We start from the raw sequence: 72,089 nt of genomic DNA, 5'->3' as shown, positions 1-72,089 counted from the left end.
TTGCCTCCCATCATTTCCATTAGCCAAGTCCCTTACCTTCCCTCATAGACCTCAGCTTCATCATTTGTAAATAAGAGTTCATCAGATGAAATGATTTACATAAGATTGTTTTGTGAAATTGCCTTTTTTCCTACCATAACATATGGCATTCCTTATGCCAAAACTTCCAAAAGAGAGGAAGTAATCATTATCCAAGTTGCTTCTGCATTAGGACGAGGACACTGACTCGGGAGAGATGCACGAACTTCACACGTGTATCTGGTCAACTCCTTTTTCAGCTCTCTTCATCTCCTGTGTGTGTGCTCAGTTGTGTCCAACTCTTTGCAACCCCATGTAGCCCACAAGGCTTCTCTGCCTGTGAGATTTTCCAGACAAGACTACTGGAGTGGGTTGCCATTTCGTACTCCAGGGCATCGTCCCGATCTAGAGATTGAACCCACATCTCTTGTGTCTCCTGCACTGGCAGGTGGATTCCTTAACACTGTGCCACCTGGGATCTAGTCAACTCCCTTTTCAGCTCCTTTCAGCTCTTAAAGTGGTGATTTTTAAAACTTTCTCTTTTCCATCACCTCTCCTGTTGTTCTCAGAGAAAATATTGGCTGATGAATGAAGAGTTCAATCTCCTATAACTACAGCGGACAAATATCTGTATAAATTTTCATCTTTACCTTCTCCTATTACTGAACTGGCATTATCACACCCTTTCTTCCCATGGTTAACTCCAATCTCCATGTAGATTTCATAACACAACTCAGAAGTCATGGCAGCTATCCTTATCCACCTTCCCTTGACTGATTGGCACCCATTCTGTTTTCCCAGAGCACCCTGTGTCTCCTCTACAGGCATGAATCCCATTGTCTCATGGAAACTTTGCTCACTAGAACACAGGGATTCTATTTACTTCTATATCTCCATGGTGTCTGGTACATATATGTCCTCACTGAATGAATGTATGTGTGATGCTTACTTAGGTCACTGATAAAGATGACTTTATCAGTTTCTGTTTTTTCATTCCTTGTGGGTTTGAATATCTTGGTGAGAGAAACGTCTCCCAGTTGCCTGGGCCCTCTGTACCTTCCAGCCTCATGTGGAAATGAATGGAAACAGAGGTGCTCTCCTTGACTCTGCCTCACCGTGCACCTGTGCCTTGCGTCTGAAATCTTCTTATGGATGGTGGAGGTGAGGATGTTGAGAATGGCTTCTGGAGGAGGCAGGCCTGCCCTGGCCAAGTGTTAGAAACTCTGGTTCTCTCAGCTGTGAGCCTACTCTTCTTTCTCCTGCTTAGAACCTTCCCTGAGGTGCTACAGCAGCCTTTGCACTCAAAAAAATCTCTCCCCAGGGCCAGTGAGTCAGGCTCATGGGCCTCTGAGTAGGTGGTGGTAATTGGTATTGGTGATTGGTATCAGAGCAACCAGAGACCCAGGCAGGGGGACGGAGGAGAGACAGATGAGAAGGGGATAGGGCTGGCTTCTTGCCTCCTCCCACCCTATCAATCAAGCGTGATCCCAACCCCTGTGACTCTGTGCACCCATTTCCGTCTGTCCTCCAGATGGCCATCTGGGGTACCATAAGAGCTTAGAGGTTTTGGATGGGGAAGGCTGAGTGTTATAAGAGCCTGACCTCAGTAGAGGTGAGACTGCAGTGGCTATGTGAGACGTTTAATGTTCTTTCACTGCCCTGACAGCACCTCTTTGCCCCAGCACTGTTCTCTGGCTGCCCCAGGGAAAAGCACTTAGAATATACTAGGTTTTCAATAATGGGGCAAAAGGACCATCAAACTAATCAGAGCAAGAAAAATAGAGGATCGTTTTGCAGCTAGGGACTGTGTTTGAGGAGCAAGCAGAGGCAAGATACAGGGCACAGGCATGGACTTAATTTCGTGGGGGTTGGTCTGCCTATGAAGAGAGATGATCCTCAGAGTCTATCCAAAAGAAAAATCTACTGGGGCCAGCGAGGCCCTGCTGAGCCATCTGCTCCTGCCCCTCTCCAGCAGGACCTGAGGTCATCTGAGGACCACTCTCTGCACCATCATCAAAAGCTGAAATTGTGTGGCCAAGTGAGTATAGCATTGCTAACAAGTCACTTAAGTCTTCTGATTTTATTTTTTCTCTTTTTGGTAGTGAAGATGATAATAAAATCTGTCTCCTGAGTTTGTTGGGAGACAGTGAAACATTTTCCTTGTGAAGAGTGGTAAAAATACCTTGTATCTGCAGAATGTTTTGATAATAATAAAAATCATAGCAATAATAACATCTAACCTGTACACAGCACTTGCTATATGCCAGGAATTCTTCCAAGCGCTTTTCATATATGAATCTTCACAACAGTCTTTATGAGATATTCATTTTACAGAAGAAAAGCTAAGGCACAGAGAAGTTAAATCAATTATCCAAAGTCAAACAGTTGATAAGTAGCATGGCCAGCATTCAAAAACAGGCAGTCTGGGTCCGAGTCTATGCTCTTAATTACCATGTGGTGAAGATGAATGAAAGCATTTATAACGTATGCCTGCATCCATCATCTCAGGTAATCCTCTTTGCTCCCTGCACAGCACAACTCCTTGGAAACTCATTTCCCTGGGGGAATGGACAATTCTTTACACCTAACTGAATCTGCCTGTTGCAGAAATATCCTGAGTCTGCTACAGGTCCCAGAGCCTGGGAAAGCTTGCTTGATGCTTGCAGAAAAATATCGAGGGTCATCTTTGTTGTTACATGTAGAACAGATAATCTCCAAACTCTCTGGGTTCCCATGGCTCTGACATTTCAGTGCTGGCTCTGGCTGAGTGGAGGTTCCTCAATAAATCAGAACCCAGGGATTCATTTAGACCTATGTCATGCCCAGCATAGGGGCATGGGGGCATACTATATAAAGAAGCAGGGTATGATCTCCATTTGCAAAGCATTAGCAGCCTAATAGGGAGGATCAAACAGATGAAACAATAGATCAATTAATAAACACGATAATACCATTAAGTAATAATGTGATAATATAAAATCATTTTTATTGACAATGAGACCACAGGAGATGAACAGAACATGTCACTAACTGTGTCTCATTCATCTCCTTGTCTTTCTCTCAAAGCTATGAGTTTTTGTAGAGACATGTATGCAACCTGAATGACCTGTCCCCCTTTTCCAGGGAAGAAAAGAAAATTCTATGTAGAAGAACATTCTTCTCCCCGCCACTCATGCCATGTTCACCAAAATGTACCTTTGTCTTTTCCTATTTTTTTTTTTTTAGCATAGATGGTAGAGAAGCCAATATGAGGAGTCTGTTATGCCTGTAATAACTGTCATAGTGACATTAGAAGAGGGGTTCGGAAGTCGAGGGTTTGAGTCAGAAGGTGCTCTTCCTTCTCCTCCTTTTGTGATGTGTGCTTACTTCTCCAGGAAACTTGAATCTCCTTCCTAATCCTGGAAAAGTAGGGTGCTTCAGCCAGGGCACCATCTGAAATCTTTGGGGAGCTTCAGCCCTTTATCTCCTAGCTGGGTGACTATAGGCAAGTTGCCTAATCTCTTTCAGCCTCATTTTTTTCTCTTCTGTGCAACAGATACATAAAAATGAATGTGAAGATGGGAACTTCCCTGGTGATCCAGTGGCCGAGATTCCAAACTCTCAGTGGGGCCAGAGTTTGATCCCTGGTCAGGGAACTAGGTCCCACATGGTACAGTTAAAGCTCCTGCAGGCCACAAGGAAGATCCCGAGTGCCGCAATTAAGGCCTGGTGCAGCTGAATAAGTACATATTTTAAAAAAGTGAACATGAGGACGAAGTGAAATAATTAACAGAGTGCTTATTATAGTGAATGGTACATACATTTTTCAAAAATGATATTTTTTTGTTAACAGCTCTACTACCAATACCCTCAACCATCATCACCCCCATCACTGTCCCCACCATCATTAGCCGTATCATTGCTATCATCTACGTCATCATCAGAGAAGGCAACGGCACCTCACTCCAGTACTCTTGCTTGGAAAATCCTATGGATGGAGGAGCCTGGTAGGCTGCAGTCCATGGTGTCGCGAAGTCGGACACGACTGAGCGACTTCACTTTCACTTTTCACTTTCATGCATTGGAGAAGGAAATGGCACCCCACTCCAGTGTTCTTGCCTGGAGGATCCCAGGGACGGGGGAGCCTGGTGGGCTGCCGTCTCTGGGGTCGCACAGAGTCGGACACGACTGGAGTGACTTAGCAGCAGCACGTCACCCTCCTCCTCTTCCTCATCCTTGCCATCATCACTATCATCACCAGTAGCAGCATTGCCATCATCTAACCAGTTCACTCCCGTGTCCCTTCTCTTTGTCGTTGTTTAGTCTCTCAGTCACATCCGACTCTGAGACTCCACGGACTGCAGCACGCCAGGCCTTCCTGTCCTTCACCATCTGCCGGAACTTGCTCAAACTCATGTCCATTGAGTTGGTGATGCCATCCAACCATCTCATCCTGTCGTCCCCTTCTCCTCCTGCCTTCAATCGTTCCCAGCATCAGGGTCTTTTCTAATGAGTTGCTCTTTGCATCAGGTGGCCAAGTATTGGAGCTTCAGCTTCAACATCAGTCCTTCCAATGAATATTCAGGGTTGATTTCCTTTAGGAAAAGGAAATCTCTTAAGACCTTTTAAAATGACTTGGCTAATATGATCAATATCAACTTCTCCTCGCATGACAATGGCCTAATTTGTCACCCCCCTCATATAATATCTTTCTTCAACTTTTCAGTGATGAGGGATTGACTTACTGAAAACGGATGTACCTTTGGATACTCCTCAAATCGCCTCCTCTGCAGCTGTTAAATCCGTTCCCAAGATAAATTCTTTCACAGTTCTCTGTTTTCCCATGAGTAACAATGGAGACAATGCAGGTAAAGGAGACCTTAGCCCACTAAAATTATTCCCTTCTTCTCTGCTAACTACAGGGTCCTGGTGAAGAGAGGACACTTCTTTTCAATTTTAGTCCCTAATAGTGGGAGTGCCTGGAGGAGAACAACAGAAACATTTGAGGTTGTGATTCTGAAGCAAAAAAAGCAGAATTAATTTCCTTTGGCTTCTCAAGCAGATTTCTATGTACACAGTTGTGTTGCATTTTTGGAACCTGTGGCTGTCCTTTGAGGGTTCCTGAAGTAGACAATTACCTGTGCTGTATCCAGAGTCAAGAGTTCACATGAGTATGGATATAAACACCATTTGAAGACTCCACAAGAGGAGCCCTGCCCTGGAAAGATGTTTATTTGGTAATTGAGAAGGGAAGGGGGACTCATTCTGCAATTTTTGCTCGGGGGCTCTCCTGTAAAGTTCCACTCTGCAAAGAGCTGTTCAGTTCCGTTGAATTTCTTCGCCAAGTCAACACGAATGGGCAGTGTGGTAATGAGTGCAGAGACATTTCCGATGTGGCATTTCTTTTCTTGCCTTTGAATAAAAACACAGTCAGACCTTTGTGTACAATACGGATTCTGAAAGGCCATGGAAGGCAGAGTGGGAGGACCTCTAAGGCATCCCAGGGGAACACTGAGCACAAACACAGCACAGGCCAACTTGCCTCAAGGCTGGGAGACCAAGGGCTTCTCTGCAGCAACCCTGCTCTTCCTACACACTCAACTGAAAGAAACTGGAAAGCAGCCCCTTGGCATGTACATGAGGTTTGATCCATTCATCCATTGAACAAATATTTATTGAGTGTCAGCTAATGCCAAAGCTATTCTAAGTACTGAGGACTCAACAGTGAGCAAAATAAGGCAAAAATCCCACCTGACATAAATTCGCTTCTCAGATTGGCTTAATATTGTTGCTGTGTTCTCTCTGATTATATATGTAACATATTACATGTACGTATATTCATATATATAACATATATATGTATATTCTTAGATTTTGTATGTAAATCTTAGATTTCTTGGGTTCATATACAAATAACACATAATAAAATATAAATAAAATATTTTAAAATATATTTTCTTAGATTGCATATTCCAAGAACTTAGAGGTTGAATTTATTTATAGTTGTCTGCATATGAAGCCTGGAATCACATCATTCATTCACCCAACACATTCTTTCTGAATGTCTGCTCTGAGGTAGATGATGGGGATACAGTGATGAGTAAGACAGAACATCTCTTATACAAATTATAGGGTAATTTAGTGAATATGGAGACAAAGATAGTGATGCTATGGCTTTGGGCATTTCATTCAGGTTTAATGATGTACAGATTTAAAGTCTTCTGTTTAAAAAGGTATGCCTTACATACAAAGAGTAATGCCATATTCATTGCTAGTTGACACATTTTCAGCTTTGACAGCTTTCTCCACTTATATGATCTATTGTTTTAGCTTTTTATTTCGAGGTAATTTTAGTTCTATAGAAGAGTTGCAAAAATTAAGTACAGAGAATTCTCTCAATATTCTTCACCCAGCTTCCCCTAGTGTTAAGATCCTATATAACCATGGCATATTTATCAAAACTGAGAAATGAACATTGGTATAATTATAATGCTATTAATTACATTATAGACTTTATTTGCATTTCACCACTTTTTCAATTAAAAAAAATTTTTTTTTTCTGTACCAGGATCTAATCCAGGATACCTTGTGGCATTTAATTATCATGTATCTTTAATCTCTTCTGGTCTGTGACAATTTCTCAGTCTTTCCTTGTTTTTACGACTTGGACAGTTTTGAAAAGCACCATTCAGGCATTTTGCAGAAGGTCTCTGAATTTGGGTTTCCTAATGTTTCCTCATAATTAGACCAAAGTTATGGATTTGGAGGAAGAATGTCAGAGGTGAAGTGACTTTCTCATCTCATCAAGGGTGCACAACATCCTCTTGACTTCTCACTGGTTGTATTGACCCTGGTCACTTGGTGAAGGTGGGGTCTGCCAGTTTTCTTCACCATAGTTATTCCCCACTTTATATCCTCTGCATGCTAGAAGTTAATCACAGGCTGTACTCACAAGGGACAGGGGATCAATCTACCTCCTGAAAGAAGGTTTCCTTTCGTCTTCAGTTTTCCTCATGTGTCCTGTCTTTTGAATTAAGGGTTTTAGGGACCATGGTTTTATTTCCTCTTTAAGTGACACCAAAGTTTATAAGTTGAATCTCTTTGCACAGGACTTTGTTTAGAAAATCCTTCTTCAGGTTACACAAATTTTTATCAGGGAGAGAGAGAATGTTTTCACTGAAGGGTTCTGAAGTTCTTGTTACTTATAAACGAACTCTAGTACTACAGATGAAACACTTTTTCTTCAGTTTAATGCAGTTTTACCAGAAGCTTATTGTATTTTAGGGTAAGTGGCTCAGTAATAGGTCAATAGTGGAATCATAGAACTCTGGACCTGTGTGATAAAAGAATCATTTCACTGAACCTCCTTAATTTACAGATGAGGAAATTGAGACCCTGCAAGGAGGCATGGCTTTTCTTTTTCTTTTTTTTAATTGAAATATAGTTGATTTATACTATTAGATTAATTTAGGTGTACAATATAGTAATTCAATATTTTTTTATAGATTGTTCTCCATTTAAAATTATTAGAAAATAATGGCTCTATTTCCCTGTGCTGTCCAATGTATTTTTGTTGCTTATTTACATATAACCTGTGGCTTCCCTGGTGGTTCGGATAGTAAAGAATCTGCCTGCAATGTGGGAGACTGAGGTTTGATCCTGGAGAAGGGAATGGCAACCCATTTCTGTATTCTTGCCTGGAGAATTCCCTAGACGAGAAGTCTGGTGGGCTACACAGTCCATGGGGACACAAAGAGTCTGACATGACTGAGCAACTAACACTTTCAGTCTCACGCTTGTCTCTTAATTCCATCTGTCTATCTCACCCTTCCCTCTTCCCTTTCCTCACTGATAACCACTAGTTTGTTCTCTGTACCTTTGTTTGTTTCCGTTTTGCTCTATATATGTTCATTTATTTTTCCTAGATTTCACATATAAGTGATTATATGGAGTATTTGTTTTTCTCTGTTGATTGATTTCACTAAACATAATTCTCTTTAAGGTCATCCATTTTGAGCAAATGGAAGAATTTCATTCTTTTTTAATGGCTGAGTAATAAAAACCGACTGAGATATCACCTCACACCTATCAGAATGGCTGTCATAAAAAATGACAAACCCTGGGAGATGGTGCAAGACAGGGAAGCCTGGCATGCTACAGCCCATGGGGTCACAAAGAGTTGGACACAACTTAGCAACTCGACAACATGTCATCAAAAATAATACAAATAGAGAATGTTGGCAAAGATGTGTAGAAAATGGAACCATAAATACACTGTTGGTGAAAACATAAAGTGATGCAGTCACTAGGGAAAGTAGAATGGAGTTTCCTCTCAAAACTAGAAATGGAGCTACCACATGACCCAGTAATTCCACTGCTGGGTATATATCTGAAGAAAAGAAGACACTAATTTGAAAAGATATGCACACCCCAATGTCCACAGCAGCATTATTAGCTAAGATATGAACTGGAGGGCTTCCCTGGTAGCTCAGCCAGTAAAGGATCTGCCTGCAATGCAGAAGACCTGGGTTCAATCCCTGGGCTGAGAAGATTGCCTGGAGAAGGGCATGGTAACCCACTCCAGTATTCTTGCCTAGAGAATCCCCATGGACAGAGGAGGCTACAGTCTGGCTACAGTCCATGGGGTCGCAAAGAGTCAGACACACAAAGAGCGACTAAACACAGCACATATGAAATGAAGTGCATCCTAAGTGCCCATCAACAGATGAGTGGATAAAGATGTGTTATGTCCATACAGAGGCATGGCTTTTCTGAGGCTGTTCAGCTGGTCAGAGGGGTTCTCAAGGATCTTTTCCCCTGGATGTTCTACACCCATACGTTCCCCCCTGGTCTAGAGTCTTCAGGACTCAATCCCTGCCCTTTGTTAAAATCTCTCAGGAAATCATAGGAACTCCTTCACACTAGCCTGTAAATCACTGATTCCACTTCTGCTTCAGCCCTTTAGAGAGATGATTGCCTCTAAACAGGGATAAATGTTTACTTGTGGTTCTCAGCCTTGGCTGTGCGTTAGCATCCCTGGTGGTTCATTGAGAAATGAGGAAGCCCAGGCCCCGCTGGAACCCTAAAACATTAAAGGTCATCACAGGTGATCCTCATGCACCCCCAGGCCTGGAAACTAGCTCTGGTTGAGTGAGAGGTTGTGTGTGTGGTCCCTGGACCAGCATCATCAGCTCTGCCTGGAACTTAGGAATGCAGAGCTGGGGGCCTGAGCCAGGCTCCCTGAACTGGAAACTCTGGCAGTGGGGCCCAGCCAACTGTCTTTTGTTAAATCTTCCAGGTGATCTCAACGTGCATTAAAGTTCCACTGCTTTCAAGCAAAAGGACTATGGTCTAACTGGTACATTTGATCAGGAGTTGGGGAAACGTGGAGGGAGGCCAGGGGTGCCCTCTGAAACCACACTGCATAAATGCGGGGGCTAGTCTGTGGACTGGAGAAGGCAATGGCAGCCCACTCCAGTACTCTTGCCTGGAAAATCCCATGGACGGTGGAGCCTGGTAGGCTGCAGTCCATGGGGTCGCTGAGAGTTGGACGTGACTGAGCAACTTCACTTTGCCTTTTCACTTTCATGCATTGGAGAAGGAAATGGCAACCCACTCCAGTGTTCTTGCCTGGAGAATCCCAGGGACGGGGGAGCCTGGTGGGCTGCCGTCTATGGGGTCGCACAGAGTCGGACACGACTGAAGCGACTTAGCAGCAGCAGCAGCAGCAGCAGCAGCAGTCTGTGGACACATAAAGACACCTCTGTTTACCTTTTCATCAATTGGCTGATGCGGTCTGAGATTCATAGACCATTAGCCACGTTAGAGCCTTTTCTTCCAGTAGAAGGGCAGTTTTACTTAAAGTGATGGCAACACACTGGGCAGCAGTATTGATTGGTGGCTGTCATGTTGGTGGTCATGACTGGCCCCCTTCCTCCCTCTTATGCCCCGCAAGCCACAGACCACAAGTGAGGCCGGTGGACAGGGCAGAGGCAGAGAATAAGGTAGTGGTAGGGGAAGTAAGTGATTTGATTTGTGAAGCCAAATTGGACTGAATTAGAGGCCATGGAACTCTTCTGCACAGTATTTCTTTAATCATAAACTTTATCTCAAAACCAGTGATCCTAAAGTGCTCATGTGAAGGGTAATGTCTTCATAGCCTGAAGTTTGCACATCCTGAGCACTGGCTGAAATGTGAGGGTGTTGGGTATATATTGATGAACAAAAGGGACATGTTCCATAGCCTCAGGGAGTAGGATGAAAAATAAGTGCAAAGACTGTTAATGAAGAGGAGACATAGGAAAGACACTGTGTGAGCAACTGGCAGTTTCTCTGACCTAGGTCTGGGGCACAGGTAAGTCCTCTCTGGATGAGTGATGTTTAATCTGAAAACTGAAGGTTTAAGAGTAATTGACCAGGTGAAGGCATGCAGAGGAGGGAAGGAAAGAGTGAGAAGAACATGAAAGAGCAGAAGAGCTCATGTGAAAGCCTGAAGTCGAGAGGGGGCATGGTATGGAAGTTTTAAAAACTGCAAGCCAATTATGCCAATTCTAGAACGTACAGGACACCTGATAGAAGGTGAGGTGAGAAAGACAACAAGTCCGGATCCCTGAGGGCCTAGGAAGTTAGATGAATGATTTGCACTAGGGCCTAGGGGTGATTGGAAGCCTATGAGAGGTTTAAAGAGGACAGTGGAAGAAAATGACAGATTTGCATGAAAAATAAATCTCTTGGCTGCATTTTAGAAAGTGGATGGGAGGGGAGAAGAGGGGGTGTTGGGAGCTGGGAGGTGTGTGTTACACAGGCCAAACTTATGAATGTTTGCTTAGGAAAAATCAGAAAGGAACTAGGAAATTATGAGATTAAAGTTGGGTTTGTGCTTATACGCTTTTTTCAGTTTTGCTTTTCGGATGGAGCAGGTTTATGGCAGCTATCTTCACAAAGTGCGTAAGTATCTAACATGTGATGGACCTAGACAGTGCAGGGGTGACATAACCGATGCTGGTTAAATGCTAGCTGCTTGCAAAGCACAATAGAAAACTTGCTGCTAGGCATTATGGGGGATTCCAGGAAGACTTGGCCTTTGCCTGCAAGAAACCAACAATTGAATCATGGAAATAAACAGGAACACTTCAGTGTCCATGGAAAACTTGAGCAGTAAGGGGTGATCACAACTGAGAAAGGAGTCATGCACTCTAAAAGGAGTGTTTGAAGTAGTTTTCACAGAACACGTAGGTCCCAGGCAAGGCTTTGAAGATCCTGGGAAGTGAGCAAGCTGACAAGAATGGGGAGGACATTCCAGGTCGGGGAGTAAGAGGAGCAATGTGTGCAGTGATTGGATCCACATTTGTGGTTTCAGCTTGTCTTGGTTTTTAGGGAAAGTCGACCCAACCTCAGACGTAACAGCAAAGCACACTAGCTTTTGGCAAAGAAGAAGGGAGTGGTGAATGTTGCCATCTTAATTACTGGTCAGTTTTCTGCTAAACCTGCTGGAAAGGCAGCAGAGCGGGGCCTGTGGGTACTTGCTGAAAAGGCATTTGGGGTTGACTTGAGGCTTGGGAAGGGTGGGTGGGCAGCTTAGGCTTTGCCACAGAAGAGCACGGTGGGCCTTCCCTAATTGACCAGTCAGCCCAGAAACCAGCGTGCTCTGGTTTTTAGAACATTACCTGATACCAAGGCAGTTTAGAAGTTACATCTAACAGAAGGGGCCCTTTCTGAAGCCCACCCCTCACTCTCCCAGGAGCCCAAGTGCGCTGACCTTTCGCACTGACAGAGTCTGCTCTTGAGTGGGAAGTTCAGCTGCTCTGAGGGGTAGATTCAGCTCTGAGTTGCCCTCACATTTCAGGGACAAGTTGCTACTTCATGGCCACCTGCCGCCGTCCTAGGCTGGGAGTGAGGTGGTTGAAGAGCAGAGGGCCAAAAATGGAACCCTGTAACAGAAGAGTCAGGTCTGGGCCAGGCTGAAAGAAGACAGGCATATCTCTGAGGGGGCTCCTGGAAGACGTCTGTTGCCGCCAGTGGGCCAGGGTGAGAGACTGCCAGGTGATTGGTAATACAGGGGGTGTCTCAAGGTCCACAAGGTGAGCTCAAAGAAGATGTCAAGGGGCTAGCCTTTCCAAATGTGTGCTTTCTGTGCAGATGCCCTGGGGCTGCCTGGACTGAGGGATGGGGAAGCTAAAAAACGGGGAGACCCAGAGACAGCCTATGGACCCCACCCCATCTTCCCTGGAGCTGGTCCTCTTCTGTTTGTTTTATGGGGATCTGCTTAACAATTCACTTGGGGATTAAAAAAGGACTCTGATGATAGAAATCAGTTCGTGAAGTGAGAGTCACTCAGTCGTGTCTGATTCTTTGCAACCCCATGGACTATATAGTCCATGGAATTCTCTAGGCCAGAATACTGGAGCGGGTAGCCTATCCCTTCTCCACCGGATCTTCCTGACCCAGGCCCAGGAATTGAACCAAAGTCTCCTGCATTGCAGGTGGATTCTTTACCAACTGAGCTATCAGGGAAGTCCAGAAATCAGTTAAACTTTTATCAGTTAAATGACTTTCCACAATATGCTGTTTTGGTTCCTGATTGAAAGAATGTCCCCTAAAGAGGAGGGTGCATTTTGAGCACCCTGAATCTGCGATGCCCACTGGGGTGGCAGTGATGAGCCTCAGGACCTGCTCAGGGGTCGCGGGGGCCAGCAAGCGGGAGGGAGAGGCAGAGAACTGCTGGCAGGAGGAGGAACAATGGGCCAGTGTGAGTGTGCCCGAGGGCCCACGGAGGTGACGGTCCACCAGGGCTGTGGAGGCGTGTTTGTCCAGGCAGGAAGCCACAGGGGATCCCGAGCCAGCCTGCCTTGGCACGTCTCCTGACCACACCTGAGGCAGAGCCCTGGGTACCTTGAGGATGGCAGGAGCTGAGCTGGGAAGCCCGCCCCAGTCCACCTGGCAGGGCCAATTCATCTTTGGTTTCCTGGTTGCACTTGATGACCCGCCTCCCACCCCTGGTCTGCACCCCCACCTGCCCCCTGCACTGTGCTCTGGTTGTCCAACCTTCTCTTTTTGTCGCCTCAGAGTCTCACTGTCTGGGAGACACAGCTTGAGCAGGGGTGGAAGTGGGGCATTAAAATCTAATGACAACTATCCAGGGCAAAGGGTCCCGCAGCAAAGGGGGAGCCTCCTAGGTTCTCGTTGACCCAAGTGGAATAGATGGTTTTAGGAGCTCTTCACAGCTCTCCAATTGTGTGAAGACCCTTGGGCCAACACAGGTATAACCATATCTTGGTGGTAATAGTAACTGTATGACAAGACGGTACCGTTTCTGGTGTCAATGACCTGGGGAGGAGGCCTCTCAGAACAGGTGGTGGGTTGGGCACAATTATCTGTGAAAGAGTCGGGGTGAGCCCACGTGGAGACAAATAGTGGAAATGAGTGGGCAGTAGAGGTAGAACTTGGCGTTCATTTGAACATTGTGTATGGAAAAGGCAGAGCCTGTGAGCCAAGGGAAAGAGCTGATCATAGTGAGTTCTGAAAGCCAGAGTTTGACTTGACTTCACCATAGCTGGTGTTGTACATGTATGTTTAACATATAACTAATCTAACCGTCACAGAAATGTTATCATCTTGTACTCAGAGATGATAAGTAAACCTGCTTAAAGTTGGTGGAGGCAGGATCCAACCTAGGCATTTGGCTTCTCAGTCTGGACTCTCCATCACAATTTATAGATATACCATTGCCCAGGTTTGATGCTTGCTTTCCCCAAAGTTCACAGCCAAGCCATGAGGGATGCAAGAGTCAGGCCAGGTCCCCCTTTTTTAGAAAAGACAGCTAGGTATTGTTGTCAGGAAGATCCCCTGGAGAAGAGCTCGGCAACCTACTCCAGTATTCTTGCCTGGAGAAACCCATGGACAGAGGAGCCTCATGGGCTACAGTTCATAGGGTTGCAAAGAACTGGACATAACTGAAGTATTTAGCATGCACACATTGTAGAGGGCAACTGGGTAAGGCAGAGGTTCTCAAATGTAATCCCAGGACCAGCAGCTGCAGCATCACCCTTTGGAGCTTGGAAGAAATGCAAATTCTCTGGTCCCACCTCAGATCTACCACATTGCAAACTCTGAGAGTCATGATTTTGACATGTGAGAACGTGAAAATCGCTAACTCATCTCTGCCTTTGCCTATCTAAATAACTGTGGGAAGGTAATTTCGTCTCTGATTCTGGTTTCCTCATTTTTTAAAATGAAAGGCTCATTCCAGATTCATTTACTTTTTATTAATCCAACAGGTAATCCAACAGGTAATCCACTCCAGTACTCTTGCCTGGAAAATCCCATGGACAGAGGAGCCTGGTAGGCTGCAGTCTATGGGGTCGCTAAGAGTCGGACACGACTGAGCGACTTCACTTTCACTTTTTACTTTCATGCATTGGAGAAGGAAATGGCAACCCACTCCAAGGTTCTTGCCTGGAGAATCCCAGGGACGGGGGAGCCTGGTGGGCTGCCGACTATGGGGTCGCACAGAGTCGGACACGACTGAAGTGACTTAGCAGCAGGTACCTACCATGTGACAGATTCTGAGACTACAAAGACACATGGTCTCTAGAATGGAATAAAATGACAACGAGGTGGCTTGGGATCCTCAATGGTCACCATTGTAGATTCAACCCGAGCTAAAACTCTTGCTGGAATAGTTGTCAGAAAGACTTTCTCTCTACACCTCCCCTTTCTCCTAACTCAAATACATCTCCCCACTGTTGCCAAAACCACATTTAAAGGGAGTATAACTCTGACCCTATTGCTTCTCAGTCAAAAAATCTCCAGTGGCTTCCTGTTTGTTGTCTATGCTTTCCAGGAGGATTGCAGTGTAGGACCAGACTGCTTGTGATCCTTAGAAATGTCAGAGGCCTCGACACAACTCTGCTCAGCACACAGAAGCCTGTGTGATGGTTAGGAGGAAGGATTCCTAGCCAGTGGAGGTCCTAGGTTCTACAGCACACAAGTTCATGGCTGAAAGAAGGAAACGATAAGATTCTTATGCAACATTTGGCAAAACTCTGCTCTTTCTTAGGGCTCATGTGACATTTCCCTGGACAAACCTGGTTAAGTTTCCTGCCTGCATTTCAAAACCTACAAAACATTCAGAGCAGAAGAAAATGGATGCGATGGCTCAAGACTCGTCATGGTGTGTTCCGTCTGTTGGCAACTAGAGACGTTGCGCTCACCGATCAGCAGCTTGAATCAGGCCTCTGGGACTTGGGGACGGCACTTAACCTCGATGGGCTGGGAATCTGTTCAGGTGCAGCCTCTACTGTCTACATGGTTGTCTCACCCTCTGAAGAAGAACGGGAGACTGGTGTCGATGAATCTGTGAGAGTTTAGCGACCACACCCTCTACAACTGGCATTGTGCCAATTTTTCTGGATACAAAAGAAACCTGAGATGCTTCCCCAAGGAATTCAACATTTCTTCCTCCAGAGGAGGTAGTCTTCCAAGATTTCTGCAGCCCACAAGCTTGTTGTCATCTACACACTGGGCAAGCCACACTCAAGGTGAGGTGGGTCTGGGACTGCTTAGCATCTGTCTGGAATTTGCTCTGAGTCTGAGCATCTTCCCATGAAGGCCACCTCACTGGTACAAAATAGTCCCATTGTTTCAGAAAGGTAAGTGTTCAGAGTTGCATCCTTGGCTCTGCATGTAGGACTGGAAGCCTTTGGAGAAAGAAGGCAGGCAAGGATGTCTGGGTCATATTAGGTTCTAGGCTTTTGGGCTCAGCATCTCCTGGGAAAATCTTTTTTGGCATCCATGGCAGAGTGGGAAGCTCACCAGAGCCTTGACCCTACTTCCTGCTTATCTGACTGAGCATGGGCCTCCCTGAGTTCAGTTTCTACTTTTCCACTGTGAAGGCAATGGCTGGTGCTTAGTTGGTATTCACTGAATGTATAATATCTGGGTTTAATGTCATTGATGATTTTATCTGTATCCCTTAGCTGAACTTTTCTGTTTTTCTAAACGTGACCTGTGTAAATACCAGGCTGGAGGCCTCAAGATGTTTATTTGAAGAGATTCTTTTTGATCCACTGCTTTTGCTGTTTTGATGAAAAGAAATTTGTGCTGACTATCTCTCCTCCACCTCCGCCCCCTCCCCAACTCCCACTAGAATGGAAGCTCTTTGAAGTCAGGAACTTTACTTTCTTGTTCACTGCTATATCCTCAGTGCCAAATACATACTGGATGACAACAGAGGGACAGTCAACAGATATTTGCTGAATGAATAGATAGCTGAGTGGATGGTGGGTGAATGGACTGAGGGATGGGAAATGAATCACTGATTTCCTGAGACCTAACTCTCTTGGGAGGTAGTGTCACTGGTTGATTAAGAGGTGTGGAATCACACTGCCCAGGTTGGAACTCTGGCTCTTTTGATGAGCTATATGTTTTATTCAAGTTTCTTAACCTCATTCTGTCTACTTCTTCATCTGTAAAATGAGGCTAATATTTCAAAGCATTGCTAGGAGGATTAGATGAAATAATACGTGCAAGTATTTAGAACAGTTCCTGGCATATAGTGAGTGTCCAAAATCTTGGCCATCATTGGCTTTGTGAACAGGAAAGTACATGTGGGGCTCTTGGAGTTGTTTGACCTTTGTCTTCTGCCCGCCCCCACTCCAATACTTATTTTGTGTGTGGTGTGACTGTATCTATTTGCGGAATACAGTAACTAACCAACAGTTATTTATTTATCTTTTTAAGTTCTCATGCCAATCAGTTTATAGTTATTGGCTGTTACACTTCTTGCCCTGCTTTTGTTTTGTATTTGCTTCCATACATAGAGGTAGAAATGCTGAGCTCAAGTCAAAAGCTCCCATATTCATTGTTAATAAAAGTAATACTAACAACAATAAAAACTACCCTTTGTAGAGTCTATGTGCTGGGCGCTGCATACTTTGTTGGCTAAGTAATTGCCTGGATCAGAGGCCATGGATATCCAAGAATTGACTGACTGTCGTATCTGACTTTGTCTCTGGGTTTGCAGAGTCCAGGCTGAGCTTCGTTCACTAGTTTCTCTCTTGTGTTACTTTGAGCACACATGCCTCGCTTAGAGTTACTGTTTGAATTAACTGCTCTGTCTCTGGAGGCAGATCTCTTTCTCTTTGGATCTTTGAGATGTCTAAAATTCTGAGTGGTCTTTCTCCCTTTCTTACCCTTTTCCCTCTTCATTTACACTTCTATTCCCCTCTTCTTTTCATCTGCTCCATGTCTTCATTCATTCATTCAAGTTGCTCTCCTTCCAAATTAGAGAAGTGGTAGTTCAAAAAAAGCAGCACAGCTGCTCACCCTGCAGCTCCACCTGTGACCGAAAGTTGCCCAGGAGCATGGCACGCATGCAAATAGACTTGTCTTGACATGCTGGAGCCTTTTCCTTTTTGTAGTAAACTAAACCTTTGATTCACAAGGAAATGGACTTTGGCTTTATTGTAATTCCTATTTTGATAGTGTGTGAGCACAAGTCATGAACTACACTTAGTGAAAATCCTGAGTCACTGGAGGGCTTGATGTTTCAGAAACAGGAAGAGGAGGAGGTGCTTTGTTGCATTTTCAGAAGGAAGGGTGAATGACAAGCATCACCTCAATCACTGGGCAAACTCCCTTCACTTGACTCCTCTGAGCCTTTAACTCAAGGGAAACGGGGTTTGACAGCATCCCTGAGATATGTTGTCTGGGGGCCTCTGGTCACTTGGGTCATTTAACACCACACAGAAGCAGTGAGACTGAGCAGTCTGCATCATGGGCATGCAGAGTGGGTGCCAGGCAGGTCACAGGGTCCTGATCACTCTTTCCTGTGGTGGGAACTACAGGAAAGGAATTGTCTCTGGGCTCAGAGTGTTGATGGTGCCAAGCTCCCTCCTGTGTGTGGAAAGTCATAGTTATGTGCTTAAGTAGACACGGGATCTTCCATGCTATGCTTAACCTGGAGCTTTTTGTTTTTCTTCTTAATTAGCTTTTTAGGGGCATTCCAATGAATAAGAGTTGAAAGAAGATAGATAGAAAAAGAAATCTTGAGAAAAAAAGGAGGACTACATTTTGATTGCCTTTGTTGCTGCTGCTGCTGCTGCTGCTGCTAAGTCGCTTCAGTCATGTCTGACTCTGTGTGACCCCATAGATCATAGCCCACCAGGCTCCCCCGTCCCTGGGATTCTCCAGGCAAGAACACTGGAGTGGGTTGCCATTTCCTTCTCCAGTGCATGAAAGTGAAAAGTGAAAGTGAAGTCGCTTACCTGCCTCGTAAATCCCAGAGTAATGTCACCTAAATTTTTTTTTTCCACATAAACCAACTTATCAACCAACTGAGTCATGGCTCCTCCAGTTGTACTGAGCCAGCCTTTCTGCGGTTGGGGCCCAGAAATATCTCTTTATAATTATTCTGTATAATTGGATGCGAGCTACTCTCTAGGAACTCTTATGGGAATTTCCATTATTAAAAATTGGGTTTTTCATACCAGTGACAATTGTTTGAGCACAAGGCCTGTGTCTTCCTCACTTTGAAATAACATAAGTATTTGTAGAAGTATCAAGGAAGATATTTCTTGAAGGTGGCCATCAAATGTGCAAGTCTGTGGGGGAAAGTATTGTTGGTGACATGGAGATGACATTAATTAAGCCTATTATTCAATGTGTAGGGCCAGATGTTGGAAGAAACACATGGTGGATAGAATAATCTGGGAAATTTTCTCTTCCAAGTGCTGTTTTCCACAAACAAGGACTTTTGCAAGTGCTGTTTTCCAAAGCTCATGGCTAGCTAGTCCCAACTTAATTAGTTTTTATGACTATCTTCTAGGATTTTTTATGACAGTCTTGGACCATAGATCTTAGTTATAACCTCCTGACTCTTGGTTTTCTCATCAGCAAAATGGGAGCATGAACACTTGCCAGTTGCCTGTATTGAAGAAAGGTTGTCTGTATGACTAGAGTCCATTCATCTAGTGCCAGAAGGCATTCAAGTATAGCCATAAAGAGTTGGGCATCCTCCAGACTGCCAGGGAGGCCAGGCTCTTATACATAATAAAGCCCTAGCTTCTAAACACTGGCATCCACCCAAGCCATTCGGACATAGGTCTCTACAATTTTTGTTTGATCAGAATGAAAGTAATTTCCTTTTATAATTGATCCTAATCATAATATCTAGTTATTTAAAGCACAATAAAGCTGGAAATCTCAACCATTACGGCCATTCTTTGATAAGGATCTGCCAAGTAGCTGTCGGCCATATTTGCAGATGGTCCTGGGAACTGGGCGTGGTGTGGTGTGAATCCCACTACTTCTTTGGCAGGACCTGCTCTTCTCTTGGAAAAGTAAAAACTGGTGAAACTCAACAGGGTCCCTAGTGTTATTGAATTTGAGAACAAAAATGTGAAAGAAAATTCAATTATGTAGTCTCTTGATCAAAGTGAAACAATGAAAATTAGTATATATAAAAGGCTGTATACTAGGCTATTACATTTAATCATTGCAAGTAATATTATTATTTTTTGATGTGGAAGAAGAGAGAACTAAAGTTTGGAGAGTTTAAACAATTACCCAAGAACACACTGCTCTCAGTGTAGCCATATTTCAAACCAGATTCTCTTAAATAATCTCTCCACAGTGCCCTGCTGTCTTGCCCAGAGGCAAATTCTGTGGAAGAATGTAATGATATTCATTTGTAGGAGAAATGGATTTAGCTGATTCAGTGTGTAAAGAAAACACAGGAGATGGAATATATATAGCAATGGAGCTTGATATTATACACAAGGACTACCCATATCACTTGGGGGTCTCATTCTTGTTCCAGCTGAACTGTTAATTTATCTCAAATATGTTAAAAATTTTTATCTCATAGTATTTATTTAAAGTAAACAGTGGTTCTTAACCTTGAAATTCTCATGAACTCTATGGATTGTATCCCAAGGAACATGTATATATACATGTAGGAACCCTCCCCTTCCTCTTTAAAATCACCCAGGTCCTTCCTTCCCCTTCTACCACACGTCTAATGTCAAGAAATCTTTCTTTAGATAGATACATAACTTTACAAATTGCTCCAAATTTCTGGGCCACAGAAAATCTTTATAGTCGAAGGGTTGTTCAACCTGCAGACATCAGATTTTCCATGCTGTAGTCTGTTCTGTGTCTTATAGAAGTATTTTCACTTTTTTATTCCAGCCTTAGGAAAATTTCTATAATAAACTTTATCCAGGTGTTTGATCACCTTTTGCTCCCATATTTTTTGCAGTATCCTCATGGGTTGCCCTTTTATCTGATTGCTTCCTCCAAGAGCAATTTTAATGTGAGGCCTTGTATGCTTGAGGATACTTTTGTTATGCTACAGCACTTGAATAACAGTTTAGTTGGATTTAAAGTTATAAGCTACATGATCTTTTCTTCCATACTTAAAAAAATTTTTTTTTCATTGTCTATTTGCATCATCTAGTGTTGCTGTTGAGAACTATATTAATCAGTATGATTCTTGTTTCTCAGCTGTTAATATGAACTTCTCAATAAGTTTTAGACTTTCCTCTTTGTATTAACTTTTTAAAAACTGCATTATAGTGTCCAAGTTTAGTTTTTCTTCTTTTTATTTTTTTTGGCCCCAACCAGAGATTGAACCTGTGTCCCCTGCAATGGAAGCACAGAGTCTCAACCACTAGGCCCCCGGGGAAGTTTCCCATTTTTATTTACTTGCATGGTTTCACTGTTAATAAACCTTTTTTAATCTTAGATTTTTCATAATTTTTAAAAAATTTTAGGAAATTGTTTTCAACATATATCCAAGAGAAAGACAAGATAAGAATAACAACTATCACCATTGCTGTTTATCATAGATTGTCCAACATTATAAGGAAAGGAAAGAAGCAAGAGTTGTAAGGATTGGAAAGAAAAGATAAAACTGTCATTATTTTCAGAAGAGATAATCATCGCCCTAGCATAACCATAATAATCAACAGAAAAACTATTAAAGCTAAGAGAGTTCAGCAAGTTTGCCAAAACTAAAATATACAAATATTATAATTTTTCTATATCAAAAATAACCACCTAGAAACTATAATAAAAAGTAAGATACTATTCAAAATGACAAGAGAAACAGTAATTTCAAGACTTTACTTATCTAATAATTCTCTAGACTTCTGTGGATAAAAATTTAAAACTCTAATAATAAAGAATGTAGAATATGATCTCAGTTGATACGAACAGAAAGCTATCCCATGCTTATCAGGGCCAAATTATTCTTATAACAATATCAATCCCCTCCTTTAAGCAATCAATAAATTAAGTGAAAACCAACCAAAATTCCAGCTGGATTTTTTTTGAGGGGCTTGATAAACTTATTCTGTAATTTTAAGATGTACTATAATAAAAATGAAAACTATAAAGTGTAAATACAAGAACACACAATGAGATCAATGAAATAAAATAGAATTCAAAGTCAAGCCCATTGCCAAAGTATTTCTATTTAAAGAAAGGACATTGAGAATAAAGTTAAATGGCAGGTTAGGAGAAGAAAATTTTTATTGAGTAAAACTGATAATACCTAGAATTGTACATATAAAATATATAAAGAACTTCTGGCAATCAGCATGAAAAACACAGCAATGCCAGTAGATTAACTGGCAAAGAAGTGAAGGGCATTTTAGAGAAGAGGAAATCTCGGAGGTTAAGAAACATATGAAGAGATGCCCAAATTTATCGCCATTAGTAATGTAAAATAAAACCACGACGAAATAGCACTACATCTGTTGGTGTGGCAAAAATTAAAAAGCTGGATGATTCCAAGTTTGGTGGTGAAATAGAAACATATAAAGCCTCGCAAACTGCTGGTGGGAGTCCAGGTTGTATTTGGTTAACTTAAATATATGCATATCCTTTGACCTAGTAATCGTACCTCTGGGCATACAATTCCAAGGAAATGTTCACATGCCTTTGTAAAAGGATACATATCAGAATGTTTATTGATGGTTTGTTTGTGGAGGGAGAGGTTGGAGGCAATCTGGTTAAGTATGATGCAGGGCTGCATTCCACCAAATACTTTCAGGTCATTAGGAATGACAGATGGAATGTATACATAGCAATGTGGATGGATCTTACGACATAGCTCTGAGTTGGAAAGGAAGAAACAGTTGAGCTCTGTTTTATAGCACCACTTACATGAATTAAAAATCCACATGCACAAAAGAATACACATTTTGTAAGAACAGGTACAAATGTCTACAGAAAAAAAGGATAGATGCTGACCAGACGAAAATAGTTGCTTTGATTGGAATGGTGGGTGTCTGGTGGAGGTAGAGGAAGTCAGAAAAAAGAATAGGCACTGAAGATAGGAAAGTGATAGGAAAGCGAATGGATGGATAACACAGTGAATGAATAAATAAGAGAGGGAACTGTCATGGACCAATGATGATAAAGTGCCATGGATGAAGAGGATGATAAAAGTCCAGATGAAAATGGAAAAATGATCTAGTATAGATGATGGTGCATAACGAGCACTTAGTAAATACTTGTTGAATGAAGAAATGCAGTTTGCAGTGAATCATTTTTTGCAAAGCTAGGAGGTTCTTTAATGAATTATTTTAGGAGCTTTAATTTTGGCATATCAACTTGTTAAAAAATGTGAGCCCATGTATTTAGAGACATCTGGGTGGCATTAACAGAATTTTTTTCTTCCACTTCTTGAAGTATTACATAAACATGGACACTTTGTCCTTTTCCAAACTATGCCACGTAGTTTGACTTTAATTCTGACTTATAGAAAATGTCTTCCCAGAAAATATTTGCCATTTTGATCAAGTCTTGATTTCTAAATACCTGCCTATACATGGTCATTGATATCCACTTTGATACATCTAATTTCTTCGCTGGAAGCACTGAACTGGATTCTGCTTCTGAGCTTTGAGTCTGTCAGCCATCAGTTCAGTTCAGTCGCTCAGTGGTGTCCGAATCTTTGTGACCCCATGGACTGCAACACGCCAGTCTTCCCTATCCATCACCAACTCCTGGAGCTTATTCCAACTCATGTCCATCAAGTCAGTCAGGCGATCCAATCATCTCATCCTCTGTCGTCCCCTTCTCCTCCCACCTTCAATCTTTCCCAGCATCAGGGTCTTTTTCAATGAGTCAGCTCTTAGCATCAGGTGACCAAAGAATTGGAGCTTCAGCTTCAGCATCAGTCCTTCCAATGACTATTCAGGACTGATTTCCTTTAGGATGGACTGGTTGGATCTCCTTGCAGTCCAAGGGACTCTCAAGAGTCTTCTCCAACACAGTTCAAAAGTATCAATTCTTTGGTGCTCAGGTTTCTTTATAGTCCAACGCTCACATCCCTACATGACCACTGGAAAAATCATAGCTTTGCATTAGACAGACATTTAAAACTGGACATGACAGTGGACTTGCCTACTAACATTTTTTTTCTTCTACCACTGTATGAGATTTGATTTCTTAGAGCATCTCTGGGTTTGTTTTCTCCCTTCCTTCTTGCCAGAGGACAAGGATTTATCCCAAGGGATATAAACTTCTATTTATCTGCTCCAGGTTTTAATATTAGTGATCATATATTTCCACTAATAAGCATAATTCATATTCAGCTTTCACTGATTTCAACTTAACAAATGAAGTGTAACTATTTAAAGCTCCAGTTCTAGACAGAACTTGTATCTTACACCTAGCTTATTACCTAATAGCCCTATGTGTGCTCAGTTGCTCAGTCGTGTCTGACTCTTTGAGGTCCCATGGACTGTAGCCTGCCAGGCGCCTCTGTCCATGGGATTTCCCAGGTAAGAATATTAGAGAAGGCTGCCATTTCCTGCTGCAGGGGCTCTTCCCCACCCAGGGATCGAGTCCACATCTCTTGTCTCTCCTGCATTGGCAGGAGGATTCTTTACCACTAGTGCCACCTGGAAAGCCCCAGTAGCCCTGTGACACTGGGCAAGTTAAATTTCCTAAGCATTTGTTCTGAACAACATGGGTGGAAGTTTTCTCAGAGAGTTGTGGTGACGAGATGATGTACCTAAGGCTTCACATGGAGCTTGGTGCGTAAGTAGTTATTATTACTTCATGGAAGTCATTATGCTAGGCCTATGAGGAGAGACAAAGATGAATAAAGAAATATCCTTAACTTCATGGAACTTGGAGAGAATGAGACAGATGCCCAAACTATAGAGCAATATGAGAGAGGACAAGTGAGGTCATGTTCCTCCTAAGAGACATCCAGAGAACTGCTTCTTCATTTTATAAACACGGATTACTTGACTTGATCAAGGGGAAGCAGTCAGTGAGTGCCAGAGCCTTGAAGGGAACCCATGTCTCTTCTGACGGAGCCAGACCTGATGGTCGTGTCCCTGTTTCTGTGGACACTCCTCAGGGTGGCCCGAGGCCTCGTGGCGCTGCTGCCTGACAGACCATGACTGTAGACCTCCATGTCTTAAAGTCCAGAGGATTTGTGTTGAGGGCTCATAACTAAGTCAGGAGCTAGACTTTGCTGTTTTTTGAGTAACATATGGGGATAACCCAGTGTTCTTGCCTGGAGAATCCCAGGGACGGGGGAGCCTGGTGGGCTGCCATCATGGGGTCGCACAGAGTCGGACACGACTGAAGTGACGCAGCAGCAGCAGCAGCAGCATGGGGATAACATTTCTTCTCAAGGCTTGCCGTCAAATGAATAACCCATTAGAGGCTAATGCATTAATTACTTTCATCATTTCATTTGATTGAAATTTTACTGAGAGATAGATGTGCTCCACGCTCTTTGTTGGCATCGCGAAGACAAAGAAAAAAAACTCGTGGAGTCACACAACAACTTAGTGCCATGTGACAAACAGAGAATGTGCTCCAGGGCCTGAGAAAAGAGAGACACATATTTTCTGTACCAGGAGGTTTGGTGAGTCAGAACATTTTTCACCAGAAAAGGTACTGTTTGAGCTGGATCCTGAAAAAGGAGGTGATGTTCAGGTGAAGAACTGGAGAAGAGGAACTGAGGGAGAGAGGATGGTGGTGTCAAAGACAGGGAGTTGCACAGGGGGCAGAGGTGCTTAGAAGACCACTGGGGGCCAGTGGTGGGGGCTGGCGCAGTGAGCCGTGAGCCTGGGGAGGCCAATAAGGATTAGATCGCCAGGGGCCTTCTATGCCTCCAGCTTTGTGGTTGAAGGCAGCAGGTGAAGAAGGCTTTTTAAGCTGGAGAATGGCATGATTCAATCTAGGTTGAGTGAGCAGGTTTTGAGTCAGTGTGGAAGGAAGAGCAACAAGACCCTAGACCTGCCCTAGGGAGCTCTACTCAGGGGGTCTTGAACCCAAAGAGATGGGGTCATCAGGGCCTGAGCATGTGGACTCAGGAACCTAAGGGCAGACAACAATAAACTGGGAAGGCGCCTGTGGCCTGGCACACCAATCACTATCCGAGGGTGTACCCCACTGCTTTTCCGTCCTGAGGCTTCTTGCTAACAGGTGGTGCAGGCTGGGCGGGAGACTCCCTTCACATCTCCTCAGCAAGCTCTCTTAGAGTAACCTGCTCCAGACAAAGAACCCGGCCCGGTCTTGCTTCTGCCTTGAGTGAGCTGGCCTCTTTCTCCATGGGCTCGCGGGGACCAGCAGGGCTGGTGTTCCCCTGATTTTCAGCGTGATTAGGCCTGGCCACTTTGGTGGTGGTTGGGGTGGTGGGCAAGGGAAGGGGCTAACGTGGTTCAAAATGGAATACACAGAAAAGCATTATTAAAAGAATGAGGAGGTTGTTTAGTGAGGCTTGAAGCGTCTACAGGTGTTTCCTCCTGTGTTGAGAACCCGTGTCCCCCGGGAATCGCATTTCCCGTCGAGCGGGGCCCAGGGCGGACGGAGTGCTGTCGACACCCGGGTGTGGTGGAGAGGCCTGAATGGGCGCCACAGAAAACCCGGAGCTTTCCAGGGGGTCTCAGGGCCCCTCGCGGGCGCGGAAGGGGAACACGGCTGGACACGCCTGCTCACGGAGTGCACACTCACGCACACTTGCCCATGCCCCGCGCACCCCGGCCCACTCTGCAGGCCTCGGCCCGGCGCCCACGGCCTCCCGGGCCCGGCCGTCGTGCAGATGCGGCCGGCGGGCCGCGAGCAAGCGTGACGGGGTGGCCGCCGGTGGCCCGCGAGGGCGCGCGGGCGGGTGAGGGCGCCCCACCGGCCAAGAGGTGCAGCAGCGCCCGGGTGGGAGGATGTGATGACGCGGTGCCCCCGCAGCGGGAACTCGGCCTTTAAAAGCTGAGGAAGCAGCCTCCGAGCAGGCGGGGGCTCCACTGGAGGCAAGCACACCGGGTCTCACATTAAAGAAGCCAAACTGTCTGCTTCAAAGAGAAAAGGCAACATCCTGTCGCAGGCCATGCTCTGGCAGAAACGTAAGTGGTTTGGCCCGTGGCTGCCGGAGCCGTGTCAGCGAGGGAGGGCCCGGGCTCCAGCAGGCAGCCTGAGCCGGGAGGTGCTGGGGTGACAGGCAGTGGGTCCCCGTCCCCAGCCAGGGCGGCAGAAGGGCGAGGTGGGCGAGATGGAGCCCAGTGGAGAAACCGACCTGTCAGAGGTGATGCTGATTTTCCAGGTTGGAGGGGAACGAACGAGTGTTCCAAGGTGGGACAGCTCATCCTCTCTCCCACACGAATCACTTTGGTGAACAAAGGGTAGCTGATGATTCACCCAACAAAATTTGGAGGGGAAGGCAGTGGAGCGGTTTACCTGAGTGGCTTTACTTTTATAAACAGCTACTCTTCAGCCTGTTGTTCAGTTCCGTGGGCCCGTTCCTCTCTGGGTTACTGAGCTTTCTGCCAAAGTCACAATGTGTCGCTGACTGCATGGGGAGGATGTGGAAACGGCTTGTCAAGCCTGTCGTCCACTGCTCTCCTATCTTGCCTCCCGTCATTCTTCGCCTCCTGTGGCAAGGCTCCTGGGTTCCTGCGCAAGGGGGCGTGGGTTTACCTGGAACCCTAGTGTTTATCCCTGGAGTTGGATGGAACATCTGTGAACTTTATTTTCCACATGTGGGACTGAACAGACACTCCTGTTATTAATAATTGAAGTCACACAGAGTTTTTCGGCAGCATTCCTTTCTCAGAAAAACAAAGTCAGCTCAATAGCCTCATGAGAGCTGAACCTTCCTGGGGCTCTCAAGAAAGAGGTACCAAAAATTTGCTCTGTCTTTTTAGAGGTGCTTAAGTCTTTAAAATGCCTTTTAATGAATTCAGGTACACCCTACCTCAAGCGAACTTAATACAAGAGAACCTAAGTTTACAGAAAAAGATAAATTAGGGAGCTTTATTTTTTACACAAGATAGTCTATTGGAGCCCTTGAAGTTCTGAAAACATACCTTCATTTAGACAAAGCTTACAGTCACTTTATCAGCAGCTCATTGTTTCCTTTATTTCTTGTGTAAATTCTCCAAGAGTTGAGCTTGTTAATGTGTAATGTGAAGGAACGACTTCAAAGTTTCTGAGATTGTGAAGTCTCATCATTATTTGATGTTGGCAAGATGCAGTTTTTTTTTTTCTTCAGTGAAAAGAAGTGAATTCTAATTTGGGTTTAAGAATGATAGACACCTTCCAAGATACCTAGGGATATTCTAGTATGGATAGTGGCTATTGTTCCCAGAAGAAGGATCGAGCAAGATGCTCCCCTTCGGGGGCAAAGGCAGACGGCCCTGTGGAAATGCATTAATGGTGGCAGGTGGGCAATGATGTCCCTCTTGGGAGCTACTGAGTCTCCATATGCCCTGACCCTGACCCTTAGAGCTCAGTCTGTGGGTTTTATGTGACCCCTGCTGGGACTTCTGCCTTGGTTCCTACCTGCTCAGAGCAAGTCACTTTCTTCTTTTTAACCCTCAGGTTTCTCATATGTAAAATAGGGTAAAAATGATAGCCACCGGTTCCACAGAGCTACCCTTAGCAAGCTGAGACGCTGCTGAGATGATGTTGTCTGCTGTGGTTCTGCTTCAGTGCCTGAGATATGGGTTGCTTCCTTGTGTACATGAGCTGCCATATTTCCCGCTCTTGGTTACACACTGCCTTTTTCCTTCTTTAACTTCTCCTAAGAGATTAACAGTTTCGTTTTAAAGGGGATGCTAGAGGCGTGTTTCCTGCTCACTCCCTGGAGGTCAGTCAGGTGCAGCAAAACTCCATCCCCAGGGAGACCACGTTGTAAGTGCATCCTCGGAATACCTGTGGTGAATGATTCTACATGTTCAGATGTACATAATCAAAATTCTTATTAATTGCTCTTTGGCACTTTAAAGGAAATTAGGAAAGGCCCTGGGCACTGGTCCCACCCCCTTACCCCAAGTGAGGCCCTTGTCTAGGGCACTGAGGGTACCTGGGTGACTAAACCCTGTGGGAAAACCAGTAAAAACAGGGCAGCATTGTCAGCCCACTAGAATCACCTGATAGAAGGTCAGAATTTGAAATCAGACACCAAGAGTGCTGAAAAGGCACTTTCTTTTTTCAGAAAACACCCTCGAGGCATGAGCTGAAATGACTGTATTATGGGGTTCTGGAAAGGGTTAAGAAAACATTCACTTTGTAGATGTTGTCTCCTCCCTACTTGGCCCATGACCCCTGTTTGCAGCCTAAGTGTGAAGATGGGCTCTGGTTCAGATCAGCTGCTAACTGTGGGCACACAGAGGCAGAAATCTTCAAGCCGCAGCCATGAATTTGCGATTTGCTTGACTGGTCAGCTGAACAAAGAAGTCATGCTCCCTGCAGATCCACTTGCTGTCCCCTCCCCTCAGGTTCTGCACTGAGTCCAGCAGGTCCTGCATGGATGTGAAAAACTGACATCTACGCAGCAAGAAGCCCTTCTTAAGGCCAGCTGGTAACAGTGCTGTAGAAATAGCAGGCACGATGGGGTGAGACAGGCCTGGGTTTGAAAGTCGTCTCTGCGGCTTAATGATTTAACCTTTTCACATTCTTACAAATCTGGAAAATGGGGTTCTAATGGCTGCCTTACAGTTTTTGTCAGAACAAAAGTAGAGAATAGGGAAAGTGTCATCAAGTCTCCTGAGTATTAATGACAGTGGTATGAGAGCACCATCCCTCCTGGGACACCTCCCGTGGGCCCATTTTGAGTAATTTAGGGTTATGCCAAATCTTTTCCAGTCATTTTCCACACTTTGATTAGAATAGTTAAAAGGCATATCAAAAGATTTTTGATTGATAGGACCTACATACAGTTTTCCAAGGGTCTAAATCTGACAGGGGTCTGCAACTGTGGCCTCAGTGGCAAATCAGTCCCACAGCTTGTTTTTGTAAATAAAAACTGATTGGGGTATGGCCATGTCTATTCATTTACATATTGTCTAGGGTTGCTTCTGTACTTGATACAATGAAAGAGTCTAGAAGGTGCCCCAGAGACCATATGGCCTGCAAAAAACATAACTATCTGGCCCTTTAAAATAAGGTTTTCTGACCTCTGGGTTTAAAATGACTTGGGTAGTACTTTAGGTATTCTTTTCTCTGAGTTACTGGGGGCTTGCACAATGACAATACCCATGGGAGATAAAGCTAACAGTCAACTGATGATATGATTTACACAATGCTGAAAAGTTTGACTTGGTTGACTTCTTCTTAAAGGCGACGGAACTGTGTATATTAGACTCAACACTACTTGTTAGAAAATGAATGAATTGAATGACTTTTTAAAAATTGTTATTCATGTTAAAGAAAGATCTGCATTATAACAAAAGAATGGCTTGACTGCTTTTCTTTGAACTGATTGCTTGACTTGATGTCCTATAGATTTGGCTTTGATGTTCCTTCATTGTAGTGCTCAAGGAGGCATCTTAAGAACAGGGCATACTTCTTATGAAATTATTATGGCATGAATATTTACTTTCAGATAACTTGAACAGAGATTCACCAAATAGGTAAATTCAGATCTCAAAATTCTCCGTAATATAGAATTCTCTACTTTACTCCAAGGTTCCTCTAAATAGCCAACTTTTTGAGAGCAGTTAAAAGTACAGTTACAGATAAGAAAAACTTGTTATATACATATAGTATTTGGAACTCTCCTGCATAAATTCAGATGAACTTATAACCAGGAGTAATTTAGGTCTGTGGACTGCTTCTAATATTTCTATTCTGTTACAACTTTAGTGATATGCCTAATAAACACTCTTGCTTCTTACCAAGTTTATCTGTTGATTCAATGGTTCTTGTTGATAAAGACAATTAGGATCCAAAAGATGGTCAAGAATTCACTGCACAGGAAGAGGTGAAATAAGTGACACACATCAGCTAAACATACAGATTAATCATCGGAAGAGCTGTTGTCTTCAAGTGGACACTTTTCTTTTACTCCCTGTATTAACTAGATAAGAAGGCCAACCTTGTCCCCCTCTACAGCACCAAAGTTCTTGAGTCAGAGGTTTTGAAAGCTCTCTTCTGATTCAAAGCTGCATATCTGGTCTGTTGTGAGGCACAAAAAAGAATCAAGGTTGTCCACACTTACTAGCTAAATACCTGGGCATTTAATTCACTTAGAAGTCCTGTAAATTTGGGCGTTTAAACATTCTTATTACAAAGTGAAGATATTAGGTTGTTTTTCACCTTCTAGTTTATTTCTAGAGTAGCTTATTTCCCACCAAATGAAGCTGTCCACCAATTTCTCACTTTGAGCCAAACAACCAAAGTTGGCTAATTGATCATTAGCCAACTAATGTTGCTAAGTGTGATCATTAACATAATTTTCAGCTTTATGAAATGCTTAACAACATTGTGGTTTTCTCATTTTTGTAGAAAAACTCCCTGATAAGAGTGGGCCTGCCTGGGATGGAGAGACCTCCTCTGAACCCTCTTGTCTTGGTTGTATGTTGTTGCTGTTGTTCAGTTGTGTCTGACTCTTTGTGACCTCATGGGCTGCAGCATGCCGGGTCTCCCTGTCCCTCACTAGTTGTATGAGGCTATGGCAAAAATTATTCTTGCAGGAAGGAGACTTGGATTCCACTTTCCAGTCTCTGGATAATTAGGTGTGGGGGCTTAGAGAATGCCACCTAAGTGCTCTGGGTTGCTAGTTGGCCAGCCATAAAATGGAACTTCTCTTTTCCTGGCTGAGGGCAAGGAGACTGAACTTGGCTAAAATCCTTTTCCAAGTCGAGTTTCTGAGTCTTCATGAGTACTTATTAAAAATAAATACTTATTTTCAAAAGAAAAAATACGTATTTTCAAATGCATCCCAGGTGATTCTAATGTGCAGTCAAGCTGAGAACTACTGACTCGGAGGCGGAAATTGATGGCTTCTGATATACTTTTGGACATTGCATTACTATGAGCATAGCAGGTTCAATCCTTTTCATGGAGTAAACATTAGCTATGGGGAGCTGAGTGCTTACCTGGTGCCATGCTGTCTGTCAGATGTTCTGTTTGATCAGTTTGGATTGCATTTGACTGTTATTGAAGAGACCAGAAAATACATGGATTTGAATAGGAAAGTGGTATACTTTCTCTCACATGGAAGTGGTGCATAGTAGTCTGCAGGGTTATATGGAAGCTGTAAGTGCCAACAGTCTCAGGCTACTTCTGTCGTTTTGGTCTGCTGGCCTTGGCATGTGGCCTTTGTCCTCAAATTTGCTTTCTAGTTGCACTGTAGCTCCAGCCATCACATCTGTGTTTCAGACCGTGAAGAAGAAGAATAGGGAAAGGCAAAAAGATCATGCTTCTCTATCATGGCCTGTCCCCACCAACACACTTCTGCTGACAGCTAATGGCCACTCCTATCTTTGAGGGAGAATAGGGTCCTTGTTTAGCTGGGTACGTTGTCAATCCTCCAAAACATAGGGGTAGATAGCAAGGAAGGAAAGGGCAGGTGTTGGGTGTGGTAACCATCAGTCTTTGCCACACTTGAATGTATTATCTCGTTTAATCCTCGTAAAAACTTCATGAGGTGGGTTCAGTTTTAAGCTCTATTTCATAGATGAGAAAACGAAGCTTAAAGATGAGTTAGTAACTTACCCTGAGTGCTGTCTTGCTTACCTGTCCTGTCTCTCTGCCAAAGGTTCTTGTCTCATTCATGGGGCTTAGGAGCCTGCTCTCGGTAGAAGCACAGGCCTTTCACGTTAGATAAAGGACCAGGACATACATGGAACACACCAGCTGGCAAATGTCTCTTCATACTTTGAAAACTCATTTTTGGTGCGTGTGTTTCAGCTGGAAGGAAATGAAGTCTTTGTTTTCTTGCTATACTCCTTTACTGGGCTCTTTGCAGATATTTTAACTGCAATAGCAGAGTCAAAGGGGAGGGAAGGACCTAGAATCTCCCCAGAATAACAGAGCCAATGTGTTTTATGGGCAGCTCTGTGTGGAAGCTTGTGCAAGGAGCCCAGGCTTTTGTCTTCTCAGCACTTCTTTCATTCTGAACCATCTGGACTTTGAAAAACTCAGGTTGTCCCTTCACGTGTGTGTGTGTGTGTGTGTGTGTGTATAAATAAGGCATGGAAAGCCAGGTTTAGGGGTTATTTTGATTTAGAGAGTGACAGCTCTGTTCTTTCTTTCCTCTTAATGGTTTTAAAGCTTAGCTCCTGGGGCAGGCAGATATGAGTTTGAATCCTGGATTTATGCCTCACTGGTTGTATGATGCTGGGGAGTCCCTCTACCTTGCTCTGCTGCCATTTCCTTATATGCACGATGGGAATGCAGTTCTTCATAGGGTTGTGGTAAGTGTTTACTACTGTGCCTGGTATTAAGTTAACACTCAGTAGCTGTTAGTTAACTGTCATTATTTTCCTGTTCTCGCTCATGTTACCTCTGAGGACAAAGTTTATGCAGCTAAGCCTAGATTACAGTCTGTATGACGTCTGAATTCTGCCTTTTTTGTGTGAATTAGCAGAATGCATATTTCCTATCTTGTAACTCATGATGGGGTCAATGGTCAAGGCTGATGGTGAAGCTGGCCATTCTGTGACCAAACTTGAAACTTGGGCTTGCAGTTTCCTACCAGCCACATAAGGGGGAATGATGGCAGGCTTGTACTGACTGGCAAACTTGTGTTTGTTTTTTAAATTCACAAGATTGGAATTGAGGTGTCATAATCTAGCTTGAAGTCTGCAAGAAATAGCACAAATGATACCGAAAACTGAAACAGCAATGTGCTGCCTCCTTTTCTTAGTAATGGTTTCATTAGTATCACTTTCTGGGAAGAGCAGGTAGCCAAAGAATTACATACCAGAATCATACTCAGACCAGGTGTTGGGACCAGAAAGGATCTGATCATGCTTAAGAAAAGCTGAATTCCTTTTTGATTCTCTAGCAAGAATCATACATTTAATTGTAAGAGGAGTACAAGGATTGATATGACTTCCAGGACTGAGAAATGCTGGGAAGATAGTGAAGTGAAGGAAAAGGGAGGCAAGAGAGTTGAAGATAGAAGCAAGTTTTAATGCTGGATGAAAGCAATACCAGATCTAGAAAGAAGGGGATTTAAGGAAAGTCAACCATCCATTGATCATCCCATGCAAGCCTGCATCCATCCAATAATGGGATTATTTCCAGCTAGAGGAATCAACCAATGAAATAAGTTATCTTCAGCAGGAGGGAGAGGAGAATGGAATCAGGGAAGGTGTCGTGGAGCATGTAGATGGCTTCGGATGTGCCTCCTCCAGAATAAATGGTGATTAGACTTCTTGCTTAGATTCTGGGGACAGAAGAGGGTTCTTAGAACATGAAATACTAGCATTGGGAAGGAAACCCAAGGCTCTGTATGTTGGTGTCTAAAACATTTTTGTCACCAACTCCTTTATTCCAAGAAAAATCACTGAAGAACTTTGATACAAAAATAAACATGGAGCAGTTTGAGGAGGATCTTGGAGCTCTGATTGCTCCTTCACCCCCAGACAACCCCCCCCCGGCCCCCCCCCCCCCGCCAGTTTCTTCCCTTTCTTGGCAGAAAATTCACTTTATAGGCACCTTTACTCTATTCCAGAGTTTTGGATCACAGCCTGACAATTCTGCCCTGGACCAGTCCTCTACTCTTAGCAAGAACCCTGATGGCTGGTGACAGGTCCTTGGTTTAAATACTTCCAGGGTAAGGACCTCACTCCTAGAGAAAAGTGAATCACTGTAGAACTTGTATTGGTCTCCATGAAGCTTTGAAGCCAAGAAAAGTCATGTTTTCAGTCTCTGTAGCTACCTTGTGAATAAGGAAGGGGGTACATTCCTCAAAGTTTGACCAAGTGATGTCTTTCCCAAGCTTGTTGTTCTAACTTCTTCAGTATCCTTCACAAGGGATTTCCCCCACATCACAAATTTACCAGTTAGTAAACCAGAGACTTAAAACAAAAGCTCATTTTGACTGGCAGTTACATTCACACCGCGCATCAATTATTAGGGCTACCTTCATTCATGTAGGCTGTACCCGGGGCCACCATGAGCCTTATGTCTTGGACAGTTGGATTTGACCCAAACAGATAGCTGATGCTGGGTCTAAAGAGTCCTTCCTCCAAGGAAATTGTCCCCACCTGAAGGTCTCAGGAAAATTTTTTTTTTTTTTTAATAGGAATCCCTTTGGTCTTAGAAATCCCAAACTAGATATTGCTTAAATCAAGGAACAAACAACTGAATGTCCCCTCCTCCAGCTTCTAACTATAGGTTTTTCCTGTTCTAGATTTTACTGGCAATTCTAGATTCAGGCTTTGGGTCTCAGTCTAAAGAGGGAAGATGTGTCTGTCTCCTCTGCTCCAGCTCCTCACTCTGGTCCTGCCTTGCTATAGAATCTGGGTGAGAAGCCTGAGGTGGGTCACCCTGGGTGTGGTCTAGTGCTGTCAGTGTGGGTCCCTTCTCCTGTTTTGATCCCTATTGCTCTAGATAAAGCTGAGGCAGTACTCACTATGTCAGCCAGAAGTTTGTCTTGTTCAAATAGGTGATAAAGCTCCCCTCTCTGTTCACTAAAGAGCCCTCCCTCATATACTTCCATGTTTCCATCCCACGTGTGAAATGTGCTCCTAGGCTTCTAGCCCTTTAAAGATGTATCTGTGACAGTGGCCTCAGTCATGGCTGCATCCCTGTCCTTTCGGAGATACATACAGGTTACTCTGGCTGCCACTCAAAAATCTCCAAGGTGCTCCTTCCTGGGGTAGTCCTTAAAAACAAAAATATGCCACAAGTTTAATCCTCTGGTGGCTTTGGAATTAAAAAAGATCTTCTGCTCAGCTCCTGATATCTTTACAAGAGATCAGTGCCCGGATTTTCTTGTCTCTTCTCTATTTAAACATGCTCTGTTTGCATGTGAGATCTCTGATCAATTTCTCTGCAGCATCATTGCCCTGCCTGTCTCCTGAGCAGGGCCATCCTGCCGCTGGGGACATCAGGCCCAAGAATCTGAGGGATGACTTCCAGGAATACAATGAAGACAGGTTGAGAAGGCCCTGGGTATATTGAGGATGGGGACATTCAGTATTAGGATGCAGCTGGATGAAGGCACGTCAGGGTCACTGTACCAAGGCTACTCTTCTGATGAGTGAAGGGCCACAGATTTTTGGCTGAGAAGAAAGGAGAAACAGCCATTTCTTGAAAACCTATTACATACTAGTTGTTTGGTTAATTTCATACAATCCTCTTGACATTCCTATGAGATGGAGATCATTATTTTCATGCCACAAATGGAGAAATGAGGCGCACACAGTTTACATTATTTGTCAAGGGTCACACAGTGATAAGCTATATAGTCGACATTCTAAACTAGATCTGCTTGAGTTCCAAACAACACCACACCACTTTTCAGTGCCAAGGATTTTAGGGTTGCATTAGATGCTTCTTCCCTTCCTAATTGATATGAGTCCACCGTTAGAAGGAGGTGGTCTCTGACTTCACTGAGAGCTGTTGTAGCCTGACTCAAAAGGCTTCCTGCAGATAGGACTGTCAGAAAGTTAGATCTGAGACTGTCTGGAACTCCTGAAGCCAGCTGATTTCCATCTTGGAATCTCAGTTTCTAGGTCTGGGTCTTCCCTAGGGGACTAATCTGCCAGGACAGGATAAGTGAAACATCTTTGGGGTTCATCCAGGGTCCCTAGGCTTAGGAAGGATCCTGAATGTCTGGGGCTACTTTATTCTATCTGGGGTCAGACTTCCATGCATGGTGTGGGTTGAGCCCAAACCCAGAACTGTCTCATTGCACTGGAGACAGAACAGTTGTGCTCAAACACTCTCCTCTTCATACAGCCCCTGGAGACAGGGGCCCCCAACTTGCTGCTCATTCAAGCCTGACTGAACCAAGTTGAGGTGAAAATGAGCCAAACGAGCCCAGAACAGTTCAACTGTGAGGCAGATGCAGCTCTGTCCCAGTTTGTAATTCTAAGTTTGCTTTTGCTATGATCTGATTAAGTCTACACACTCTGCCGGCCTAGATGGTAAGCTCCATGATGGCTTGCTCTGCCCTGTTTAAAGAGCCCATTGCCAGGGCTCTCCTTGGCACCCTGAGACATGGTATGTGAGACGGGAGCCCTTTCTGCTCTGGTGACCCCAGTTTCTGTAAAAGGCGGGCAGATGCAGCTGGCTTCTCAGGTGAACCTATCCGCTGTCATTTCGGTCGAAGATACCAAAAATAAAACTTTGCGGGGAATTGTGTGGGTCTCAGTTCTCGCCACTCCTCATGTGAGCAGGCTGCCGGTAAGCTACTCATGGACTTCTCTTTCCCTCCTCAGCTGGGAGATGTCCTTTCTTGCGGGAACTGGCAGTCGAGGGAGTGGTGCAGGTCCAGACTCCCAGCCTGGAGGGAGGGAGGTTAGAACTGAGCAGGGGACCATTTGACACCAACCTCCAGTGTCGCCCAGAGGAATAAATGAGATTTGCCCTGGTCTGGGAGGAGGCAGAATGTGAGGCAGAAGTGGACTGTACTTGAAATCAGATGTCCTGGGTTTAGTTGATGACACTGCTGTTTACAAGGGCAGTCCCTGGGCAAGTCACTGAACATCTCTGAGAATCACTTTCCTCATCTGTGAAAAGGAGGGTGAGAGGAAGACTTCCCTGTCTATTTCAGAAGTTATGGTGAAAGCATTTGTGTCAACTTCTCTGTGAGCCACAGGTCATCATGCAAAGGTGAGACTGGTGATTTCTGAGTTCCTGGGAGTTAAGATCATGAGCAGGAAACACACAGACCTTTGGGAGCCCTGCACTCAACATACATGAGTCTCCAAAAACAGAGGCCTCACACTGACACTGTCTCTGGGAGTCAAGAGCAGAATCCAAGAGCCTTCTATACTCTACTTGATCTGCAGGAGGATTGGAGGAGGGTGGACGGCTGGGTGAGCGATGCTGAGCACTCTCAGGGAGGGACACCTCAGCAGTAGAGCCTCTGTGGAAAGAGTCAGAAGGTTCTGACACTAGAGGTCACATGGCTGACTCCACCCAAGGTCATGGGTGGCTCATCCACAACTTTTGGGACGATTCAGGGAATTCTGAGGCTGCAGAGTGGAGTGTTCAGACAGGAGCTTGGTGAATGAGAGGGGGCTCTGGGTAATAGGCCTCTCTACTTAAGCTTAACATAATTCAGGTGTGGGTGTGCTAAGTCGCTTCAGTCGTGTCTTACGCTTTGCAACCCTATGGACTGTAGCCCTCCAGGCTTCTGTCTATGGGATTCTCCAGGCAGGAATACTGAAGTGGGTTGCCATGCTCTCCCCCAGGGGATCCTCTAGACCCAGGGATTGAACCTGTGTCTCTTAAGTCTCCTGCATTGGCAGGCAGGTTCTTTACCAGTAGCACCACCTGGGAATTTGGGAGGAGACTAATCACCCTGGGTGTCCATTCAGTGCCGAATTTAGCTTCCTTTAAATAGGGATTACTTGGCCTCTAGACCCCTTGGATCTGGGACTCTATAGTCACCCCAAGTTGTACCTTAGGAGTGTCCTTGGCTCCTTTTTTCCGGGGTGTTTCCTTTGGGTCCTTTAGGCCTGGCCAGGTTGGGGGAAGTCCTAAGTGACTGTGGACCTCCTTATGCATTTTCGATGACCTGCCTATGGTTGCTCAATGAGCTCTGGGGGGGCTGATGGGAATACGTCTCTTAGAATGGGGACACAGGAGGTCTGGGGGGGGGGCGGGAATAATGACCGTTCCCTTCCCTTCTGCAACTGGACCAGAGAACATGGGCTCAGCTTCCATATTTGAGATCTCCTGATGGAGACACCCTAGTCTACACATGAAGAGTCACTCCTGTTTGGCGACCAACAGCCTTCAAGCAACATCAAATCCTAATTCAGTTGAGGGTTCACTGTCCCTCACCTTGGGTACACCTTTAAAGCCACCTTTGTTGTGCATCTGTCTGTTTCTCCTCGGCCCTGATACAGTAGATTGCTAAAGTGGGTGAGTGACTTGTTGCTATTTCCTGGCTGCAGGGTCTTTCTCAGTCCAGACATTAGTGAATAGAAAGCCTACGTTTACATGCATATGGGATCTCTTTGTTAGCCGATGTTAAAAAAAAAAAGTAAACTACAATCTAGTGTAAACTGGGTGGGAAAACCATTCTATAGCGTGTCAAGTCCAATCTTTGGCCAAAGCCCAAGTTCTTTCTTCCAGTTAGGAAAAAAAAAAAAAAAACCAGCCATTGTCTGTGAATGCAAAGAACAAATTAAAAAATATGACTCAGACCTTCACCAACCACACTTGCAGAAGTGTTCAGTTAAGGATATGAATAATCCTTTAGCTGAATTGTGTTAAGCTTTCCCGGGAGTCCTCAACTATCTTAGGTCAAGAACGCAAACAAGCTTCTTTTCATTAAAGTGAAAAGTGACAGCAACTTTTATGACTTTGCTTTTAGTTAGAAGCTAGGTAGCCCTAGGCTTTGAATGCCTTGAATGCCTATTGTTCAATTATTTGGTTTTGGTTTTGCTATAAATAAAGAAAAAAATTATTGTGTTTCTCCTTAGTGGGTCTTTTTTTATGTTTTGAAATATTACTAAAGATTCATCAGCAAAAGAGAGTAATACTTACTGTGGTTATTTTGGAGTGATCAATACTGGGTTATGTATCCTTCTGGGCCAGAAAAGTTTTGTCGTTCAAAATGGCCTCATGTGGCTGCATCCTCTAGTTTCAACCAGTCAGTTGTAAATGGGAAGTGCTGTCAATGAGAGATTGTCAAGATGGGTGGGATGGGTTCCGCTCCCTGGTTCCCTGATGATGGAAATGTAGGCTCACCCTGAATCCCTTAAGGCAGCGGTCCTGACTGGGGTTCAGCTCACGGCCTGGTCCTGTTGGCTCATGAGAGATCTGTGCCTGGACAATGGCTGGGAGAAGAGCATTCTTTCAAGAATATCTTGGGGACTGTTCTAGGTACCTCCTGCCTGAAGAGGGCTCTCTTAAAGCTGCCCCAAGGAGATGCCTGGGTGTTGGCTTCACTGGGACCTACCTCTTTAGTTGTAGCTTTCTTACTGTGGTGTGAACGTGGTTTGCATGGGGTCATTAAATAAACAAGTGCTGGCAATTTTGCATGTTTCCTTGGTGATGTTTGTTATACCTCATCAAGGAACCAAGGGCCATGTTTATTTAAATCAGTAGAATCCTATGTTCCCGAAGCTTGGTGCAAAGCAAGCCCAGGGCCCACATGCACCCAGAGTGCTCTCTCAGGTGACCCTTGGGCTTGACTCTGTCATGGTCTGTGCCTTCCAGTGGAACAGCAGCTGCAGGATTCTTATTTTTGTGATGTGGAGCATGTCCGGGTGCGTGGCAGGGGGAACTGAAATAGCCTCTGCTGACTTTTTATACCTTCAGATTTTTTCGTTGCTCATTTTGGAAAAGGGAAGCCCTCAGTGGGGCCAAATTCATAGGTTTTTCTGTAAATGAGTTTTGTTTTTCTCCCAAACAACATTGCCTACTGACTTGCAGTGGTGGAAAGATAATACGGCTGAACTTCCAGACTAAAACTGGAGATGCCCCATGAGAGTCAAGAGGCTCATGTTTAGGTGGAAAGAGTTTTCTCAGGGCTGGACACGTGGATGCCCCCAAGAGACGTAAAGGGTCTTCAAACCACAGGATAAATGGTGAGAAAACTTAGGTTTTGAGAGCATGTTACCTGTCCCTGCAATTCGACTGGGGGCTGTGAAAATCTCTGGTCAACTCCGCTTTGGGAAACTGGACTTTCGTCTCTGCTTGTGTGTTTATTTTGTTCTCCGGTTTTGCATTCCTTGGTTCTTCTTTTATTTAGTCTTATTATCTGAGGAAATTATTTTGATAATCTTAAAATTTTCTTTAGTTATTTTATTGAGGGATCCAGAAGACCCAAGGCAAAGCAATCATGACTTCAGACAAACTTATTTTCCTCTTCCAAATTTCTGTTTGTGGGCTCATTTCTCATGCTAGTGGCAATAGGGAGTCCAGAGTTTACTGTGGAATTATAGATGGTTATTGCTGCTTCACAAAGGTTGGTGTGAAAGATGCCAACTGCAGGTTTTCCACCTTGCAAATACACTTGGGCCACTGGGGTCCTGTGGGAATTGTCTTGAGACTTTGGATTCTGATATTTCATGGGCACTTGGCAAAGACACTGTCAGAAGCATCCTCACTCTTGCCTGCTCCCCTGACAGCAGTGACAGAATTCCTTGGCAGTGCTTGAGGACTTCTGGGTGGGCAGCCAGGAGGTCCTTGGGAGCTGTGGGAGTTTCGTGACTGCAGTAGGAAGAGGTGGAGACCTCGAAACTGCTCTCCAGATGGTGTTGTTCCAGGGCACACCTGTTGACACTGTGGGTTCCGAGGAAGTCCAGACCTCAGAGTGTGATGACCTCTGCTCACAGCAGCTCCCCAAGCCCTCTTTGTTCATTGATTCAAAACCAACAGGAGGCAGGAAGCCCTCACTTGTCAGGAAGCGGAAAGTGCCCAGGTGGCTGCTTCGCAGCCTGGCAGTCCCCGTGTCCACTTCCGGGGAGGCAGTGGGATCCAGAGTCCCCCTGGCCCTTTCCCAGAAGTGTATCAGCAGATCAGTGGGGGCCGAACAGTACACCTGTCTGAGGTGTGTGCGTGGGGGATCTCGCTTTTCTTGTGCCCCAGGTGAATGAAGAGTGGGACCACAGTGATCAGACCCCCAAATAACTCTATCCCTCAAGTTTCTCCTGAATGCACAAGGCCTCGGGCCGCACTGTCTGCCTAAGAATAGCTAGCAACTCAACCAGAGACCAGTGTAGGTTGAATGATATGGTTGTGAACCTATCTGCTGGAGCTGTGAGTAACCCTGAGAATGGGAGGTCAGAGTGCGGGAGGGCAGGCGCCCCCACCCCCCACTGCCCCCTGCCCCTTGTCAGGCCACACCTGGGGCCTGCGGTCACCACTGGCATCTTCATAAGGGGAAGTGGCAGAACTTGTGCTGGAGTCATGCAGACAGAAGGAAGGTTAGAGGGATTCAAAACACGTCATTAAGAAGTAGCTGAAGGAAACAGCATGGGAATCACTCTTAATCAGTTGTAGAGGTCGTCACTAACTACAAACAGAAACGAACTAGCTCTGTTCAGAGGGGGCAAACATGAACAATATTCCTATTTTACTACATCTTGAAGCACTTCCGAGAGAGGTTAAAATTCATGAGCCCTGTCCCAGTGAGTTGATCACTGAGAAGAAGCACAAAGGCAATCAGAACATGGGTTTACAGTGGCTGCTTTTTATGGCTGTCTTAACACAAAGCTCTTTGCAAATCTAGGTTTAATTTTTATTTATACACTGATGTTTGATACTATGGGAGGAAATCACAATCAACATATGGTAATTCAAATATTAATAATGAAGTTTGGCTATTTTTTAAAAATCACCAGCCAGTGCCTGCTTCTTTCTGCGTATTCTTTTCCCCACTTCTATTGTGTTAATTTAGTTTGCAATAAATTATTCTAATGTTCTCACTCTTTCTTGGAATCCAAAAAAGGAAATAGCTGAAGGAATGGAATGTTTTGTTCCGACTCTATAGAGCACCTGGGATCTGTCTTCAGTTGCTGGGAGGGGACCCTGCTACAAATATCAATGATGGTATTGCTGCTGCTGCTAAGTTGCTTCAGTTGTGTTCGACTCTGTGCGACCCCACAGACCGCAGCCCACTAGGCTCCCCCGTCCCTGGGATTCTCCAGGCAAGAACACTGGAGTGGGTTGCCATTTTCTCCTCCAATGCATCAAAGGGAAAAGTGAAAGCAAAGTCGCTCAGTCGTGTCAGACTCTTAGCAACCCCATGGACTGCAGCCCACCAGGCTCCTCCGTCCATGGGATTTTCCAGGCAAGAGTGCTGGAGTGGGGTGCCATTGCCTTCTCTGAATGATGGTATTAGCTCACATTTATTTAATGCTTTCTCAGTGTAAGCTCTATTCAAAGCATTTACATGTAATTCTCAAGTTACCTTACCAAATACAAACCATTATGATTCTCATTCTGCCCATGAGAAAGCTTTAAATGGATCATGAATTGTGAGTTTCGTTAGAAGGTAACACAAGGGAAAACGTGGCTTGTCACCATGAGGCAGGTTGAGTAGGAGGAAGAGCTTTCTGACAGTAGCAGTCTAGAGAGGAAGGTGGACGTGGGTGGGGAGGAGGAAGGATAATAGCACGTGTTGAATGCTGACCACATGCTGGACATGGCTTTGGAAGTTCCCATGGAGTATTTCAGTTAATCCTCACAAGAATCATGTGAGACAGGAACTATTAGCCCCATTCTACAGATGAGGAAATTGAGGCTCGGGATGTAAGTCAACTGAGACCTTTCCACCAGAAACTAATAGCCCAAGTATCTTAGGCTCTTAAGTCTGTGGTCAATGCAGCTTAAACAAAGATGATGGTGCACAGGGGTCCCAGGGTGCAGATCCCAGGCTGGCTTTCTCTGCTACACACTCCTGCTTCAGCCTGAATTTCACAAGTTATAACTGCTTTATCCTTCATCTGTCCCACTAGACTGCAAGATGCCTGTGGGCAGTGGCCACATCTATCTTCTTCAGTGCTGTGTTCCCAGCATCCAGAAATATTTGAAAGAATAAGGGAATATAAGTAAGGATCCCTTGTTATGACAGGGTATGTTAGAAAGAAGATAATAAATCTCTTCTTGAAATGTTAAAGGGAAATCAGGGATGAATTAGCAGTGATTCTAATCCCAGCAGAGCTTCAGAATCACCTGAGTGATATTTATAAATACAGATTCATGAGGCCACATCAAACACCCAGAATCAGACTGTTCGGGAGCAGGGTCTGGGATCTGTGTTTTGTATCACTCCCCCAGTCACTTCCGCTTACTTGGCCAGGTTAGGAAGCCCCTGTAAATGTATCTGAGTCTGGGGTCCTCAGACTCTCATGTATTCCTGCAGCTCTTGGACACCCCTTCCTCTTCTTACCCCTGCTTCTCTGCCTGGGCCTCCAGGCCCGGCCATGTTTGTGTCTGGAGCAGGGATGGAGGTCTGGTGCTGGTCAGGCTTGGGGTGTTATCAGCTGGGTATTTACTGAGCAAAGTTCGGTTAGGGCAGCGCTGCAGATCCGGGTTTAATAGATATCTGGGCTTCCGGGCTTTTTGATTCAGAGCCCAGGTCCCTGGGCCCTTATCAGTGATACCATGTGAGCTGAAGGCCCAGTGCTACTTGCCTTTCTGGGCTGACCCAGGTCTGCCCTCCAGGGGTCCAAGGTGCCAGGCTTCCATCTGGAAGGGCAGACTGTCACTGCCAGCCATAGATGCTTTCGACTTGCTCTCCTGGTCAGGGAAAGCCCTGTGTTCCAGCCCATGGTGCTTCAGTTTCCCAGCCTTGATGACAAAAGGCAGAGGGAACCTTCTCTGAGAGATGAAGCTGGACACTCTCTGGCCCCAGGGATATGGGTCACCGTTGGTTATTTTTCCTGGGGGCCACAGAAACCCCGGGAAGCACTCACTGCAGCCCACTCTGAATGTCCAGGAAAGGTGAAGGGAAAATGAGTTGGCAGCACATTTTGAGAAACCATCCAACCAATTAATCAATCAATAACTTATTAAGTTTTTTATGGACATGCTTGGAGAAGGCAATGGCACCCCACTCTAGTACTCTTGCCATGGATGGAGGAGCCTGGTGGGCTGCAGTCCATGGAGTCGCTAAGAGCCAGGCACGACTGAGCGACTTCACTTTCACTTTTTACTTTCATGCATTGGAGAAGGAAATGGCAACCCACTCCAGTGTTCTTGCCTGGAGAATCCCAGGGACGGGGGAGCCGGGTGGGCTGCCGTCTATGGGGTCGCACAGAGTCGGACATGACTGAAGCGACTTAGCAGCAGCAGCAGCATGGACATGCTACTTGGGAAGATATGGAGAAATAAGGTATACTATTTCACCTTGGGAAGTTTATAGTCTAGCTAGGGGCATAAGAAATTTATAGCAAAAAAGGGATTACTAATTATTACATAGACTACAGGTTTATTTGAATGCTTGTATTTGAATTCCGTGAAAGTGAAAGTGTTCAGTCACTCAGTCATGTCCAACTCTTAGTAACACCATGGGCTCTTCTGACCATGGAATTCTCCAGGCAAGAATACTGAAGTGGTTTGCCTTTCCCTTCTCCAGGGCTTCTTCCCGACCCTGGGATCGAACCTGGGTCTCCTGCATTGCAGGCAGATTCTTAACCATTTGAGCCACCAGGGAAGCCCCTAATTCTGTCTCTGATTTTGTATTAAGCATGTACTATGTGTGTGTGTGTGCTCAATCACTCAGTCGTGTCTGACTCTTTGCAGCCCCATGGACTATATAACCTGCCAGGCTCCTCTGTCCATGGAATTTTCCAGGCAAGAATACTGAAGGGGGTTGCCATTTCCTTCTCCAGGGGTGCTTCCTGACCCGGGGATTGAACCTGCATCTCTTGTGTCTCCTGCATTGGCAGATAGATTCTTTACCACTGTGACACCTGGGAAGCCTGTATTATGCTTCCCATTTACTGTGTCAGGGACTCCTTACGATACTCCTTTGATAAGAAATTGCCAGTTAAGAGGCACAGAGAGATGTGCCTGTGACTCACCCAGGATGACACAGCTAGAAAGTGTCAGAGGCAAGTTTTGAGGCCTGTGGCATCTGACTCAGAGTCCCTGCTCTTATGCCATCCTCTGCTGCCCCCTATGACGAATTCTAACCTGTCTGAAAGTGTTGAGGAGGTTGTAGGATGAAGCAAAGTCTGTGGGCCCTGGTGGTCAGCGAGGAGGGTTGTAGTAGTAGTCTTGGGTCAGGAAGAATCTCCAGAGGTTGAGAATAGTGAGAGGGACTCCTGACCCTGGGAGATCGCGGGTAGAGATGAGGAGGGGAGACCTTCACAGAAGGTGGAGAGGAGGAGTCTAGACAGAGCTTCTGGCCTGACAGGCTCCACGAGGTGCTTAGTGTACAAAAAGGTTGGGGAATTGGGTTGAGATCACGCTGCAGTGCTCGAGCCTGTATCTTCTGAGTGGAGGGGAGCCTAGAAGGTTTGGGGCAGGAGGGGTGCTAACCCTGGGAGAAAGTCCTAGGAAGTCACGTGTGGTCCCGCACCTTCAAGCACAGCTTAGGTGAGCAGGCAGACCCTGGAGGAGAGCGGGCACTTTGGGCTGGGGGCTGTCTGCACAGGGAGACGAGTACCAGTGATGCTCTCTTTGCAGCCACAGCTCCAGAGCAAGCCCCGGCCCCACCCCGGCCATACCAGGGCGTGCGTGTGAAGGAGCCGGTGAAGGAGCTGCTGCGGAGGAAACGGGGCCATGCCAACAGTGGGACATCAGTGACACCGACGGCGGTGAGGGGGCTGCTGTGATCGGAGTGTGTGTGTGTGTGTGTGTAGGGAGTGGGGAGTGGTCCAAGGGGGTCAGGCCAGGTGTATGTCCTTGCTCCATGGGATCCTCAGCCAGGGCATGAGGACCACACGTCACAGAGGTATGGCTCCTGGAGATCCAGCCCAGGGCAGAAGAAGCTGAGTCACTTGAAGTGGGGTGAGGAATCCCACTTGAGCAGCAGGTGTCTCACACGTCCTGATAGGATTTGAGGGTCCCCCTGGGACAGGGTGAGACTGATTCCCTAAGTGCACAGCTTTCTTGCTCAGGGGAAACACCCAGCCCCTGGAAAGTATAGGTGGTGCTGGTTGGGTTGGGGGGCCTTTCCTGCCCTGGGACCCTCTGGGCGAGCTTCCTGCAGACGGCTCGCTGGAGGTGGCTGAAACCTGCACCCCATCTTCCTTCCCCGCTCTAGGTGGTGCTGCCCCACCAGCCCCTGGCGACCTACACCACAGTGGGTAAGAGCTCCCCGCAGCCCCGGCCTCCTCCCAGCCCCTCGTCTGGGTGTCACATGCAGCTCTGTAACTTCTTCCTTCCCACAGGTCCTTCCTGCCTTGACATGGAGGTCTCTGCCTCCACAGTGACGGAGGAGGGGGCCTTGTGTGCAGGCTGGCTGTCCCAGCCCACCCCGGCCACCCTCCAGCCCCTGGCCCCATGGACGCCCTACACGGAGTACGTGCCCCACGAGGCTGTCAGCTGCCCCTACTCGGCTGACATGTATGTGCAGCCTGTGTGCCCCAGCTACACGGTCGTGGGGCCCTCCTCGGTGCTGACCTATGCCTCCCAGCCGCTCATCACCAACGTCACGGTACGTCACATGAAGGCATTTATGCGGAGGGCACCCTTCTAGAAACTGGGCTGATTTCCTGCCCCTCACCTTCCTTGCTCTTGATGCCCAGGATAATCAGATCATCTAAGCCCACCATGTCCTCCAGGGCGGGGCTTAAGGCGATCTGACACTAGTGGCAGAACTCAAAAAACTACCCTGTAGGTGGTTCTCACTCCACCAAAAGTATGGTTTTCTCAAAAGCTGTGTCACGTGTTGCTCAGACAAACCCCATTATTGGGTGAATGGTCCAGGGAGGCCTTCTTTCGCTCCCAGTGACTTCAGATGTCTCCCATAGAAAGGCTGACGGCCTCCTTTGTCATGCCTTTTACTCCCTGGGCTGGCACGCCCACCTGCCTGCTGGTCTGCCCTATCTCCCCTGCTGCCTCAGATATGCTGAGTCTCAGGGATGGATCTCAGTTTTTCCTGAATGGGGAACCAGGTGATGTTTGCATGGAGTCTCTTGACAGAGCCAGCCTCTCCTTTCTACTCAGATGATTTAGGGGGTGATTATTCACCCAATAATGGGATTTTTCAGAAAATTTCTAGGCTGAGCAACACATGAGACAACTTTTCAGAAAACTGTACTTTTGATGGAGAGAGCCACCTGCAGGGTAATTTTTTGAGTTCCACCTCTGGTGTCAGATTGTCTGACACTCTGCCCCTTCATTCACTAGCTATGTGACCCCAAGCACAGTGCTTTAATGCTCTGAATCTCAATGTTCTCATCTGTGAAATGGGAATACTAACGAAAGGGTTGATGTCATGATCGATGGCCTGATGCCCCTAGACTGCTTAGAACACTTCCTGGGCTCAGCCTGGTTTCCAAAATACAGAAAGCACTCAATAGATACGAGTTACTATGATTGCCTCAAAGTTGGCCAATAGCATTAACCAAGTGTTATCTTCAAGTGCTGGATAGGAAAGAAAGGGTTTGCTCCCCTAGGAATGGAGGAAGGAAGAGAAATAGTTTTATGTGAATGGTGCCTATTTGACCAAAGGAATGGGAAGTCCCCAGGTGTTCAGAGGGGAAAAGACCAGTGGTTACAGCCGTATCTAGCACCAGTCCAAGGAAGGCTGTGGGAGGCAGAGCAAGGCTCTCATGAGTCACTGCAGAGCCCACCCATGATGATGGAGCTTGCTTTGGCCCCCCAAGCCTGTCTGTTTACCTCAAGGTCCAATGTTATCCTGAAGCTTCTCCCCTTCAAGCACCATCCAGGCCTGGGTTGCAGGACCCCTGTCCCTCCATGCCCACCCGCTGCTCAGCAAACCAGTGGTGGGACCTGAATGATGGTGGATGGGAAGCAGTTCATTCAACACCCCTCTCAGGCAGCTCATTTCCATATTGGAGGCCTGGGGTGGGGGTGGGGAGTGGTGGACACAATGGTTCCCAACCATTTCAGGACCAGGGATTCTTTTCTTTATCCCTTTCATCAATCCCACCTCTTGCTTTGAAAAGTTCTATGTATCAAACAAACCATATTTATTAAGAAATAATTTATTTGTCTTGTCATTTTGTAAATTAACTCATCAAAGCTGGTTAGAGCTAATAATTTCCATTCCTGATCTGCAGGAGATAAGACCTGTATGACGGGTTGATGTAATTCTATCCCTGAGCCAAGATATCTGCAGTGGTAGCTGACCTGCCCAGGTGTATGTAGGATTTCCATTTGGATTTTTTAAATACTAGAAGTGATAAGGCTTTGTTGGGAGGCTGAAAGTCCTCTGAGACCCTTTCCAGCTCTATTATTCTATAGAAAAATACCCTAAAGCCTTGCTGCTCAAACTGTGGTCCTTGGACCAGCTGCATTGGCATCACCTGGGATCCTATTAGACAGGCAGAATCCAGGTCTGATCAGACCTCCTGTACCAGAATATGCATGGCAGCAAGGTCCCAAAAGATTGAAATAAGCTCTTCCCCAGTGGTAAAGAATCCACCTGCCAATGCAGGAGACACAAGAGACGTGGGTTTGATCCCCAGGTAGGGAAGATCCCCTGGAGTAGGAAATGGGAAACTGCTTCATTATTCTTGCCTGGATAATTCCATGGACACAGGAGCCTGGTTGGCCACAAAGAGTCGGACATGACTGAACACACAGGACTAATGACTCTAATAGTTTGTTCTCAAGACACAGTGGCCCCGGGAGGAAATGTGGCAGGGGACAGAGGGTGATGGGGGAGGGTTTGGCCTCTCTTACACACATGATTCCATGCAAAGACAGTCCTCTCCTGCCTCCTTCCTCATCAGTGGCATCCAGGCCCTGGTTTTGGCAGCTTGAGCTGGGATTTGTAGGATGGCTGCCATCCGGGTGAAAGATACTGTTTACAGAGCGCTTGGGCAAATGGCCCTGACCTTTGGAGTTCCCTGGAAAGGCCACAGGGGGCCCAGCTAAGCAACAGCAGAGGATAAGGTAATGGGAGGCTAGTGGAGCTGAGCTCAAGGGGTCCTCAGAATCCCAAACCTGCTGTGTGGAGCCAGGACAGTCTTAGGGTCTAGGCACAGCAGTGGCCACTTGGCAATACAGCTGCTATGCTGTGTGATGGGCTTGTTGTTTAATATGCTGTTTTATCATTGATTTTAAGATGCATGTCACCCCTGCACACACATATTTTGATATCTCTGAAATCTGGGTACATTTTATATTCAATGAAATCTGGAAAAGCATCTGTTCTTCACTCAGCCCGGTGATGTCAGTCCTTTGGGTAATCTGTTTTACAGATGAGAAAACAGAGGCTTCAGGTGGGGAAGTATAAGAGGGCATATACCTAGTGAGTGACACAGAAGGGGATGTGGAAGTTTGTCTGGCTTCTCCCTTGGGGGAGACTTTGTGCAGGGGAAGGCAGAGCCCTCTGGAGTGAGATGGCAGGACAGGGCTGAGGTGAGGCAAACAGAGATCCCTGCAAGAACCGGGGTGAGCAGTGGGTACCCGGGGCTGCTAACCACCTTGTGTCTTCCCCATCACAGACGAGGAGTGCCGCCGCGCCCACCGTCGGGCCCCCGCTGGAGGGCCCCGAGCACCAGGCCCCCCTCACCTACTTCCCATGGCCTCAGCCTCTGTCCACGCTGCCCACCTCCACCCTGCAGTACCAGCCTCCAGCCCCAGCCCTGCCTGGGCCCCAATTTGTCCAGCTCCCGATCTCCATCCCCGAGCCAGTCCTCCCGGACGCCGAGGACCCCAGGAGAGCCATCGGTTCCCTGACCATCGATAAGCTGCTTTTGGAGGAAGAAGATAGCGACACCTACGCGCTCAACCACACGCTCTCCGTGGAAGGCTTTTAGCGCTGACGCCCCCTAGAGCCTCCTGTTCAGCACCCTGTTCCCTGAAACTGGGATTTAAAAATAAGCCAGGGATCAAACCCTCAGATTCATTTCTGCTTGAAGTTGCCATTTCATAACTACACTTTCTACCCTAAACTAGAATTGTAAACCAGACTTTCTCCCACCCTCTCTCCCTCTTTCCATTCCTCCCCATCTTTCTCACTCACCTTTCTTATTTCTTTTTCCATTTTGGTTCCCTTTTGGGAAGGAATTAGGGATTTTAAAGATAAGATTTGATGCCGGGTGTTGCCTAATTTCTGTGGCCCAGGGTTTTCACTTCTATCACGTTCCCTTCCTGAAGAAGGCCCCTTTCTCCAGTGCCCCCTGCTTCACGGTAGCAGCAGCCCCACTGAGCCGTCTGCAGGCAGTGACGTCCTGTGCTTTGCCATTTTGAGATGGACGGGGTGCCCTGTGAGAAGACCAGCCCTGCCAGCATCTCCAAGGGCAGAACGAACGCTGGAGGCCTTGAGTGTCAGTTCCCACAATTGCTCCTTTGTTTGCTGTTCTCAGCTTTGGCCAGGTCTGCAGTCTAGGCAGCAGGGTCTCAAGACCTGGGGCTCAGCGAGGTGATGGGTGGAGGGTGGGGGGTGGGAAGGAACATCAGAGAGGGTAGGGGCTGGACCGGTGGGGGGGGTGGACAGAGGAGGGATGGGGACTTAGAGTGCATACTTGGGGGTGGGCATGGGGGCAGGGGAGAGCAGAAGGACTGAGGAATGATTTGCTTTAATTACTTGGTTATTAAGAAGGGGAATGTAATTAAGAAAAATATAGCTTTAATAGATGGTTTTGCTGCTCTCCTTGAGGATACTTGCAAGGAAAGCTGAGCTTTCATAAACAGAGTGACTGTATATGTCTTTCCATGTCCAGACCCGGCGGGGCTGAGTGCAGGCCAAGATCCACTGAGATCATGGTGCCTGGGTCCTGGCTGAGTATGGCCAGTGTGCCTCTTGAACTTCCATAGACCACCCTTATGTGGAGTCAAGACCTCCCCGCCAAGCAGCAACCTTCCTGGGGCTTCTAGAGCCTCAGTCAGAAGGACTGCCAGGTTTCATTTCCATTTTTGTTTTTATTTTTTTGCTGGAGAAACCTCAGATTTGCAGGGGCCCCAGCACAGTTGCCACCAGAATGCTCATCTCCCGACAGTGGTTGTATGCATGGGAAAGTAGCATTAGTTGGAGGACTCCATATAGAAGTAGTGGACTTTTCTGGGGAATGACATAGATTCGCCATTTTAAATAACATTTTGGAGAAAAATTACCTTTTTTCTTTGGATTTTTTTCTGCTTTGGGTTTATTTTTGACTTAACTTTCTGGTATCTGCCTCAAGTCCCCAAAACTGAAATCTTGAATTGTTTTATTCAGACTTAATTTTTTTAGATTTAAAAGGTTAAAATAGCATTTTAGATAACAAATTTCCATCTTTGTTGCCAGAGGTGTGAGTAGGCAAGAGAGAAGGGAGTCTCAGGCCTGTTTGATTAAAAGCCCTGGTTTCCTATAAAAAACACTATGCAAGATTTTCCCACTTACTATTGGAAGCTTTGAGAGGTGCAGAAGCAGTCTCTATTAGGGAGTTTAAGTTGGCAAAACTAGCAAAGAAATAAAATCGAATACTTGACATATTTGCTAAGATTTAAGACGTGTTTTTTTTTTTTTTTCCTTTTCTTGAGGTCAGATATCTTGATTGTAACCATCCATCTAAGTTTCTTCCTGGGGCTGTCTGTTAAGATGGAAACATTTTCAATAAAGATTTGCTCAGACTTTTCTGTGCTGAAGTGTTTTATTTCTTATCAGATTAATCCCCTTAGCTTGTAGTTCCATGTCAGGCAGTGTCGTTCAAGGAAGGAGCTTATACTAGTCTTGTTGACTTTGCAATGTGACCAGCTGCCAGGGAAGATAAGTGTAGCCCCACTCTGCTTGCAGCCCAGTTCTCCCAAGCAAAACATGCAAAGCCAGGAGGCTTGGTGTCCGGAAGAGTAGGGCTCTGAGAAAAAGAAGCAAATCTTTTTAACCCTATCACTCTTCCTCTTATCTGTCGTACATGAGTATCTGCTCATGATGCTGGGTGTCCAGGGATAAGTCAGCCCCTGGCACTTCCACAGCAGGTTCTTAGAGTCCACCGATCAGAACACACAGACATGTGACATGGTGCCAAGTGCTATGCCCAAAGGAGGCCAATCTCTTCTTAGGACCAGACATCACAATGAAATGGGATCTCTAGAAGCCAGCCAGCCTCCTCTAACACAAGTCCTTGGCATGAGTTACACTTTGGAGGGGTCGCCTTTTCCTGGTGATTTTCTGAGTTACTGAGAATTTCTGAGCTCACTGCCTTCATTGGTATTATTTACTGGGGTGATTGTCTTTTTTAAAAATGATCTACTTTATTCTGCTGTGTCCCTTATTTCCAGTTTGGGGGGGACAAAAATACATCTGGTTATTTGCTTCACTTTTGATTATCACCACCACTGTCTTCTTTGTTTATTCTTCATGTAGATCATAATCCAGAAAAAAGACCTGGAAGGAAAGGGATTTGAGGCTTTTTTCTCTAGATTTACTAAGGCGCAACTGAAGGGAAAGACCTTTTAAAAACGCACTTTGCAGCCCTCACTCACCCCTTATGTGATAGAAGGGTGAACCACTTGCACTACAACATGAAGAGAGTCACTAGTTCTGTATAGATTGGTGCTTAAGGGTGTCCACTTTCAACGTGAAAATAGGGATCAAGGAGAAGATGAATATGTGATAAGATGAAGAGGCTGGACATATGCAAAATCATGAAATTGTATGGCCAAGTGACTCAAATTCTCCAAACATTACATGTACTTACATGTAAGTGGAAGTTTGAAGACACATTCTCGAGCTAAACTTGAATTTTTGAAATCGGGCATCATAGATAACTTATTTTTTACAAACTTACTTCCAATATGAGGCAATCAGTAATTCCTCATTGAATTTAATTAGGAGATCATTCCATTCCATTTAGGAAATACTGAGTGGAAGACTGCAGTTGATTATAATAGATTCTCCTTTAGTAGACTTTACAGATATGTGATATTTCTCAGTTTTTTTTTTTTCTTTTGAATGTTGGGTGGGAACTTTTGTAAATTGGTGTTCCTAATCTATTTGTTAGTTCTACAAGGTCTTGTAGGTCTTCATAGAACCATTCAACTTCAGCTTCTTCAGCGTTACTGGTTGGGGCATAGACTTGGATTACGGTGATATTGAATGGTTTGCCTTGGAAACGAACGGAGATCATTCTGTCATTTTTGAGATTGCATCCAAGTACTGCATTTCGGACTCTTTTGTTGACCATGATGGCTACTCCATTTCTTCTGAGGGATTCCTGCCCACAGTAGTAGATGTAATGGTCATCTGAGTTAAATTCACCCATTCCAGTCCAGTTTAGTTCGCTAATTCCTAGAATGTCGACGTTCACTCTTGCCATCTCTTGTTTGACCACTTCCAATTTGCCTTGATTCATGGACCTGACATTCCAGGTTCCTATGCAATATTGCTCTTTACAGCATCAGACCTTGCTTCTATCACCAGTCACATCCACAGCTGGGTATTGTTTTTGCTTTGGCTCCATCCCTTCATTCTTTCTGGAGTTATTTCTCCATTGATCTCTAGTAGCATACTGGGCACCTACTGACCTGGGGAGTTCCTCTTTCAGTATCCTATTATTTTGCCTTTTCATACTGTTCATGGGGTTCTCAAGACAAGAATACTGAAGTGGTTTGCCATTCCCTTCTCCAGTGGACCACATTCTGTCAGACCTCTCCACCATGACCCGCCCATCTTGGGTGGCCCAGCGGGCATGGCTTAGTTTCACTGAGTTAGACAAGGCTGTGGTCCTAGTGTGATTAGATTGACTAGTTTTCTGTGATTATGGTTTCAGTGTGTCTGCCCTCTGATGCCCTCTAGCCACACTTACCATCTTACTTGGGTTTCTCTTACCTTGGGCATTGGGTATCTCTTCACGGCTGCTCCAGCAAAGTACAGCCGCTGTTCCTTACCTTGGATGAAGGGTATCTCCTCACCGCCACCCTTCCTGACCTTCAACGTGGGATAGCTCCTCTAGGCATTCCTGCGCCAGCACAGCCACTGCTCCTTGGATGTGGGTTGCTGTTCCCGGCCGCCGCCCCTGGCCTTGGACGTGGGGTGGCTCCTCCAGACCGTCACCCCTGACTTCGGATGTGGGGTGGCTCCTCCAGACCGTCACCCGTGACTTCGGACGTGGGGTGGCTCCTCCAGGCCATTCCTGTGCCATTGCAGTCTGGCACTCTTGGCCACTGCCCCTGACCTCCAATGTGGGGTAGCTCCACTCAGCCGCGCTGAGTGCACCGGCCGTCACAGCCGCATCCAAAAAAGATGTCCTTTTCATTATAGGGGACTGGAATGCAAAAGTAGGAAGTCAAGAAACACCTGGAGTAACAGGTAAATTTGGCCTTGGAATGTGGAATGAAGCAGGGCAAAGACTAATAGCGTTTTGCCAAGAAAATGCACTGGTCATAGCAAACACCCTCTTCCAACAACACAAGAGAAGACTCTACATATGGACATCACCAGATGGTCAACACCAAAATCAGATTGATTATATTCTTTGCAGCCAAAGATGGAGAAGTTCTATACAGTCAGCAAAAACAAGACTGGGAGCTGATTGTGGCTCAGATCATGAACTCCTTATTGCCAAATTCAGACTCAAATTGAAGAAAGTAGGGAAAACCGCTAGACCATTCAGGTGTGACCTAAATCAAATCCCTTATGATTATACAGTGGAAGTGAGAAATAGATTTAAGGGCCTAGATCTGATAGATAGAGTGCCTGATGAACAATGGAATGAGGTTCATGACATTGTACAGGAGACAGGGATCAAGAGCATCCCCATGGAAAAGAAATGCAAAAAAGCAAAATGGCTGTCTGGGGAGGCCTTACAAATAGCTGTGAAAAGAAGAGAAGCGAAAAGCAAAGGAGAAAAGGAAAGATATAAGCATATGAATGCAGAGTTCCAAAGAATAGCAAGAAGAGATAAGAAAGCCTTCTTCAGCGATCAATGCAAAGAAATAGAGGAAAACAACAGAATGGGAAAGACTAGAGATCTCTTCAAGAGAATTAGAGATACCAAGGGAACATTTCATGCAAAGATGGGCTCAATAAAGGACAGAAATGGTATGGACCTAACAGAAGCAGAAGATGTTAAGAAGAGGTGGCAAGAATACACAGAAGAACTGTACAAAAAAGATCTTCACGACCCGGATAATCACGATGGTGTGATCACTCATCTAGAGCCAGACATCCTGGAATGTGAAGTCAAGTGGGCCTTAGAAAGCATCACTATGAACAAAGCTAGTGGAGGTGATGGAATTCCAGTTGAGCTATTTCAAATCCTGAAAGATGATGCTGTGAAAATGTTGCACTCAATATGCCAGCAAATTTGGAAAACTCAGCAGTGGCCACAGGACTGGAAAAGGTCAGTTTTCATTCCAGTCCCAAAGAAAGGCAATGCCAAAGAATGCTCCAACTACCACACAATTGCACTCATCTCACATGCTAGTAAAGTAATGCTCAAAATTCTCCAAGCCAGGCTTCAGCAATACATGAACCGTGAACTTCCAGATGTTCCAGCTGGTTTTGGAAAAGGCAGAGGAACCAGAGATCAAATTGCCAACATCCGCTGGATCATGGAAAAAGCAAGAGAGTTCCATAAAAACATCTATTTCTGCTTCATTGACTGTGCCAAAGCCTTTGACTTTGTGGATCACAATAAACTGTGGAAAATTCTGAAAGAGATGGGAATACCAGACCACCTGACCTGCCTCTTGAGAAATCTGTATGCAGGTCAGGAAGCAACAGTTAGAACTGGACATGGAACAACAGACTGGTTCCAAATAGGAAAAGGAGTGCGTCAAGGCTGTATATTGTCACCCTGCTTATTTAACTTCTATGCAGAGTACATCATGAGAAATGCTGGGCTGGAAGAAGCACAAGCTGGAATCAAGATTGCCGGGAGAAATATCAATAACCTCAGATATGCAGATGACACCACCCTTATGGCAGAAAGTGAAGAGGACCTAAAAAGCCTCTTGATGAAAGTGAAAGAGGAGAGTGAAAAAGTTGGCTTAAAGTTCAACATTCAGAAAACTAAGATCATGGCATCCGGTCGCATCACTTCATGGGAAGTAGATGGGGAAACAGTGGAAACACTGTCAGACTTTATTTTTGGGGGCTCCAAAATCACTGCAGATGGTGATTGCAGCCATGAAATTAAAAGACGCTTACTCCTTGGAAGAAAAGTTATGACCAACCTAGATAGCATATTCAAAAGCAGATACATTACTTTGCCGACTAAGGTCTGTCTAGTCAAGGCTATGGTTTTTCCTGTGGTCTTGTATAGATGTGAGAGTTGGACTGTGAAGAAGGCTGAGCGCTGAAGAATTGATGCTTTTGAACTGTGGCGTTGGAGAAGACTCTTGAGAGTCCCTTGGACTGCAATGAGATCCAACCAGTCCATTCTAAAGGAGGTCAGTCCTGGGTGTTCTTTGGAAGGAATGATGCTAAAGCTGAAACTCCAGTACTTTGGCCACCTCATGCGAAGAGCTGACTCATTGGAAAAGACTCTGATGCTGGGAGGGATTGGGGGCAGGAGGAGAAGGGGAAGACAGAGGATGAGATGGCTTGATGGCATCACTGACTCGATGGATGTGAGTCTGAGTGAACTCCGGGAGCTGGTGATGGACAGCGAGGCCTGGCTTGCTGCGATTCATGGGGTTGCAAAGAGTCGGACACGACTGAGCGAGCGACTGAACTGAACTGAACTGAATATATGTAAGTTTTTTCCAAGTACAGCTATGACTACTGTGAGAGGGCTTAAAATTTTTAAATTTTGGTAAGAAAACTTAGATTTATCCTCCAAGCACTTTTTGACAATAAAATATTGCAACCTTTATTTAAAATAAAACACAAGTCATCAAGCCTTGTCAAACAACAGGCTGATAGCGTTCCCATTTCAAGGGTCTCTATCCTCAGCACATTTTGAAGTTTACAGCGTAGTGTTGTTATTTGTAAGCTTAATGTGGTACATCAGATCTCTAGAACTTATTCATCTTGCATAACTAAAATTTTATCCCCATTGATTAGCAACTCCTCTTTCACCCCTCCTCTTAGGTACTGACAAACTCCACTCTATTCTTTACTTTTATGAGTTTGATTATTTTAAATATTTCATATAAGTATATGGAATCACACAGTATTTTCCTTCTGTAACTGGCTTATTTCACTTACCATAATGTCTTCAATGGATAAAGAAAATGCATATAAATACAATGGAATACTCTTCAACTTAAAAAATCCTATAAGTGTCAACATTAATGAACACTGCAAGAGGGATTCATTCATTCACTGAACATTTTTATCAAGTGCCAACTCTGGGATCATGAATTATTACAGATTTCTTCTTTGAAAAAAAGTTTTCTAGTTTGGTGATGCCAAAAATAGAAATTTAAAAGATGAGGTAAGTATAAAATAGATAATTTTTAGCTTTTATTTATTAATGATATAAAGGTACTTTTGATCTCATTTACTATAAATAATATTTCGAGGGGGAAAAGTTATTGAATATGTCTAATTGCTTTTAAAAATCTGTGTAACGTACCAACTTGAAGATCTGGGTCGAAGTTCAATTTATTTCAGTACCTTTTGAATAGATATCATACCAGAGAAAGATACCATACAGATATTTAAAACCAAATTAAAATAGTATATACTTGGCTATGCTAAATAAATTACAGAACTCATTTCAAACTCAGTTTTGCAAAGACAATTTTATTATATTTTCCATTAAAAAATCTAATTCATTTTAATTGGAGGATAATTTCTTTACAATATTGTGGTGGTTTTTGCCTTACGTCAACATGGGTCACCCACAGGGGCACGTGTGTCCCCCCATCCTAAATCTCCTTCCCACCTCCCTCCTCACCCCATCCCTCTGGATTGTCCCAGAGCACTATCTTTGAGTGCCCTGCTTCATGCATCAAACTTGCACTGATCATCTATTTTACATATGGTAATATACATGTTTCAGTGCAATTGTCTCAAATCATCCCACCCTCCGCTTCTTCCACATAGTCCAAAAGTCTGTTCTTTACATCTGTGTCTCTTTTGCTGACTTTCATATAGGATCGTCATTACTGTCTTTCTAAATTCCATATATATGCATTGATATACTGTATTGGTGTTTCTCTTTCTGACTTACTTCATTCTGTATAATAGGCTCCAATTTCATCCACTTCATTAGAACTGACTCAAATGCATTCTTTTTTTTACAACTGAATAATATTCCATTGTGTATATATACCACAACTTCCTTATCCATTCATCTACTGATGGACACCTGGGTTGCTTCCATGTCCTAGCTATTATAGACTGCTGCAGTGAACACTGGGGTACATGTGTCTCTTTCAATTTTGATTTCCTTGGAGTGTATGCCCAGCAGTGGGATGGCTGGGTCATATGGCAGTTCTATTCTAAGTTTTTAAAGGAATCTCCACACTGTTCTCCATAGTGGTTGTACTAGTTTGCATTCCCACCAGCAGTGTAAGAGGGTTCCCTTTTCTCTACACCCTCTCCAGCATTTACTGTTTGTAGACTTCTTGATGGTGGCCATTCTGTCTGGCGTGAGATGATACCTCATTTGGTTTTGATTTGTATTTTTTTAAATCTTATTTATTTTTAATTGAAAGATAACTGCTTTACAATATTTTGTTGGTTTCTGCCTGTATCAATATGAATCAGACACATGTTCCCTCCCTCTTGAACCTCCCTCCCACCTCCGATATCCCACCCCTCCAGGTTGTCACAGAGCACTGGTTTGAGCTCCATGAGTCATACAGCAAATTCCCACTGGTTGTCTACTTTACGTAGGGTAATGTATATGTTTCCATCCTAGAGTAGCATGGGGGTCTCTTTAAAAGGGCACTAACCCCATTTATGGACTTCCCTGGTGGCTCAGATGGTAAAGCGTCTGTCTACAATCCAGGAGACCCGGGTTTGATTGCTGGGTTGGGAAGATCTCCTGGAGAAGGAAATGGCAATCCACTCCAGTACTATTGCCTGGAAAATCCCATGGACAGAGGAGCTTGGTAGGCTACAGTCCATGGGGTTGCAAAGAGTCGGACACGACTGAGTGACTTCACTATCACTAATAATGAGTGATGCTGAGCATCTTTTCATGTGTTTAGGCTTTATTTTAAAATTTGGCTAGTAAATTTCATCTTAGTTGATAACAACTAGTCTTGCAAACTCATTGAAAATGTTGACTTTTTATTATTTAACACATTGAGTAAAAACCCTCAAACTCTTTATGTGGAAAATTTTAAATAGCCTAAAAATTTCCATTTCTACTTTTTAAAAAATGTGTAAAGATACAGGCGACACATTTAACTTAATTGTTGTTAGCAATAATATCACATAATGGTGGAATCATTCCTAAATATCCATTAGACCTCACTTTATAAAGTTTTTTCTGTCACTGAATTTCTAAAGGCACTACTAAAATATCATCTATACCCTGATGTCCTGGATTAAATGCAAATTGTGTTTAAACTCTTAAGACAATTTTTAAAAAAATTTGTAGGTAGCATATTTTGGACAGTCAATTTATCAACCAAAAAGATGAGAAAATTTAGTATTATTGTATTTTTAAAAATTAGTAGTAATTTATTTTTAAGCTTGACAATTCTTTGGGATTTTCTGCCATGAGATAATCAGTAATTCTCTTTGTGGTGAAAGAATCTCATATCACTATAAAGATTGTATCCTTTAAAACTGTTGCACTTATAAAATTAATCACACTGATAATCACCTTGTAAACATCAAAGGTTGCTGAATGATGGCAATGAATAAACTGAGCGAGGGCATCACCATCATCCCTCCTGTGTGTAACTTCTGCTTGTCCCTAGGGACACTTTCAGAGCCATCACACATATCCAAGTTGGGGACCAGCATTAGTCCATGTTAGGTGACCAGTTTTTCCTGGTTGTCTGGGACCTTCCCTGTGTTCCAGGAAATCCTTTAGTCTGGAGTAAATTGGGACCTTTCATCACCTCAGTCCACATATTAAACAAAAGTAGATATTGATTTTTTCTTTCTCTCTTGTTTTTCTTATAAATTAGTAGATTTTCGTCTACACACCAATGGGTTGTCTCACGTGATCCTTAGGTTTCATGTACCCCACTTCAGAACTTGTAATTGAGATTCTTGGTAAAAGCTCCTCTGGGTGCCACATGAGGACTGCTGGCTGTGGCCTTAAAAACCCGGTCCTAAGGGGTTCTAAGTCAGTACTGACTTGTCAGTACTAGGCGTAGGAACACCATGGATTCTGCAGGGAAGGATCCTGGGGTTTCTTCTCTGAGACAAGGAGTGGTAAAAGCATCAGATGCATATTGCATTCGGGCTTCCCAGGTGGTGCCCATGGCAAAGAACCCGCATGCCGATGCCAGAGATGCAAGAGATACAGCTTCAAGTCCTGGGTTGGGAAGATCCCCTGGAGTAGGAAATGGCAACCCACTCCAGTATTATTGCCTGGAAATTCCCATGGACAGAGGAGCCTGGCGGGTTATAGTCCATGGGGTCGCAAAGAGTCGAACACAACTGAGCACCCACACGCCACATGTTACATACTGTCTCAAAACTAAAATCAAGTTCTCACAAAAGGTTTTCTTTATCCAACCTGGTCTTAAAGCAACACCCGTACTAATAAGTCAATGTCAACTCTTCTGGGAAAGTCTTAAGAGAAGGCACGTTATCCCTAAGGTCAGGGTGATGGCTTCTTTTACCCAATTCAATCAGGTGGGAAACTCTTAATAGGGGTCTCGGCCTAGACTGCACATTAGAATCACTGGGGGGTGTCTTGAAAAATTCCTTTCCTGTGTCCAGACCAAGACTTAGGCCAACTAAGCAGAATTTCTGGGAGTGAGAACTGGGCATCAGGGATTTTAAAGCTCTCAGGCGATTTCAACATGGAATCCAAGCCCAGAACCACTGCTCATCTACCCTCCAATGTTTAGGGATGGCGGTCTGAAAACTGACAAGAGATTTCAGCAACTCGTGTGTGATACATAGAATTGATGCTGTACTATTTTGTTTTTTCTAAATTAAATTTTTATTGGAGTATAGTTGCTTTACAATGCTATGTTAGTTTCTACTGTACAGCAAAATGAATCAGCTTTCCACATACATATATCCCCTCTTTTTTGAATTTCCCTCCCATTTAGGTCATCACAGAGCACTGAGTAGAGTTCCCTGTGCTCTACACTAGGTACCCGTTAGTAATCTATTTTATACATAGTGTATATGCATCAAATCCAATCTCTCAGTTCATCCCTAATGAAATAGAACAGCATCTCTTTCTGACTGAAATAAGTCAGAAGAGATGCTGTTCTCTTCAATTAGTGTTGTTTTCCTACCAAGCCAGGCAGGGGTATAGTACTGTACCATCTCTTCATCAGAGGGTGGAAGCTTAGTGGTCTTAGCAATCACTCTATAAAACATGTGGAGTGGATACATTTAGTTGAGAGATAGCAGCTAAAGTCATTTTAGATGTCCATTATCTGACAGCATGAGAATTTTCTTTCAATATGTGTAGTTCCCACAAGCAAATGCAAAAATGAAATGTAAAGGAAAGAGCAGGGTGTCAGAATCTGTTCCCTTTGTCTCACCTGTGTGCTGTTAAACTTCAGTAACGGATTGATGTATTCAATATGGAGCCTCCTGGGCCAGCTGAAAATATGATGGGGCCAATAGCTATGGTAGAGTACCCCAGATAAGCTTATGGTGCGGTCAACTCAGGAGCCTCCCTGGGCAGAGGACTTTGTGATGTTCAAACTGAACAAAACATTAAAGCATGAGCCTTGTAGGACTGCGAAATCTGCTTTTTCCAATAAAACTAAGCCTTGACCAATGTCCTTATTTGCTATCTATGTATTTCAGTGGAGACAGACCTTGATGCCTGGAGGGCCTCAGAGAGCTGGAGGACTAGGAGCCAACTGTGGGTAAATGAGACTGGAGAGCCTTGTTTCCTTTACCAGGTGCAATAGCAATGGTGTGCTGGGTACCTGGGGAATTAAAGGAAAAGTCAGGCATTGCCCTGATCACAAGAAGCTCAGAGTTAGGACAAGTGGGAAGGGTGCAGTAGAGTGAAGCAAGCGGGGGTGGTAGACCTACACACACGTCTTTAGCTGTCCCACCTTTACTAATGAAAATGTTACTGCCCTCTCACTTCATCCTCACAAAAGACAAAGACTATACAATTTTAATTCCCATTCATAGGAGGAAGAGACAGACTTAAAGCAGCTAAGTAATCTGTCCCAGTTCACACAGTAAGTGGCCTACCTTATCTGATGCTCTTCCTTTTAATCATTTTGTCGTACAGTCAACAACACTGACTCTAGTCTGAAGAGCTCTGTCACGGGTTCTAAGTCAGTACTAGGTCTAAGAACACCAGGAATTCTACTAGCGAATGAATAATCCTGCGGTTTCTGATTTGAGACAAAGACTGGGGATGAGACCAAATGTATCTATTTCTTACCATGACCTGCAGTATCATAGTGAGCAACTACTCTGTCCAGAATGGTGCCAGGATACTTTGTTACCCGACAGACTTAACACAAATTGGAATATTTAAAGGGCTGAAATAAAATGCATTAATATTTCAACAAAATTCAGTTCTTTTAAAGTATTTGTTAGAGCCGCAATCTGTAGATATGCTTAAAAATGACTTTCAGAGGAAGGAGATGATTAGTATGAAGTTTTTACAGAGATTATTTGAAATAGGTATTTCATGTGTTTCTGAAAGGGATTTTCGTTTGTTTTCCCAAAAGACTTTGATTTACATAGTCATGTTCCCCTTTTTGAACAGAAATCTGTAAGCCTTCTTATTAAAAAGAAGAAATAGCCTAATCCTATCTATCCAAACCAGTAAGGGCTTTGAGGCTAAGATGTACTAAAAATGCCTTAGTACCACGGCAGACCTTAGCCTAGATGTGTACTTTCTTTGTGCCTGGGGAAGTAAGTCAGGATAAAGAGTTTTCAGAGTTGCAGCATTTGTTCCTGTTCACCCCTGGGAACAGTGACTCTGGTCTATGTACTTGAAGACAAGAAGGCAGACCAGACATCCTCGTGATGCTGAAGGGGCTTTTGAGCAGAGCTTGTCTGGCCACCAGTGACTCAGCACCAGCTTACAGTGACTAGCTCAGACCACTGTACATTTGCTGGTGTTTTCACGTCCAAGTGTTGATTAGGTGTGCTTTTGAAATGGAATCACAGTCTCTTTCACATATCAAAAGTCGTTGTCTTATATGAGGCAGTGGAGCATAGTGAAAGAAAGAATAATTTGGCGCAGACAAAATTCTGCTTGAATGGGGATAATATATGTGATAATCTAATTAAAGAGCCTACAGTAATTTCTGACATTTCAAAAGCCCTCCAGAAATGTTAGTTCCTCTTAAGTAGAAGGTTAGAAGGTTCTACATCTTAAACTTTTAAAATTTAAAAGCATCTCACAGGTTTTATAGAAACACTTTATAGAAACAAAATTTAGAGGCAAATTAGTTATCATATAGCTGATGTTGAAATAGAATCTCCTGGTTGGAAATAATTTACCTTCCTTTTTACAGCTGTCATTTTTTTTTTAAACCAGTTTTAGGTCTGAAATAAAAGTGCTATTTTTAAAAATATAAGTCATGTAGTTGTCATAAGTTTTACCACACTAGTAATCAGTTTTAAAGATTAGAATGTACACTTCTTGATCCCTGGGTTGGGAAGATCCCCTGGAGAAGGGAAAGGCTACCCACTCCAGTATTCTGGCCTGGAGGATTCCATGGACTGCATAGTCCATGGGGTCGCAAAGAGTCGGACACGACTGAGTGACTTTCACTTGTTGAAAATAGTAATGACTTATTGCGTTTTCTTTTTCTGGGAACGTTCAGTGCAGTGAATAACCTAGGTTTCTTAGAAGTCTGGGTGTTGGATAACCAATGCATGGCACAGGTGGGCTCATGGGCTATTATGCAGTGGAGAGAGCATGTCTACCCAGGGCTGAATTTCTCAGGCTTATATCCTGAGGTCACCAGGGAGAGTTTTGATCTTTCACATGAGTGTTACTTTTTTCCTACTCATCATTTTGTTATGCAAATGTTCAAACACATGCAGAAATTTAAAGAATTGTATAGCGAACATCTATATACTTACTACCTAAGATTCTACAATTAATATTCTATCACAAATCAGTCTGGTTCATTTACTCACCCACTACTGTTTATCCTTTAATATGTCTGTATTTAGATAGATTTCAAAGTGAGTTGCTGATATGGGCATACTAATCCCTATATATTTTAGGATGCCTACATGAAATGAATATTAGATTAGGGTTTTTTTTTTTAATTGTGAGATCAAATTTGCATAAGGTGAAACAGATAAATCTTAAAGGTACTATTAAGTTAGTTCACCTGCATAACTCTCATCAAGATGCAGAAAATTACTATCAACCCCAAAATTTTCTCACACCCCTTCTTAGTCAACCTCTATGCCTATCTCTTAAAGGCAACCATCATTTTTCTTTTCTCCATAGATTAATCAGAGTTGCCAATTGTAGAATTAACATGAATTGAATGACATAGTGAATATTCTCTTATGTAAATACTGCTTTGCTCTGTATAATATTTTTATATTAATCTGTATTGTGCATATATAGGTAGTTTGTTCTTTTTTATTGCTGTGTAATATTTCCTTGCAAGAATATCTACTGTAGTTTGCTTATCCATTTTCCTATTGATTGACACCTGGGCTCTTTCCAGTTTGAGGTTATTATGGATACATTTGCTAAAAACATTCTTGTACAAGTTGTTTTATTTTGTGTGTGTGTACATACATTTTTATTTCTCTTGGGTAAATACCTAAGAATAAAACCATTGGATCATATGGTAGATACATGTTTAATTTTATAAGAAAGCTGATGGATCTTTTCCAGAGTGGTTATACCATTTTACACTTCCACCAACAACATATGAGAGTTCCAGTTCCTCTACTGCCTTGCCAACATTTGGTCTATATCATTTTGGTTTTAATTTGCATTTCTTTGATGACTAATGATGTTGGACATTTTGTTCTACACTTATTTATTGATCATTCATCTTCCTTTGTGAAATGTCTGTTTGAATCTTTTGCACGTTTAATAGGGTAAATTGTCTTCTTTTTATTGAGTTATAGGAGTTCTTGATATATTGTGAATACAATTAATTTGTTAGTTATATGTTTTGTGAATATTTTCTTCAAGTTGAAGCTTGCCTATCATTTTTCTAAAGTATCTTTTGATGAGGATAAACTTTTAAACTTGATGCAGTACAATTCATTATTCTTTTCTTTTGTTGTTCAGTTGCTAAGTCAAGGCTGACTCTTTGTGAATCCCATGGACTGCAGTATGCCAGGCTTCCCTGTTCTTCACTATCTCCTGGAGTTTGTTCAGACTCATGTCCATTGAGTCAGTGATGTCATCCAGCCATCTCATTCTCTGTTGCCCTCTTCTCCTCCTGCTATCAATCTTTCCCAGCATCAGAGTCTTTTCCAATGAGTTGGCTCTTCGCATCAGGTGGCCAAATATTGGGGGAGCTTCAGCTTCAGCATCAGTCCTTCCAATGAGTATTCAGGGTTTATTTCCTTTAGGATTGGCTGGTTTGATCTCCTTGCAGTCCAAGGGACTCTCAAGAGTCTTCTCCAACACCACAGTTCAAAAGCATCAATTCTTTGGCACTCAGCTTTCCTTATGGTCCAACTCTCACATCCATGCATGACTGCTGGAAAAACCATAGCTTTAACTCTATGGGCCTTTATCAGCAAAGTGATGTCTCTGCTTTTGAATACTCTGTCTAAGTTTGTCACAGCTTGTCTTTCATGGAGCAAGTATCTTTTAATTTCTTGGCTGCAATCACTATCCTCAGTGATTTTGGAGCCCAAGAATATCTTTTCTTTTATGGGTGTTTATTTCTGTCTATCTAAGAAATTCTTGCCTTCTTGCCCCCCACCCTATAAGTTATACAGATATTACCCTGTTTTCTTATAGAAGCTTGGTAGTGTTATGATTTATATTGAAACCTAACACCCATTTTGTGTGTGTGTATGGGGGGGGGTAGATATAGGAGTTAAAGTTCTTTTTCTTCCCCCTACATGAGCATTCAGTTTTTCTCGTGTAATTTGTTTGAAAGCATTTCCTTTCTCTATTGATTTCTCTCATGTTTTTGTTGAAACTAAGTGACTATGTAAGTGTGATTCCATTTCAGGATTTTCTTTTCTGATCCATTGATATTTTTTAAATCTATTCTTGTACCACTACCACACTGTTTTAATTAATATAGCTTTATAGAAACTCTTGAAATCAAATATGTAAGTTCTCCAACTTTGTTTTCCTTTTTTCAAGATTGCTTTGAATATTATAGGTCCATTTCATTTCCATGTAAACTTTCAAATCAGTTTATTAATTCCTACAAAAAAACAAGTGAGATTATGATTGGGATTGCATTAAATTTGTAGATCCATTTGCAGATGATTGACATCTTAAGACATTGCATCTTCTAATCCATGAACATGGTATGTCTCTCCATGAATTTAGAACTTTAAACTTTCTCAGTAAGGCTTTGTAGTTTTCAGTGTACAAGTTTTATGCATTTAAAAAATTTATTACAAAAGTATTTTATGTCTTTGTTATTTTATTGGTGGATAATTGCTGTATCTTATGTTTTTGATGTTGTTATAAAAGAAATTATATTTTAAATTTTATTTTGTAATTGATACTAATATATACAACACAGTCATTATTTGTGGATTGACCTTGTATTCCTCAATCCTGCTAAACTTATTTGTGGGGTCTAGTAGCTATTTTGGTAGACTCCTAATGATTTCACATGTAAACATTCATGTTGGAGCCTGCATTTCACTTCTTTCTTTCCAATCTGTTTGGATTATTTCTTTTCTGTGTTTTATTGTATTGGTTAGAACCTTGGTAAAATGTCGAATAGAAGTGATGAGAAACAGCTTATTTGCATTATTCTCAATCTTAGAGAGAAATCAATCAATATTCCATCATAATATATGATATTCAGTTCAGTTTCTCAGTCGCGTCTGACTCTTTGCAATCGCATGGACTGCAGCACGCCAGGCTTTCCTGTCCATCACCAACTCCGAGAGCTTGCTCAAAATCATGTCCATCGAGTTGGTGAAGTCATCCAACCATCTCATCCTCTGTCATCCCCTTCTCCTCCTGCCTTCAGTCTTTCCCATCATCAGGGTCTTTTCCAATGAGTCAGTTCTTTGCATCAGGTGGCCAAAGTATTGGAGCTTTAGCTTCAGCATCAGTCCTTCCAATGAATATTCAGGATTGATTTCCTTTAGGATTGACTGGTTGGATCTCCTTGCTGTCCAAGGGACTCTCAAGTGTCTTCTCCAACACTACAGTTCAAAAGCATCAATTCTTTGGCACTCAGCTTTCCTTATGGTCCAACTCTCACATCCACACATGACTACTGGGAAAAGCACAGCTTTGACTAGATGGGTCTTTGTCACTAAAGCAATGTCTCTGCTTTTGAATATGCTGTCTAGGTTGGTCATAGCTTTTCTTCCAAGGAGTAAGCATCTCTGAATTTCATGGCTGCAGTCACCATCTGCAGTGATTTGGTTGTTTATTTCTGTCTATCTAAGAAATTCTTAAAAATAAAGTCAGCCACTGTTTACCCATATATTTGCCATGAAGTGATGGGACTGGATGCCATGATCTTTGTTTTTTGACTGTTGAGTTTTAAGTCAACTTTTTCACTCTCCTTTTTCACTTTCATCAAAAGGCTCTTTAGTTCTATCACTTGGTGCCATAAGGGTGGTGTCATCTGCATATCTGAGGTTACTGATATCTCTCTCGGCAATGTTGATTCCAGCTTGTGCTATATCCAGTCTGACATTTTGCATGATATACTCTTCATATAAGCTAAATAAGCAGGGTTACAATATACAACTCTGATGTACTCCTTTCCCAATTTGGAACCACTCTATGGTTCCATGTCCAGTTCTAACTCTTGCTTTTGACCTGCACACAGATTTCTCAGGAGGCAGGTAAGGTGGTTTGGTATTCCCATCTCTTTCAGAATTTTCCACAGTTTGTTGTGATCCACACAGTCAAAGGCTTTGGCATAGTCAATAAAGCAAAAGTAGATTTTTTCTGGAACTGTCTTTTTTTTTCTATGATCCAACAGATGTTGACAATTTGATCTCTGGTTCCTCTCCCTTTTGTAAATCCAGCTTGAATTTCTGGAAGTTCTTGTTTCAGGTACTGTTGAAATCTCACTTGGAGAATTTTGAGCATTTCTTTGCTAGCATGTGAGATGAGTGCAATCGTGCACTAGTTTGACCGTTCTTTGGCATTGTCTTTCTTTGGGATTGAAATGAAAACAGACCTTTTCCAATACTGTGGCCACTGCTGAGTTTTCTAAATTTGCTGGCACATTGAGGGCAGCACTTCCACAGCATCATCTTTTAGTATTTGAAATAGCTCAACAGGAATTTCATCACCTTTACTAGCTTTGTTCGTGGTGATGCTTTCTAAGGCCCACTTGACTTCACATTCCAGGATGTCTGGCTCTAGGTGAGTGATCACACCATTGTAGTTATCTGGGTCATGAAGATCTTTTTTGTACAGTTCTTCTGTGTATTCTTGCCACCTCTTCTTAATATCTTCTGTTTCTGTTAGGTCCATACCATTTCTGTCCTTTATTGAGCCCATCTTTGCATGAAATGTTCCCTTGGTATCTCTAATTTTCTTGAAGAGATCTCTAGTCTTTCCCATTCTATTGTTTTCCTCTATATCTTTGCATTGATCACTGAGGAAGGCTTTCTTATCTCTCCTTGCTATTCTTTGGAACTCTGTATTCAGATGGGTATTTTTTCCTTTTCTCTTTGCCTTTAGCTTCTGTTCTTTCCTCAACTATTTGTAAGGTTTCCTCAGACAACCATTTGCTTTATTGTATTTCTTTTTCTTGGGGATGGTCTTGATCACCACCTCCTGTACAATGTCATGAACCTCCATCCATAATTCTTCATATGGTAATATCATAATTACACATGATTTTTGTTATAGGATTTTTATCTGTAACCTTTATCAGATTGAGAAAATACCCTTACAGTCCCAGTTGTTGAGTTAAAAAAAATCACACCAGTGCTTAGTTTGAATTTTTTTGACCCATTGAAGTAACATGCATTTTTCCTTCCTCATTCAGTTCATGTGTGAAGCATATTGGTAGGTTCTCTTGAAAGTCAAATTAACCTTGTATTCCTGGGATAAATTTCACTTGGCCACAATGCAAATTTTTGGTAAATTTTTCATCTATATTTATGAGCAATATTGCTCTGCAATTTCATTTTCATGTAATGTCTTTATTAGGTTTTGATATAGGTCATGTTAGGCTCACAAAATGAATTGGGAAGTGTTGTCTCTCCCATTTCTGTACTAGTTTGTGTAAGACTGGTGTTAATTTTTCCCTGAAATGTTTGCTATAATTTACCAGGGAAATTTTCTGGGCCTATAATTTTCTTTGTGGGAATGTTTTTGATGATATATTTATTTATGGTTCCCTAGCTGTGGCACTATTGACATATTTCACTGGATAATTCTCTTTGCAAATTGAAGTATAGTTTATTTATGTTATTGGGTTAGTTTTAGATATTTCAGTCATATACATATATTTCAGATTATCTCCAATTATGATTTATTACAAGATACTGAATATAGCTCTCTTTGCTGTACAGTAAATCTTCGTTGCTTATCTATCTTATATGTCATAGTATGTATCTGTTAATCCTATACTCTTCATTTATCATCCCTCATCCTGTCTTTCTCCTTTGGTAACCATACTCTTGCTTTATTTGTCTTTGAGTCTGTTTCTGTCTTATATATAGATTCATTTGTATTATTTTTAGATTCCACACATAAATAATACCATATTTGTCTTTCTCTGTCTGACTTACTTCCCTCAGTATGATATTCTCTAGGTTTGTCCATGCTGCAAATGCAGTATTTCATTCTTTTTTATGCACACCATATATGTCCATTGTATATGCACACCATATCTTCTTTATCCATTCATCCGCTGATGGACACTTAGGTTGCTTCTGTGTCTTGATTACTGTAAACAGCACTGCCATGCATATTGGGGTGCATGTGTCTTTTCAAATTAGAGTTTTCATCTTTTTCATATATATGCACAGGAGTGGATTGTTAGATCATACGGTAGCTCTATAGGAAGAGCTACCATCGGAACCTCCATACTGGTTTCCAAGTGGCTGCACCAATTCATATTCCCACTGACAGTGTAGGAGGGTTCCCTTTTTTCCACTCTCTCCAGCATTTATTCCTTGTAGACTTTTTGATGGTAGTCATTCAGCCTGGTAGAATGTGATAGTTCTTTGTGGGTTTGATTTGCATTTCTCTAATAGTTAATAACACTGAGCATCTTTTCATGTGTCTATTGGCTACATGTATATCTTCTTTGGAGAAACTGAATACTTCTTTGTAGGAGGAGGTTGACTTCTGCATCACAGAATGTTTGGGGCCAAACCTGGCCTCTATCCACCACATGCCAATAACTTTCCCTCCCCCCAGTTGTAAAAGAAAATGTCTCTAGATGTTGCCAAACATCCCTTGAGAAGAACAAAATTACTCTTGGTTGACAATTATATTTGATCTGTATTTTAAAGATATATCCTAAGGTCATCAATTTTTCTTTAAATGCCTTTTTATAATATACATATTTAAATCTATAAAATTTCTCTTTAACACTACCTTAGCTACATTCCACAGATTTTGATATATTGTATTTTCATTATCATTCAGTTAGAGATATTAAAAAAAATATTTTTGTTATTTCATCCTTGGCCCATGGGTTATTTTGATGTGTTTTGTTTAATTTCCAAATATTTTGGCATTTTCTAGATAGTGTAATATTATTGGTTTGCAATTTAATTCTACGTGAGACAGTATACTCTATAAAATTGTAATCTTTTAAAATGTATTGAGATTTGTTTTCTAGACCAACATTTGGTTTTTCTTGGTGAATAAACGATGTTCTCTTGAAAAAAACACAAATTCTATAACTGTTGGATGTAGTATTCCATAAACGTTAATTCATCGAAGCTGGTTGATAGTGTCGCTTCAGTTTTTTATGCATTTACTGATGAGTTTTATTATTATTAATTATTTATGCTTGCCCTGGGTCTTTGTTTCTGTGAGTGGATTTTCTCTAGTTGCAGCATGTGGGGGCTACTCTTTAGTTGTGGCACACAGGCTTAGTTGCTTCATGGCATGTGGATGAGGAATTGAACCCGTGTTCTCTGAATTGGCAGGCAGATTCTTAACCATTGGACCACCAGGGAAGTCCTAGTGATTAGTTTTGTCTAGTTATTCTCAGTGGCTGGAAGGGGTAGTAATATCTCTACCTATGATTGTGAGTTTATTTCTCCATTTAAACTTGTTGACTTTTGATTCATGTTTTGAATCTCTGTTATCAGGCACATACACATTTATGGTTGTTATCCCTTCATGATAAATAGGTTCTTTTATCATTATGAAATGGCTCTCTTTATCTTTGTTCATACTGTTTGTTTTAAAGTCTGTTTATTTGATGTTAATATAGCTACTTTAGTCTTCTTATGCTTACTGTTTGCTCATTGGTATTGGTGTTCCTCTGCAAGCAGAAATACTATAATATTTTATATTTATATAGTACATTACTTATAAGGAGTACATCAAGGCTGTATATTGTCACCCTGCTTATTTAACTTATATGCAGAGTACATCATGAGAAACGCTGGGCTGGAGGAAGCACAAGCTGGAATCAAGATTGCTGGGAGAAATATCAATAACCTCAGATATGCAGATGACACCACCCTTATGGCAGAAAGTGAAGAGAAACTACAAAGCCTCTTGAAGAAAGTGAAAGTGGAGAGTGAAAAAGTTGGCTTAAAGCTCAACATTCAGAAAACGAAGATCATGGCATCTGATCCCATCACTTCATGGGAAATAGATGGGGAAACAGTGGAAACAGTGGCTGATTTTATTTTGGGGGGCTCCAAAATCACTGCAGATGGTGACTGCAGCCAGGAAATTAAAAGACACTTACTCCTTGGAAGAAAAGTTATGACCAACCTAGACAGCATGTTGAAAAGCAGAGAC

General features: G+C 43.6%; 1 protein-coding gene across 1 annotated transcript; it reads left to right on the top strand.

Annotated features, from left to right (window-relative positions):
- Positions 1-26,253: 26,253 nt before the first annotated feature.
- POU2AF1 (POU class 2 homeobox associating factor 1) lies at positions 26,254-51,591 on the top strand. The gene is made up of 5 exons (XM_040257968.1): positions 26,254-26,372; positions 45,526-45,656; positions 46,106-46,148; positions 46,233-46,498; positions 49,482-51,591. Exons 1-5 carry the CDS (start codon positions 26,357-26,359, stop codon positions 49,794-49,796), a joined length of 771 nt encoding a protein of 256 aa, XP_040113902.1. The 5' UTR covers positions 26,254-26,356; the 3' UTR covers positions 49,797-51,591.
- Positions 51,592-72,089: the final 20,498 nt, after the last annotated feature.

This window comes from Oryx dammah, unplaced genomic scaffold, assembly GCF_014754425.2.
Source record: "Oryx dammah isolate SB20612 unplaced genomic scaffold, SCBI_Odam_1.1 HiC_scaffold_17, whole genome shotgun sequence".
Lineage (NCBI taxonomy): Eukaryota > Metazoa > Chordata > Mammalia > Artiodactyla > Bovidae > Oryx > Oryx dammah.
Note: the sequence above shows the minus strand (reverse complement) of the source record. Positions and strands in the feature narration are given on the sequence as shown.

What these genes read in the sequence shown, in the direction of transcription:
- POU2AF1 (XM_040257968.1), top strand. An exon ending in CATCAGTGACACCGACGGCG is followed by an intron (nt 45,657 to 46,105) that starts GTGAGGGGGCTG and finishes TCCCCGCTCTAG; the next exon opens with GTGGTGCTGCCCCACCAGCC. An exon ending in GGCGACCTACACCACAGTGG is followed by an intron (nt 46,149 to 46,232) that starts GTAAGAGCTCCC and finishes TCCTTCCCACAG; the next exon opens with GTCCTTCCTGCCTTGACATG.